This window comes from Somniosus microcephalus, chromosome 2 (genome assembly GCF_052327205.1).
Source record: "Somniosus microcephalus isolate GS21.2 chromosome 2, FLI_Smic_1.0, whole genome shotgun sequence".
Classification (NCBI taxonomy): Eukaryota; Metazoa; Chordata; class Chondrichthyes; order Squaliformes; family Somniosidae; genus Somniosus; species Somniosus microcephalus.
The window spans coordinates 244,459,687-244,531,775 of NC_140988.1; positions in this window are offsets into that span (position 1 = coordinate 244,459,687).

Here is a 72,089-nt window from a genome sequence, read left to right on the forward strand (position 1 = left end):
CGTTCGACAAAGTGCCACATAATAGGCTTGCCAGCAAAGTTGAAGCCTATGGAATAAAAAGGACAATGGCAGCATGGATAGGAAATTGGTTAAGTGACAGGAAACAGAGTAGTGGTAAACGGTTGTTTTTCGGACTGGAGAAAGGTATACAGTGGTGTCCCCCAGGGGTCGATCTTGATATATATTAATGGCTTGGATGTGGGTGTACAGGGCACAATTTCAAAATTTGCAGATGACACAAAACTTGGAAGTATAGTGAACAGTGAGGAGCATAGTGATAGACTTCAAGAGGACATAGACAGGCTGGTGAAATGGGCGGTCACGTGGCAGATGAAATTTAATGCAGAAAATTGGCTGAGATCAATGTTTTTTCACGTTTAGTACACATTCTGCACAATTCCAATTCTAGGGAATTGGTTCAGTGAAAGCGACAACCAGCCTTCCTTTTTCATGACCTGTTTTTGATTAATTTTCCTTCAGTTTTCTGTTAATTACTATTATTGGCCTGTAAGAACATAAGAAATAGGAGCAGCAGTAGGCCATATGGCCCCTCAAGACTGCTCCGCCATTCAATAAGATCATGGCTGATCATCCACCTCAACTCAGCTTTCCCGCCTGATCTCCATATCCCTTGATTCCCCATGAATCCAAAAATCTATCTATCTCAGCCTTGAATATACTTAAAGGCTCAGTATCCACAGCACTCTGGGGCAGAGAATTTCAAAGATTCACAACCCTCTGAGTGAAGAAATTCCTCCTCATCTCGGTCTTAAATGGCCTACCCCTTATCCTGAGACTATGCCCCCTAGTTCTAGACTCTCCAGCCAGGGGAAACAACCTCTCAGCATCTACCATGTCAATCCCCTTCAGAATCTTGTATTTTGTAGTTTGTTGGTAAGTGGAATGGATTGAAGGCCTTGCAACTGATGCACAGTTTGGTGCAATTAGTCTCAGAATTAAATGCCAGGGATACATGGCTGCCTCCAGATTTTGTGAAACTGGCACAAAATGTTAGTTTCAAAAGTAATGATGCCAAGTAAAAGGTTCTCAAAAGTAAGGGGGCAAAATTCACCTCCTTTGTGCCCGCTGTTAGCGTCTCGGGGGGGGGGGTGCGCTAACGGGGCGCAAAAGGCTTATCGCCCGGGCGGTGTGCTGATAGCGCCTGCTGAGAAATTCGATGGAGCGCTACTGAGGCACTAGCCGATAGGGGCGCACCCCCGCTGGTAGTGCCCTGGGCCGCTGTGCCGCCGGCGATGATGTCATCACCAAGCGACGCGATCCCTTAGCGTCCCACGGTGGAAATTTGGCTGTGCCCCATGGGGCTGCCATGGCCGATGTCAGCGATAGCCTCGCGGGTCGTGAACCAGGCTACACACCGCTAGTGGGTTGATAATTAAAGGGGCAGCCTGGCTGCGCCCCGCGCCGACAATTTTTATTTTGGCCGACCTCCAGGTTGGCCCCTCTTAGCGTCCCTTGGCTTGGTCCGTGGCTGCCATCATGCCACCCGGCACCACGTCTTGGTGCCGTGCTATGGTCATGGCTCCACACCACCCTGGTGGGCTAGTGGAAGCTGTCAAGCAGCCTGCAGAGAGCGCAGCATCCCTCCCCTTTAACGGAAGGGGAGGGCCACTGAACGCGTCAGCATTACGTGGTGCGGCTGCGTAGCGCTCCAGCGCTACCGCACTTTGCGCCCCAGGCACCACCCTGAGAGGAAGTGAAGTGCCTGAGATAGTGCTCCGCTTCCTCGCCAGGACAGTAAGCCCAATTTAGCGGCCGGGGCGGTAAATGTCCGGCGATAATTTGGTTACCACCCCTAAACAGGGCATTACCGAATTTCGCCCCCTTATGAGGCAGAAATTGGTTATGGCCCAATTTTGGGGCGTAAAAGCAACGCCGCACAGACACCTGGGAGGCTCACCACATATTGTGTTTCGGGGTTCAGGCCTCGTTCCAATAATTTGAGCGAGCTGCCAGTGCCTCCAGGCAGAAACAGAATACAGAAATGTCCCCATATTAACTCAGTTCTACCTGTACAGAGCAGGTTCAAGAGGTCGTATGGCCTACTCCTGCTCCTGTTGCTTATGTTCTTAGAAAGCACACTGTGTACTTTCCAGCAAAGCTGAAAAGCTCCACAAGCCCTAATTCTACCAAAAACATTATTGAAATTGAAGAAAGACATTACAATCTGAAACTATCATTTTTAACAACAAACTTTTAACATTTTCTTTTAAGCTGTGAGGCCTAGGTCGTTGTCTTGGGTCGCCATTTAATCCTGACCATGCAGGGTATTGAAGACATAAGCAAGTTGTCATCTGTATTTCAGTTCAGGGGCAAAACTGTTGTTGATGAATGGATCTGTGGAACGAGTGATGGAGTTCTAAAGGTTATGCTACAGACTGGATCCATAATTGCCAACTTGATGAGTTATGGCTCTCTCTTATGCTACTGTAGATAGGTGCCAAGCACATGACAGACAATTCTCTACCGAGGGAAGGGTAATTTGGAGTAAGTTGATTTTTTTCTGTGACTCCTGTGTCTGAGTGCCAGGCAGGTGGATCATACAGGAAATGTGAACCCGCCTGTTTTTCCAGGTTCACATCATTATTACGGCCCCAGTGTGACCCTGGCACTTGGCAGGGCCTTGAACCTGGAAATAGGGTGGAAATACAGCCACAGTTGACAAGCCTGAAGCAGTGAGAATAGCCACTTGTTTCAGGGCCCAAAAATCTCTGGAGAGGCTGAAATATAAAATACTTACTTACCTTTCTAGACCTTCCTTGCCCTGCTGCTTGCCTCTCTCAGATCCTCTCAGTGGGGACAGGTGCAAGGTCCAATGTCAACTTCTTCTGGTACCTCCCGAAATGGCCACCCTTCTGCCGTTGTGAGGAGAAAACGAGGTGGGAGGGCTAAGAAGGCCCCAACCACCTCGTTCTGTTTGCCCTTTATTTGCATCAATTGCAGGTATAAGTATTTCACCTGCTCCCAGGGAAAGCCTTGTATGTTCCCCAGACACACAGGACACGAAAATTGGGTTCTTTTCACCCCAAGTTAATCTTGTGCATCTGCTAGTATTCAGCTATGGAGCAACTTTGGTGGAAGCCTGAAAGCAAGTATCTAGCCCTACTCACAGAATCACAGAAACGCCACAGTGCAGATGGAGGCCATTTCGGCCCATCGAGCCTGCACCGACACATATCCCACCCGATCCCCGTAACCCCTGCACCAACACATATCCCACCCTATCCCCACGTATTTAATCCCCCTAACACTAAGGGTCAATTTATCATAGCCAATCAACCTAACCCGCACATCTTTGGACTGTGGGAGGAAACCGGAGCACCCGGAGGAAACCCACGCAAACACGGGGAGAATGTGCAAACTCCACAATGACAGTCACCCGAGGCCGGATTCGAACCCGGGTCCCTGGCGCTGTGAGGCAACAGTGCTAACCACTATGCCACCGTGCTGCCTCTTGGCATAGGGAGCAAATGCCAAAAATAGTTTTAAAAAAATAAGAAAAAGCTGTTGATTTCAATCTCCACAAGCAGTAGGATTGTAACAGACAAGCTGGAGTATGAGCAGCATAGATATAAGTGATTGCTTTAAATTTCATTCAGCTATCTTTCCATCTGAAGGACTTTCAAATAAATTTGATATAAATTGCAATATTTGATGAACCAACTTATCCATTATGAACATTGTATTATAGATTGCGGGAGTCATACAGCTTTAAGCAGCTAGATGGGGAATCTGCAGCAGAACAAATTAAATATCCGGGCATCAATTTTGACAGTTATAATACACAGTGAAGGTTAATGGGACACTAGCCTATTTTTTGATCTCCTCGTATCATAATTGAACACTATCAAAAATCGCATTTATTGATTGGTCTGAAATTTTGGAATCCAGCTGTGGTGATTATTGAAGCAAAGCTGTCTTTTTAGTGCACAGCAAAATTACATTAAAAACTCTGAGAGCTCAATATAAATGTTTGTTAATGGATTCCATATTGAGGTAAATAGAATATTGTGTGGCACAGTGCTGAATCTAGTGCTTTTAGATGCATGAAATGACTTTGTTTTAACAAATCTATGTCTCATACTAGAAGCACCTTATTGTCTTTTACTTCAAAGGCCCAGATTTCCCCTAGGTGTGAAAGGTGCAAATGTTACTTGAGCTTGGATAAGTACTGCCTGACCTTGGGGCAAGCATTCAATGTGCTTTTACCCTTTTCCAACTGCCAATGGCTGTACAGAGGTTGAAACAATGGTAACAATTTTACTATTTTCCATTATTGTTAACTACAAAACAATTTAAACCCCTTCATATGGTGCATTCTGCGAAGGGCAAAAAGTAAATGAGACTTTGGATAGGAGAAATCAAGTTGTTTCAGGTTTTAGTTCTGAAAATCCAAATTCCAGCAGGACTATTGTAGTGTATGTAACCGTTCCACCTTTAAGAGAACTATTTTAGTAACCGTTCCACCCTTAAGAGAACTATTTTAAGAGCTGCACTACTTTATCTTGGCTGCGGTATACTGTAATACCGGCGGTGACCACACCGGTATATAAGTGCTGTGTAATGATTTATTGGGCAGTTCCGCCCTGACCTTCAACTAGTAAAGACCTGTTAAAGTTTACTCTTGTGGTCTGTGTAGTAATTCTCAATATAACACACAGACTTAACAGTGGCGACGAGTACGATCTTACCCTGCGGCAGAGATACATCCAAGGCAGTTTAACGGGCGTCGAGAAGAGGCATCCGCCCTCATCATTCTGCTGAGAAAAGACTCGGGTCTGCAGAGCAAAGGAAGAATTCTGACACGAAGCCTTCCATCAGCAACAGGCAGTGATCATCCCTTCTATCACGGTGGTGGGTAAGCCGATCAGCGACGAGCAGCAAGTCGGCCACGTTGACTGTGAGTAGGGGAGAAAATAAAAAAGATTGGAGGATATAAGGGCGGAGAACTCGACCACGGCCGGGGAAAAGAGCCGGACAGAAGTCGGGGCCAGAGGCGCTGAGACTGGGGCAGCGTAAGGCACGGAAGCCGCGGTGAATGCAAACGCAGCCGGTGTGAGAGACCGGGCTGCAAGCGGGCTGGGAGACGCAACAGCGTCGAGAGCAAGCTCGACCGCGACCGGTGAAAAAGGCTGGGCAGCTACCGAGGCCGCGAGGCGCAGCGACCGGGACAGCGAAAGGCGCGGGAGAATTTTTTTTTAAAAACCGCGAAGAACTCAGCCGCAGCCGGGGGGGAAAGGACCGGACTGCAAGAGGGGCTGGGAGGCACGATTGAAAACCGCTGGGGGAGGGCGAACGCAGCAATACGGCAATCACCATTACAGCCAGCGGGAGAGACAGAGCCCGAGCGAGCGGGAGAGACAGAGCCCGAGCGAGACCGAGCGAGCAGGAGAGCGAGGGAGACCGAGCGAGCGAGGGAGAACGAGACCGAGCGAGTGAGGGAGAACGAGACCGAGCGAGCGAGGGAGACCGTGCGAGCGAGGGAGACCGAGCGAGCGAGGGAGAACGAGACCGAGCGAGGGAGACCGAGCGAGGGAGACCGAGACCGAGCGAGCGGGAGTGACAAGAGACAGCCAGCGGGGGTGAAAGGCAAACGCGGGAAACCGCCATTTTAAAAAGGCGGGGAAAAAGACAAGCGCGGGAAACCGCCATTTTAAAAAGGCGGGGAAGAAGACAAGCGCGTGAAACCGCCATTTTGAAAAAAAAAGTTAAAGAAAAATTTCTTTTTGTTTCACAAGAAGATTGCGAGGATGCCTAAGCGTGGTAACATCAACGATTTCGATCCCGATGTTGAAGATTGGGCCACGTATGTAGAACGCATAGAGATATATTGTAAGGCAAATAAAATATCAAATGAAGATAAAGCACTAACCTTACTAAACTCAATGGGTGCAAAGACATACAGGCTATTGAAGCATCTTCTATCACCAGCTAAACCGGCGGATCAGACTTTCACTAATATTGTTGCTGTACTGAAGGATCATTTGAACCCCATACCGCTGATGTTAGCGGAACGGTTTAAATTTTATGCGAGAACGCAACTGAAAGAGGAAAGCAACGCGGAGTACTTAATTGAACTGCGTAAGCTAGTGAAATACTGTCAGTTTGGAGAAAGTCTGACAGAGGCACTGAGAGACAAATTCGTGTGCGGATTGTCGAAAGAAGGAACACAAAAGCGGCTGCTTGAAGAGAATGATCTTACACTTGATAAGGCTGTCACTATTGCAGCATCGCACGAAGCCGCAGCGAGAGGCACTGCGGAAATGCAGCTGAAGGCAGCGGTACTCAGCGTAGATCAAATGGCTTTGGGTACAACGAAATGTTATCGTTGTGGAAAGACAACACACGATCAGAACCAATGCTGGTTTAAAAACCAGGAATGTAGAAAATGTGGCAAGATTGGTCACATAGCTAAAGTATGCCGGTCAGGAAAGAAGACCAGCAACAAAAAGTCACCGCAGGAAAAGTGCAGAAAGGTACATAAGGTGGCTGAGAAGAGTTCGAATGAACAGAATTCGGACTCAGACTCCAACAGCAAGGAACTGGGTAGTCTGAGAATTCACAATGTGAGTAAGGAAGCTGATCGACAAACTATCTGGGCCACACTGCAGATAGCAGGAGTCCACGTGAAGATGGAATTGGACACCGGATCGGTGTTGACGGTCATGAATAAGCAAGACTACAAAAGGTTATTCAAACATATTCCCCTACGGGATACGAAGATAGTATTGCGGACATACACGGGGCAAAGAGTATACCCCACCGGAAAGATAAAAGTCAAGGTGGTACACCAGGGTAAAGAACACCAAGGAATGGACATATATGTACTACCTGAGGGAGGTCCACCACTTCTGGGACGGCAGTGGATCAGGAAAATAAATATGGACTGGCACTCCCTAAAAGCAATAACGGTAGCTTCCGGAAAAAACAAAGATGTCAAACCTGCACGATTGTCCAGAATATTGGTTGAGGGCATATGCAGCAGTGACAGTGACAAAGCAGAGAGTGAGAACTCGGTGAAGATAATCAGCTCAGACTCTGGAACTGATGATGGTAAGACCAGCCCATGTGCAAAAGGCAAGTCTAAAATGGACTTGCAGACTAATGATGGAAAAACGAAGGAGTGCATAAATGCTTCAGAAGAGAACAAAGTATCAGAACAGAATTCCACTGAACAACAACAACATAGGTTGACAGAGAATTCTGAGTCTGTCCAGTCTACAGACATGCACATTTCTGAGGAACATCGGGCTCGAACTCAACTCAATTTCAAACTACAACAGCAATTAGAACAGATGATTCGCCGTTTTGAGCAAGAGATGAATGCAAAGAAAAAGTTCTTTGACACAGAGCGAGAGAATCTGGAAAGACAGCAGAATCAGCTGATTGAGAAAATGGAACAGGAACACACAAACCGTCTGCGCGATGAGGCCAAACGAATCAAAGTTGAGCAAGAAAGGGAATATGTCAAATTCATCGATCAGTTGAAAGCTAAGAAGAAAGAGCACCCTTTTGTGAGCAGTGTCAGCAGTAGTAAGCCACTCAGGGAATTGGTGGCAGAGGCAAAAACTGAAGATGCTGCAGAGATCACGTTTGTTGCTGAAAGCGCTACTTCCAGAGCTTTGCTTCGAATTAAAGAATTGCCAGTTAAAATTGTGAAACCCTTAAGAGAGAAGATTGGCATGGAGAAACATCGTGTCATTTTCGAATGCAAGGTTTCCAGGCCAAATGCTGCTGTCAAGTGGTATTACAAAGACAAAGAGATTCATCCCAGTCATAAATATGAGATTGTGAGTGAAGATGTGTACAGGAAGCTCGTTATTAATAATGTCGCTTTTGAAGATGAAGGCAACTACATGTGCGATGTCATAGATGACCAAAGCACAGCAAAGATATATGTAGAAGAGCAATCAATTGCCATCATTAAACCCATATGTGATGTGGAAGTGACAGAGCCAAGTGACGCCATTCTTGAGTGTGAGCTTTCAGTTGCTGACGTGAAGCCTCCAAAATGGATACTAAATGGTGAAATTCTTCATGCTTCTGAAGATGTGGACATTGAGCATCGTGGCACTATTCATCGGCTCACTCTGAAAAAAAACAACTTGTAAGATGACCGGCTTGCTGCAGTTTATCGCAGGGAAATCAAAATCTGAGGCGAGGCTGACTATTAAAGAGCCTCCGTCAAAGGTAGTCAAAGAACTACAGAACATTACAGTGGAAGAGAAGCATTCTGCTACTTTGAGCTGTGAGCTTACACCTACTTCCAAGATGGTCAGATGGTACAAAGACCAGAGCTTAATCGAATCTTCTGACCGATACAAATTTAAACAAAATAAGAATGTGGTAGAACTTACCATTACAAATCTCACACCCAAAGACTCTGGTGAATATAGCTGCAAATCAAGTAATGCACAGACCACAGCCACACTCACAGTTGAAGCTCCAAAAATAGAAATAATAAAACATTTGGAGGACGTAGATACTGAGGAGGACAGCAATCTTGTATATTCTTGTGAGTTGTCCCATGATGATGAAGATGATGACTCATCTGAACCATTATCACCCCTACCAGGTCACGCACGTGGTCCCTCCGAACTGAGCCAAATCAGTCTGGAAGCAGAAAAACTTCCCAAGGTACTCGAGCCTTTAGAAGTCAGCAATGCTGGTTCTGAAGTTACGAAAGTTCAAGCTGTTAAGTCCAGTGAAGGACTATTAGATGAGTCACCCCAGCAATGAGAACCTACGACACCACCGAGAACTACTACGCCACCGAGGCGTTATCCGGACCGAGTCAGGAAGCGCAGGAGGCGCCTCCGCAGAGACTGAATCTGTGAACTGTTTTTACATGAAGTTGTGTATATATGTTATGATGTTATGTTTAATGGGGAATATATATATTGTTAAGCTAAAAAGGGAGGATTGTAGTGTATGTAACCGTTCCACCTTTAAGAGAACTATTTTAGTAACCGTTCCACCTTTAAGAGAACTATTTTAAGAGTTGCACTACTTTATCTTGGCTGCGGTATACTGTAATACCGGCGGTGACCACACCGGTATATAAGTGCTGTGTAATGATTTATTGGGCAGTTCCGCCCTGACCTTCAACTAGTAAAGACCTGTTAAAGTTTACTCTTGTGGTCTGTGTAGTAATTCTCAATATAACACACAGGCTTAACAACTATAAAGGAGCTTATCGTGTTCTCTCATTATACAATAAATAAAGGTTCCCAAACAGTCAGGGGGAGATAGAGGAACAGATATGTAGACAAACCTCAGAAGATTTCAACTTCCTCAATATTAACTGGGATAGTCAAAGTGCGAAAGGATTAGAGGGTGCGGAATTCTTAAAGTGCATCCAGGAGAGCTTTTTGAGCCAGCATGTAGAAAGCCCTACAAGAGAGGGGGCGGTACTGGACCTAATTCTAGGGAATGTAGCCGGGCAAGTGGTAGAAGTGTTAGTAGGAGAGCATTTTGGTGACAGTGACCATAATTTGGTGAGATTTAAGGTCGTCATGGAAAAGGACAAAGAAGGACCGGAAATAAAGGTTCTAAATTGGGGGAAGGCTGATTTTAATATGATAAGGCAGGATCTGGCCAAAGTGGAGCGGGATCAGCTTCTTGTGCGAAAATCCACATCAGAGCAGTGGGAGTCTTTCAGAAAGGAAATAGAGACAGAGTACAACAGCAACATGTTCCCTTAAAGGTCAAGAGTGGGACCAACAAGCTCAGGGAACCCTGGATGTCAAGAAATATACGAGGATGGATTAGGAAAAAAAGGGAGGCTTTTGGCAGATACAAAGGACTAAAAACAATGGAAGCCCTAGAGGGGTATAGAAAGTGCAGGGGGGTACTTAAAAAAGAAATTAGGAGAGCGAAGAGGGGGCATGAAAAAACACTGGCAGGCAAAATAAATGAAAATCCCAAGGTGTTTTATAAGTATATTAAGAGCAAGAGGATAACCAGGGAAAGAGTAGGGCCCATTTGGGACCAAAGTGGCAATCTGTGTGTAGAGCCAGAAGATGTAGGTAAGGTTTTAAATGAATATTTTGCATCTGTGTTCACTATGGAGAAGGACGATGTAGGCATAGAAATCAGGCAGGGGGATTGTGATATACTTGAATAAATTAGTATTGAGAGGGAGGAGGTACTAGCAGATTTAACGGGCTTAAAAGTGGATAAATCCCCAGGCCCAGACGAGATGTATCCCAGGCTGCTGTGTGAGGCAAGGGAGGAGATTGCAGGGGCTCTGACACAAATTTTCAGAACCTCTCTGGCCACAGGGGAGGTGCCAGAGGACTGGAGAACAGCTAACGTAGTACCATTATTCAACAAGTGTAGTAGGGATAAACTAGGGAATGACAGGCTAGTGAGCCTAACATCAGTGGTAGGGAAATTATTGGAAAACATTCTGAGGGACAGAATTAGTCTCCACTTGGAAAGGCAATGATTAATCAAGGATAATCAGCATGGCTTTGTCAGGGGGAAATCATGTCTGACCAATTTGATTGAATTTTTTGAGGGGGTGAATAGGTGTATGGATGTGGGTAGTGCAGTTGATGTGGTCGACATGGTCTTCAGTAAGGCTTTTGACAAAGTCCCACATGGGAGACTGGTCAAGAAGGTAAGAGCCCATGGGATCCAGGGCAACTTGGCACATTGGATCCAAAATTGGCTTAGTGGCAGGAGGCAGAGGGTGATGGTCGAAGGTTGTTTTTGTGACTGGAAGCCTGTGTCCAGTGGTGTACCGCAGGGATCGGTGCTGGGTCCTTTGTTGTTTGTAGTGTACATTAATGATTTAGATATGAATGTAGGAGGTATGATCAGTAAGTTTGCAGATGACACGAAAAATGGTGGGGTGGTAAATAGCGAGGAGGGAAGCCTCAGGCTACAGGATGATATAGATGGGTTGGTCTGATGGGCTGAACAGTGGCAAATGGAATTTAACCCTGAAAAGTGTGAGGTGATGCATTTTGGGAGGACTAACAAGGCAAGGGAATACACAATGAATGGTAAGACCCTAGGAAGGACAGAGGATCAGAGGGACCTTGGTGTGCATGTACATAGATCCCTGAAGGCAGCATGACAGGTAGATAAGGTGATTAAAAAGGCATATGGGATGCTTGCCTTCATGAGATGAGGCATAGAATATAAGAGCAGGGAGGTTATGATGAAGCTGTACAAAATGCTGGTTAGGCCACAGCTGGAATACTGTGTGCAGTTCTGGTCGCCACACTATAGGAGGGATGTGATTACATTGGAGAGGGTGCAGAGGAGATTCACCAGGATGTTACCTGGGCTGGAGCGCTTCAGCTATGAAGAAAGACTGGACAAGCTGGGGTTGTTTTCCTTGGAGCAGAGAAAGCTGAGGGGGGACCTGATTGAGGTGTACAAAATTATGAGGGGCATAGATAGGGTAGATAGAAAGGAACTTTTCCCCTTATTAGAGGGTGTTGTGTCTGTGTGTTGATAGAGACACTGAGAACAGGAGTTGGTTTCATAGGTGTTTACTAAACAAAGTCTGGAGGGGAACTAACTGATACAACACAATATACAGGCTTATATAGCCCGAGTGGCCATTACCGGCATTACAGTACACATGGGGCTCTTAAACGCACATACACTACAATTCCTCCCCTTTTAGCCAACCAGTACATAATATTTTAAGTAATTATTAATTACATGTTACAAGAAAAATAATCTACACATTGCTGCAGTTAATTAATTATAAGTCAGTCTCTCTGGTGGCTTCCTGACTTGGTCCGGATAACGCCTCGGTGGTGTAGTAGTTTCTGGTGGTGTAGTAGGTTCTTTTGGCAAGGCTGATTCGGCTTGAATGCCAGTGTCGGGTTCATCGGGTTCCAGTATCACCGGATCGGAGGTAGATATGGGTATCTCTACTTCATCGTTAGGCGTATAGAGTTGTGGTGTAGGTTGTCCCTTTTCGGATGACTCTATGATTTGGTCAGCATGGCGCCTTATTATGCTTTCTCTGATGTCCACGGTACACATCAGCGGTCCTAGTCGTGTGCAGATAGTTCCAGGCTGCCATTTCTCGGTACGGTAGTCCCGGGCCAAAACTTGTTGACCTATCTGGAAGGTTCTAGTTGGCCTTTCATTCATGCCTTGAAATTGCCGGTTCTCCACGTCCCTTCTGATGTTTGGCTTGATCAAATCCAGCCGGCATCTTAGGCTTCTATTGAAGAAAATCATGGTGGGAGTTTGGTTTGTAACCATATGTGTTGCATTCCTGTATGCGAACAAGAAGTTATCCACCTTGTGCTGAAGTTTTATGTCTTCATTACCCATGGCCTTTATGGCCTTCTTGAAGGTCTGGACAAAGCTTTCAGCCAATCCATTGGTGGCGGGATGGTATGGGGCGGACGTGTAGTGCTTGGTCCCATTGTTTTTTTAAGAACTTCCTGAATTCTTCGGACACAAATTGCGGTCCATTATCAGAACAGATCTGTTCCGGCAGCCCTTTCCTGGCAAATATGGTCCTTAATACTGTGATGGTTTTTTCCGTGGTGGTGGAGGACATCTTTATTACCTCCGGCCACTTGGAGTGTGCATCAACCGCGATTAAGAACATTGAGTCCATAAATGGACCAGCAAAGTCGATGTGTACCCTTTGCCAGGGAGATGAGGGCCTCCCCCATGGATGTAGAGGGGCTTGGGGTGGAGCGTTTTGGACCTTCTGGCATCCTAGGCAGCTCTTGGTCATTTCTTCGATGTCTCCATCGATACCTGACCACCATACAAATGCCCTGGCTAGGTTCTTCATTTTCACTCCACCCAGATGCCCCTCATGAAGCTCCTTTAGAACTTTATCCTGGAGTTTGGGTGGAATCACCACTCTGGATCCACACATCAAGGTTCCTCGGCACACTGACAGCTGTTCTCTTCTTTGCGAGAATGCTGGCAACGGTAGGCGCGATAACCCGTCAGCATTCCCATGCTATTTTGATCCTTTGTATTCTATGTTGTATTGGTGTGCCCCTAGAAAAAGGGACCACCTCTGTAGCCTTTGTGCTGTCATAATGGGAACACCCTTTTTAGGGTTGAATATGGAGATGAGGGGTTGATGGTCAGTCAACAAGGTAAATTTTGTCCGTGTAGGTAATGGTTGAATTTCTTCACTCCCCATACCAGGCTGAGTGCTTCCCTGTCGATTTGGGCATAGTTACGCTCAGCTGAGTTCAATTACCGTGACGCAAAAGCTATTGGCCGTTCCGAGCCATTAGGGAATTTATGCGATAATACTGCTCTTACGTCGTAAGTGGATGCATCGCACGCCAGTCTGATTGGCAGTGATGGGTTGTAATGAGCCAAAACTTCTTTGGGCGTGATTAAATCTTTGCATTTATGGAAGGCACGTTTACAGTCTTCGCTCCATTTCCAAATTACTCCTGTTTGTTGCAGTTCATTAAGAGGGTGTAGAAGGGTTGATAAGTTCGGTAAAAATTTATGATAGTAATTTATTAATCCCAGGAACGACCTTAATTGTGAAACATTTTCAGGTGCTGGGGCTTTTATGACCGCTTCAATTTTTTCAGGTGACTTATGCAACCCTTCCTTATTAATGATGTGGCCACAATATGATATTTGATTTTGGAAAAATTCGCACTTGGGGCGGTTTGCTCGTAGGCCCCGTTCTCTCAGCCTAGTGAGCACCTGCTCCAAATTGGCAAGGTGCTCGTTGTCCTTTTCTCCTGTTACAAGGATGTCGCCTAGGTAGCATTGAATCCCCGGAATCCCTTGGAGGACTTGCTCCATAGCTCTTTGCCAGATAGCTGGAGCGGATGCTACTCCGAAAACCAGTCGATTGTACTGGTACAGACCTTTGTGTGTATTTATCGTGAGATATTTTTTAGAGGCCTCTTCAACCTCCATCTGTAGATATGCCTGTGCCAAGTCAATTTTGGTGAAACGTTTCCCTCCGGATAGTGAGGCGAAAATATCTTCTATCCTCGGAAGAGGATACTGTACCGTGTGAAGGATCGGGTTTACAGTCACCTTGAAGTCTCTACAGATGCGAATTTTTCTCTGTTCTTCAGATTTATCATTATTCAATGCTTTCTTCATGACTGGAATGATGGGTGTTGCCCACTCGCTCCAATCTATTTTGGATAATACGCCTGCCTTTTCCAAATTCTCCAGCTCTGCCTCGACTGCTGGACGAATTGCGTATGGCACCGGTCTTGCCTTAAAAAACTTGGGAATTGCTACATCTTCCACTTTTATTGAGGCGGTGATGCCTTTCAAGGTTCCTAGTTTCTCTTGAAACACTTCTTTGGCGTTGGCCAAGATGTCTTTTAATCGTTCAGGTATGAAGTCATCTTCGTTTTTTTTCTTACTGGTCACCGTCAGTGCCTGAATGGAGTGCCAGTCTAAATGTATTTTCCTGATCCATTCACGTCCCAACAGCGGTGGACCACCATCTTGTAGAATGTATAAATACAACTTTTGTATTTCCTTGCCGTTGTATACAACACGCACCCTTATTTTTCCTTTGGGGTATACTTTCTGCCCCGTATATGTTTTCAAGATAATGGATGTGTCTTTTAAAGGTATATGCGGAAATAACCGCTCGTAATCCCGTCGATTTATGACGGTCAGAGCTGATGCTGTATCTAGCTCCATTTTAACTGGGGACCCTGCTATCGTGAGGGTAACCCAAATGGTCTGGTAATCATCTTTGGCAATTACATTATGTAATTTGAGACAGCTTAGTCTCTTGTTTTCGGTGTCCCTATCGCTCTTCTGGTCTTCGGAGCTACTGTCCGTCATCATTTGTACCTTTCTGTACTTTTCTTTATTGATTTTTTTTTCCTGTCTGTGGATTTTTTTTGTCCAGATCGACATACCCGTGCAATGTGTCCAATCTTTCCGCATTGCCTGCATGCTTTGTCCTTGAACCAACAGTCCCTCTGGTCATGGGTGGATCTGCCGCAGCGATAACATCTCTCAAAACCCTGTGTCATTTCATGGGTGCCGAAGTCCTGTGTCTTTTGTTGTATCTCTGCAGCTCCTCTTGCGGCTGCTTCGTATGATACAGCCATACTGAAAGCCTTGTCCAGTGTTAAATCTTTTTCAGAAAGCAGCCTTTTCTGTGTTCCTTCACTTCAGAGACCGCAGACGAATTTGTCTTGATGATAATCTGCTAGTCCTGCCCAGAATTGGCAGAGTTTTGATAGCTTTCTTAATTCAGTGAGGTAATCAGCGTTACTTTCATTCTTGTGTTGATTTCTCTTGAAGAATTTGAATCGTTCCGCTATCAGCAGCGGTGTTGGGTTTAAGTGCTCCTGTAGGGTATCAACAATTTCTTTAAAATTCTTGTCCTTTGGTTTGGCTGGAGTGATTAAATTTCGTAACAGCCCGTATGTCTTTGCGCCCATTAGACTTAGCAGTACTGAAGCTTTTTTTTCATCTTCTATTCCATTTGCGGTGCAATATACCTCCACTCTTTCCACATATGTGGTCCAATCCTCTATCTTGTTATCAAAAGCATCAATATTGCCAGACTTAGGCATCCTAGAAATAAAATGGCGATTCCCGCGCTTTTCTTTCTTTTCTGCAGAAAAGATATGGCGCTTCCCGTGCTTCCCCACCGCTGCTGCCGATGACAACGCTGTTTCCCGCGGTTTCCGTTCTTTTTATTTATTTATTTACAGTTGGAGACTCGTTCCCGCCGGACTCTCTCTCTAGGTCTGAACGCCGACCTGCTTGCAGCGCCGGCCGTCTCCCGAGTGCTCCCTCCCCGTCTGTTACTGCTTGCCTCCGCTTTCACTGCTTGGCCCAGCTGTAGAGCCAGCCGCTGGAGCCCCAGCCCGATGCCCAGGAAGGATTATTGCAGTACCTGCCACCAGCTTGGCTAGCTGGTGAAACCACAGCTTTTTCTTTTTCTTGATTTTTCTTCAACTTTGGACGCCAGAGGAATCGATGTCCTTGAGGTGCTGCCGAATTGCAGGTAAGTCCGTTTCCAATTCGTCGCCACTGTTGTGTCTGTGTGTTGATAGAGACACTGAAGACAGGAGTTGGTTTCACAGGTGTTTACTGAACAAAGTCTGGAGGGGAACTAACTGATACAACACAATATACAGGCTTATATAGCCCGAGTGGCCATTACCGGCATTACAGTACACATGGGGCTCTTAAAGGCACATACACTACAGAGGGGTCAATAACCAGGGGGCATAGTTTCAAGGTAAGGGGCAGGAGGTTTAGAGGGGATTTGAGGAAAAACGTTTTCACCCAGAGGGTGGTTGGAATCTGGAACTCACTGCCTGAAAGGATAGTAGAGGCAGGAACCCTCACAACATTCAAGAAGCATTTAGATAAGCACTTGAAACGCCATAGCATACAAGGCTACGGACCAAGTGCTGGAAAATGGGATTAGAATAGACAGGGCTTGATGGCCGGCATGGACACGATGGGTAGAAGGGCCTCTTTCTGTGCTGTACAACTCTATGACTCTATAATTCTATGAAAAAGAGAAGTGGGCCATCAATATACAGTCAGCAATCTGATGTCGCCCCATTTGAGCACTAAGAATAGACAATTGGAGAATATATATGTGAAAAACTAACAATATTGTTGTGGCTAGTGCTACTGCTGGCAATTGCTCAAATACCACATGCTACGATGATAGGGAAAATCACAGTCAGATAGAAATTTAATTTTTTAAACAAATAGTCCTAAAAATATTTTGGAGCATTTGGGGATTCGTGACTAATTTGTGAATAACTCCGAACGACCCATTTGTGTCACTTTGGGTTCACTATTCAGTTTGGTTCTCACTCTTAATGCCATGATTTTTACTTACGGTTTTTTTAAATTGTTTTCAACTCTGATTGCTTATTTTGGCAGTCCTTCCAGCCAGTCATGCCTTTGACTGCATTTGCAATGCAACTAGGGCTTGTTAACAGGAATACTGGGGACAATCTATGATTATATTACCTGGAAGGAATTCTGCATACCTCAATCACACGTTTAAAATCCTGATGAATGTGGCATTCTGCCTTGGTGATGCACTCAGTAAAGTACGGCATCCTCGCTACAGAATAAATAAACTTTCTAATTAACTATACTGCTTTTCTTCCGTTTAAGCCAGTGGATCACCATAAGCTCTGGTAATAAATGTAAGTTTAATTCTAGATAATAGAGGAGCTCAAATCTTGATAAAATTAGCTCTGGATAAGAAGAATTACTTTTGTCTTTGGAATAACAATGGTTGATTATAATGAATCATGTAAAAAAGGAAGAACGACTTGCATTTAGATAGCGCCTTTCATGACCTTAGGACACCCCATAGTACTTTGCAGCCAATGAAGTACTTTTGAAGTGCAGTCACTGTTGTAATGTAGGAAACATGGCAGCCAATTTGCACACAGCAAGGTCCCACAAACAGCAATGTGAAAATGACCAGATAATCTGTTCTATTGATGTTGGTTAATGTAATGTTTATATTATTGCTAGAATTACACGCTGGACAATATTATCACTTGAAGGAATCGTGGACAATGATTGCTAGTACTAATTTCATAGAAGAAGTAAAGACAAGCTCCTCAGGTATACCTTTAACATATCAAGTCTGATTCACCCTGACATGTGCACATTATGATGCGTTTGCTGCTGTGTCATACGCAGTGTTGACTGCACTGAAAGCAACACATACAATAAACCGGGCAAAGAAACCCTCTAATCACTCAGTCATATCCCACAGAGGTATGTAAAACAGCAAGGCTGTAGTTCTTTTATTTGGTTCAGTAAACATCAGCTTCTCTGGACCACAGGGAATGAAAAGTTCATATGTCGAGCCATCTGGGATGTCGATATGTTCATGCATGCAGATAAATACCAAAGCTGTCAATGTACAGAGAAGTTCCTAGTGAGCCCCTCTGCGTCCCTCACTTCCAACTGCATGTCAGCTATAGGTTGCATTAAAAGGACAGTGAAGATACATATTCATCATTCAGTGACACGAGGACAATATATCTCACCATTCTTCAGAACGTAGTTAATACATTTCTGAACATCCTAATTAATATATTATGGTGCAGTTGGCAAGATATTTATAGTGATGGTTAGCCAAAGGATCTAATTTGTTGAGCTGTTTCCAGGCCATCTAGAAATGTTCAGTCTTTTGTGATGGGATTTCAGCATTTCTTAGCTCTCAACAGATTACATGTGTGCCTGAAAGGAGCCTTATGACAAAGTGTTATAATAAAGCCTAGGGATACTCACTATTCCCGTTGGGTGTGATTTTTAAATCTATGTAAATTCATACAATTTTGTTGCAATGTGACTAAGCTAGAATTTGTCATAAATCTCACATTTGTAAAAATAATTAAGGAAAAGTTATGCATTTATCAGGTTTGTAACAATCTTGGAACTTAACATGGATATAGTCTCATTAATTGAAATACTCCCCCATAACGTGCTGTTGAACATAGGCTTGTCCAGGTCTCCATACCTTAAAACAGTTCAGTTGGGTGTGTTAGTAAGAGCGCAACTGTAGATTCCTCAATGTGACTTGGTGGCATTCAGAAACACTCAGAAATGCAGTGGATGCTGCAGCCAAACATCTGCAAGATCAGTACTACATCTACAAGGGCAGTATTGTGCAGGTCATTACCAATAAAGTTACACCATTGGTGTTTCAAGATGTTTCAGTCGAGTCTCCCGTCAGCCACAAATACACTCAAACTTCTGATTTCTTATTTATAAGTTCTGTACCACACAATTAGAAACAGAACATGATGAATCCACAGAAATATTTCAAATTTGCCAGTTATAGGGCTAGTGATTGATGTCATGAATCTTATCATTCATGGAGAAAAGACTCATGAAATAACACTGGGCAGCAAGCTGGTGGTGCCGTCCAAGGAGTATAAAAACTCGGGCGTGGGCCCAGCTTGTTCAGGACGTTTCTGTAACCAGGAACTAGTGATGTAACTAGAATCTCATGATTGTGAAACAGTTGATTAAAGCCTTGTTTTATACTCAAACCAAGTGCTCGGTAGTCTTTTTACATCAATTTAATCAATTGCTCTGCTCCACGCTTTGAGTGGTTTTGGGACCAGATGGCTACGACTCAAACTGTAGAAGGGAATTCGGACAAAGTAATCAATCCATCATGGAGAAACTACTCAGGCCTGCTCGTCTCGACCTGGACCCGAATTCACTTACAGCTGCTAAGGTATGGAAACACTGGTATTGTACCTTCAGCAACTTCCTTGAGGAGTGTGGTGAGAATGTTCCTAATAAGTTACGAATGCTTGCCAATTATGTATCCCCTCATGTGTTTGAATACATCAAAGACTGTGTAGACTATGATGCCGCTGTTCAAATGCTACAGCAACTATATGTTAAGGCCCCAAACAAAATTTTTGCTCTGCATCTACTGGCCACAACTCGACAACAGCCTGGGGAATCACTTGATGAATTCCTTCAGAAACTTCACAGGCTCAGCAAAGATTGTAATCTTAAAGCTGTCACAGCTGAGCAGTACCAGGAGGAGTTAATTCATGATTCCTTTATTAATGCGTCTCCCTTCATACGCTAGCGCTTGTTGGAGAATAAAACCCTCAAGTTACAGGCTGCCTATGACCAGGCATGTTCTCTGGACTTTGCAAAGAGGAATGCAAATACCTATCTTTCACAATGTGCGCGGGCTGCTGCTATCACTTTTAGTGACTCCTTCGATAGGCCTCGGGCGGAAGCCCTCAATGTTGATGACTCCAACCTGGCTGATGACAACCCTAGCCTAGAAGCCTTCACTGATGACAACCCTGACCTAGCAGCATCTTGGCAATCTGGAAGGATGTGTTTCTTCTGTGGAGGTGCATTCCACTATAGGAAATGTTGTCCTGCTCGTAACGCAGTCTGCAATCATTGTAGTAAAAAAGGTCACTTTTCTAAGGTATGCCAGTCAAGGGCCTCTGTTAGTAAGAAAGGCTACTTTTCTAAGGTATACTGGTCGAGAGCCCCTGTTTATTTTGCAGCTGCAATCTATAAAACTGCTCCTCCCCCAAGAACCACTGCTAAGGTTACAGCTATCAAGGGTAAAACTGCCCCTCCTCCCATCATAGCTGTTTTTCCCCAAAGTCTGTCCCATACAGCCACAAAGGTTTCAGTAAATGGACACATTTTGAGTGCACTAATCGACTCATGCAGCTCTGACAGCTTCATTAGTAAGCGGGCTATCAGTAAGTTAAAACTGTGTATTTACCCCTCGGACAGGGAAATTGCAATGGCTCTGACGACACTGACCACCAACTTTTCTGGCTTTTGTCTTGTCGACTTTATTCTCAGTGGCCGCACTTATTTCTCCACCCGGCTCGGGGTGCACAAAAACCTATGCAGTGATGTGCTCCTGGGACAGGATTTCCAGAAACAACACAAAAGGCTCACTTTCGAGTTTGGAGGGTCAAAGCCGGAGCTTACTATTTCCAAAGTACCGTTTTGTGCGCTTTCGGCGGCTTCGCTCGACGAACCCTCCTTGTTTGCCAATCGTTCCCCCCGATGTAAGCCCATAGTTACTAAATCACGACATTTCAGCCAAGATGATCGATCCTTTATCGAGGCAGAAATCTCTTGCATTCTAGCTGATGGTATCATTGAGCCATGTTCATCTTCCTGGTGGGCTCAAGTTGTCGTTGTTAAAAATCCTCTGAAGCAACACAAGAAACGTCTTTGCATCGATACTCACAAACTATTAACCAGTATACTGACCTGGATTCTGACCCACTACTACACATCGATGACATGGTCAATAACATTGCCAACTACAAGGTATTTTCAACTTTTGATTTAAAGAGGGCATACCATCAAGTACCGTTAAAGGACTCTAACAAAAAGTATATGGCCTTTGAGGCCAATGGTCGGTTTTATCAGTTTTGTCACCTTCCATTTGGGGTCACCAATCGGGTGGCCGTCTTTCAGCAGGCAATGGATAGACTAGTCAAACAAGAGAACTTAACGGACACTCTTCCATGTCTGGATAATATCACCATTTCTGGTCATGACCAGAAGGAGCATGATGCCAACCTCTAGAAATTTTTTGATGTCCTCCGTCGTCGCAACTTAACCTTAAATGAGTCCAAATCTGTGAAACCAGTACCATCAGTCAACATCCTTGGCTACTGGGTGGGCAACGGTGTCATCAAACCGGATCTGGAGCGACTTTGTCCGCTTCAGGAGCTCCCTCCCCCTACGAATCTCGACTCTCCTCGTCGGGCCCTCGGCATGTTTGCCTATTATGTGAAGTGGATACCCCACTTCTCCGACAAGATCCAGCCCCTGCTTCACGCAAAGTAATTTCCATTGGAGGCAGCGGCTATTTCAGCTTTCAACCTCCTCAATCGACAACTGCAAAAAGCCACGCTTCGTTCCATCGATGAAAATCTTCCTTTTGTGGTCGAGTGCGATGCATCGGAGGTGGCGGTCTCGGCTACCTTGAATCAAGGTGGACGACCCATTGCATTTCTGTCCAGAACTTTGCAGGGTAGCGAGCTCCATTATCCTCCTGTCGAGAAGGAGGCTACAGCTATCATGGAGTCATTTTCTCGTTCGTCGCCATTTCACGCTTATAACAGATCAGCGCTCTGTGGCCTTTATGCTGGATAACCGGAAATGCACTAAGATCAAGAAAAACAAAATTCAACTCTGGAGGATGGAATTGGCCGCCTTTGGCTACACCATACATTATCAACTCGGCAAAGAGAATGTGGCCCCGGATACCCTCACGCGTGCATTCTGCTCTCCTATTTCAACTGCGACTCTTGCGGATTTTCATACTGACTTATGCCATCCTGGCGTTACCCGTATGTTACACTTTGTGCGATCTAAAAATCTCCCATTTTCTACAGAAGATGTGAAAAGAACTTGCTCCACCTGTAGAATCTGTGCAGAATTAAAACCGCAATTCTTCCGTCCATTGGATGGCTCGCTCATACACGCTATGCAGCCTATGCAGCGACTCAGCATTGACTTTAAAGGGACATTGCCTTCCTCAATGCGAAACACCTATTTACTTACTATGGTGGACGAATATTCACGCTTTCCCTTTGCTTTTCCATGTCACAATATGCTTACTTCCACAGTGATCAAATGCCTCAATCAAGTCTTTTCCCTTTGCAGTACGGCCAATTTCATCCACTCTGATCGGGGTCCCTCCTTCATGTTGTAATGATATCAGCAAATAGTGATGGTATTTGCCTGTTTGATTATGATGCCTTACCAGAATATTTGCCTGTTTGATTATTTATGCCTTACCAGCAGAGGGCATGTGAGAGAGACAGTTTAGTTTTAGTTTCGCTTTAGATGGATCTCTAAGATGGTGTCTCCTGTAATGCTGTTAACAGAGTTGAACATACTTTAGATTAAAAGACATTCTCTTTCATGAATGTGTCATCATTGAACCCACATACAAATCAACACATGGTGTCAGAAGTGATTGAAAGAGATGAAGAGGAAAAATCTGAAGTTAAATCAGCTCTCCACATATTAGCAAGCCAAAAGAGAACATCGTTACTTACCTTTGAAGAATAGCTAACGAAGTGAAAAAATGGAAGGTTTACTCCCACCGGCAAAGCTTCAGTTGACAGGTAATGTGGCTGAAAATTGGAGGAGGTTCAAACAACGTTTGGAGTTGTATTTAGCGGCAATCGGAGCTGATGAGAAAAGTGATAAAATGAAAGCGTCAGTGTTCTTACATGTCGTGGGTGATGAAGCGCTGGAGGTGTATAATAACTTCACATTCGCTGCTGATGGAGACAAAATGAAGTTGGATAAAATAATGGAACAGTTTGAGGCCTACTGCATACCTAAACGTAACGTGACGTTTGAGAGGCATAGATTTTTCACATGTGTACAGAAAATGGGAGAGAATATTGATCAGTATGTGACTGAACTGAGAAACGGAAGCAAAACGTGTGAATTTGGGGGATTGACAGACTCGCTGATAAAAGACAGACTGGTGTGTGGTATTTCAGATAATGGTCTAAGGGAAAGACTGCTAAGAGAGCAAGATCTAGACCTGGGAAAAGCCATAGCGCTGTGTAGGGCTACAGAGACTGTGAAGTCGCAGGCAAAGGAGCTGTTCAGTGACAGTAGCTGCAACGTGGATGCAGTGAGTAAGAACGGACACAAACCGTTTAACAAAAAGAGCGCCAATGTGAAAAAAGAGGAATGGCCAGCGAACAAAAATGAAAGGGGCAATCGAAAGTCATGTAGTCGATGCGGTACACAGCATACACCAAAAAAGTGTCCAGCATATGGTAAAACATGCAATAGTTGCAACAAAAACAACCATTATGCCCGTTGCTGTAAGAACCAAGCGCAACAAAGCAAGGTCCATGCAGTAGATGAAAGTGAGATAGAGGAGTTCTATGTGGATGTCGTGTCTGAAAACAAAAAAGAAAAAAGAGACTGGATGTTGACACTAAAAGTGAATCACTCACACATTCCATTTAAATTGGATACTGGAGCACAAGTTAATGTGATATCAGAGACTGATTTTAAGAAAATTAGACCCAGACCAAAGATACATGGAATAAAAGTGAAAGTGACAGGATACTCAGGTACTGATATACCAGTGAAAGGAAGATGCATTGTCAAAATGACACACAAGGACAGAGAGCACACACTAGCATTAATCGTGGTGCCAAAGGATGTGCAAGCCATACTAGGTTTAAAAGCCTGTGAGAGACTGAACCTGGTAAAGAGAGTCCTCGTTGTGGAAAGCGAAGGAGAGACAGTCTATGATGAACTCATGAAAGAGTACAACGACCTATTTCAGGGTCTAGGCTGCCTTCCAGGAGAACACACGATCAGAGTAGATAAAAGTATGCCAACGGTCATACATCCATGCAGAAAAGTTCTGTTTGCTCTTCAAAAGCAACTGAAGGCAGAGTTGGACAGGATGGAAAGCCTGAACGTGATTCAGAAGATAGATGAGCCAACTGAGTGGGTGAGTTCCCTCGTCGTTGTGGACAAAAAGAATGGAAAGCTCAGAATTTGCCTGGATCCAAGAGATCTAAACAGAGCAATAAAGAGAGAGCACTTCAAGCTTCCTACATGTGAGGAAATCATGTCACAGTTTGCAAGTGCAAAGTATTTCAGCAAGTTAGATGCATCATCAGGATTTTGGCAGATGAAACTGGACGAGGCAAGTTCAAGACTGTGCACGTTCAACAGTCCATTTGGGAGATACAGATTCCTAAGTTTACTATTTGGCATTGCCTCAGCTCCTGAAGTGTATCACAAAACTATCCATATGATCTATGAGCACCTGGAGGGAGTTGATACATCAATGGATGACATCATAGTATGGGGAACCACGAGAACTGAGCATGGCGAGAGACTGAAAAAAGTGCTGGAAGCAACAAGGAAAACAAACCTGAAGCTGAATAGAGAGAAATGCCAGCTCGGGGTGACAGAACTGACATTCGTGGGAGATATCCTCAGCGGTGAGGGCATCAGACCAGATCCCAGAAAGGTGTCCGCCATTGAGAATATGCCAAAGCCACAATGCAAAAAGGACGTGCAGAGGTTTAATGGAATGATCAACTACATGGGTAAATTCATATCCAACCTCTCAGAAAAGATGGCGCCACTGAGACGACTAACTGAAAAGAACATAGAATGGGAATGGAAGCATGAGCATGAGAAGTCATGGAGCGATCTAAAGAAACTGCTCACAGAGGAACCAGTTCTGAGGTTTTATGACCCAGCGAGACCCATCAAGATATCATCAGATGCATCACAGAGTGGGCTCGGTGCCGTTCTTCTGCAAAAATATGACTACTGGCAACCTATTGCATATGCATCGCGCTCAATGACAGACGCGGAGACGCGATATGCTCAAATAGAAAAGGAGCTGCTCAGCATCACATACGCCTGTGAAAGATTTCACCAGTTTGTGGCAGGACAAGCAATCAGTGTAGAGACTGACCATAAGCCCTTGATTGCACTGTTCCAAAAGCCACTAAATAGCTGTCTGCTTAGAATACAAAGAATGATGATCAGGCTGCAACGCTATACACTGAATGTTGCGTACATACCGGGTAAGCTGACGTATACTGCAGACACGTTGTCCAGAGCTGTTGGCCCAAGTGAGCCCGCAAACACCAAAATGGATGAAAAAGTGAATGCCTACGTAGACATGATCACAAGTGCACTGCCCATAGCAGATGCAAAAATGGAGCTCATAAAGACTGAGACAAACAAAGATGAAACACTGAGACGACTGAGGAAAAGCATCTTGGATGGATGGCCCAACATGAAGCAAGCCTGCTCACCTGACATGGCAGAGTACTGGAACTGCAGGGCGGAACTATCAGTGGTTGAAGACATCATCTACAAAGGAAGTAAAAAGAGATGCTAAAAAGGATCCATGGAGGACATCTGGGAATCAAAAAGTGTAAGAAAAGAGCACGAGAGGTGATGTACCGGCCACGAATCAACCAAGATGTGACAAATGAGGTGTCAAACTGCACAATATGCCTAAAATATCGAGCAAGCAATCCGGTAGAACCACTAAAGCCACACCCAGCGCCAGACAGACCTTACCAGAAGGTAGGCGCTGACCTATTCGTATGTCAAGGGAAGGACTATCTTGTAGTCACAGACTATTACTCCCTGTATCCAGAGGTTTGTAGACTGTACACCACCACTGCAGATGCTGTGATAACATGTATGAAAGCCATATCCTCCAGACATGGCGTGGCAAGCGAGGTCTTCACAGATAATGGACCCCAGTTTTACAATGCAAGTTTCCAACACTTTGCCAAAGAGTGGGACTTTGTCCACACAACGTCAAGTCCTCACTTTCCACAGTCCAATGGACTAAGTGGAAAAATCGGTCCAGACAGTGAAAAGACTGATGTACAAGGCAAAAGACAGTGGAACTGACTTCTACCAGAACATGCTTGTATACCGCACAACGCCGCTCGAGTGTGGTATGTCACCAGCCCAACTCCTTATGGGATGTCTGCTAAGGTCAAACCTACCCATCCCGGAGAACCTCCTGAAAACAAAAGAGGGGGAGAAAGTGAGGAAGTTCAAAGAACAACAGAAAGAAAAGCAAAAGTACTACTATGACAGAGGAACACAAAACCTACCTGAACTCCACACTGGTGACCAAGTAAGGTTCAAAGACAAAACAAACATATGGACTCAGAAGGGAACTGTCCTGAGTGAAGTCCAACCAAGATCATACACCATTCAGACAGATGAGGGTGCTGTCCTGCGAAGAAATCGTCGGGATCTTCTCATGGGTCCAGCCACAGCAAGTCAAAAGACTGATACTGTTGAACAACCTGATCACACAGCAGGTCAAAAGACTGATACTGTTGAACAACCTGATCACACAGCTGAGAAATCATCATCTGAGGCAACAACTCAGATTCAAGGACAATCAATCAGAAAATCCTCAAGACACGTGAAGCCTCCTGAGAGACTCATTGAGCAAGTTTAAGGACTCTTGTTATAGAAGGAAGTAATGTTATCTTATTCTTTCTTCAAGTTCTAGTGTATTTACATATTTCATGTGAACACACAAAACAAGGTTAAAAAACCTTGATAATGATAATGATAATGTAAGTTCATTAATTGTTACAGTTAAAATGCAGAGTAATACAAAGAAAACATGTTGTTAGATAAAAGTAAAATACTTTTGTTTTAAGAAAGGGAGATGTAATGATATCAGCAAATAGTGATGGTATTTGCCTGTTTGATTATGATGCCTTACCAGCATATTTGCCTGTTTGATTATTTATGCCTTACCAGCAGAGGGCATGTGAGAGAGACAGTTTAGTTTTAGTTTCGCTTTAGATGGATCTCTAAGATGGTGTCTCCTGTAATGCTGTTAACAGAGTTGTACATACTTTAGATTAAAAGACATTCTCTTTCATGAATGTGTCGTCATTGAACCCACATACAAATCAATACATATGTCAAGCGAACTCAAAAGTTATCTTTCCCAATGGGGAATCGCCACAAGTAAAGCAACACCATATCATCCCATCGGTAACAAACAGTTTGAGAGATACAACGCTATCATTTGGAAAGCTGTTCGTCTTACACTGAGGTCACGCAACCTACCAGACCAGCAGTGGGAAACTATGCTCCCTGGCGCGTTGCATTCCATCAGGTCTCTTCTTTCTACATCCACCAATGTCACTCCTCATCAGCAATTCTTCAGGTTCCAGCATCGCTCCACTCATGGGATGTCCCTACCATCATGGTTGGCAGCTCCCAGCCCCATGCTGCTCTGAAGATTCGTCCGATCTTCCAGAAATGATCCCCACTTCGAGGAGGTGGAACTAACAGATGTTAATCCCACATACGCGCACGTGCGGTACCCTGATGGCCGGGAGTCCACCGTTTCACTCCAAGATCTGGATCCCTGTCCAACCGGTACCACAGACCCGATGGATAGAGGGACCTAAAGTAATAATGCCGACATTCTGTGATCCTTTGAGGATGACGCCCTACCTGGGACATCAAGGGATCTGCCGGCTACTCCACTGGATCAACTTGGGGAGCCGAGCGCTCCCCACAGGATGACCACCCGAAGCCAGGACGCCGGTCAGTCCCCGGCTACCAAGCAAGATTAAGCCAGCTCTGCGCTTGTGGGGGCCCACACCCAGAGTCACGATCTCCCTAGTCTCCCTCAGGTCGATCAAGGCGACACGGGCCCTGTTGATCTACCAATATGGACCAAGCGACCCAGGGACCAAGACACGGTCTGAGGAGACGTGCCTTCCAGCCACAAACAAAGATCTAAAAGACTGCGGCTATTCACGGTCCAACTAATCCGCTAGAAGGAAGTCGTCGGACTTCCAAATCTTTCAGGCGGGAAGAATGTCATATCATTCATGGAGAAATGACTCATGAAATAACACTGGGCGGCCAGCTGGTGGCGCCATCCAAGGAGTATAAAAACTCGGGCATGGGCCCCGCTTGTTCAGGACGTTTCTGTAACCAGGAGCTAGTGATGTAACTAGAATCTCATGGTTGTGAAACAGTTGATTAAAGCCTTGTTTTATACTCAAACCCAGTGCTCAGTAGTCTTTTTACATCAATTGATTTGAAAGAAATCAGCAAACAAATGTCTATGGCCTCTTCTTCATAATGTGACTCTGTTTTCAAGAAAATGTACTCACTTGGCATTCACGTGCTACAATACAAAATGCATTATCAAATACTGGAATGCGTATATTAAATAGGGAAGACTATTCATCAAATAAGGAAACAAACATAGACCAGAAATATATTTATTCTGTAGATAGGGCATTAGCTTGTAATATTAATGTAAGTGGAGAAATGTGAATAAAATAATATTTACTGTGACTTTGAATTCTGCATTAGCAAACAAGAAAACATTCAAATAAAATGTATTTGTTTTCTGATAAATCCTGACCTAAATATGAAACACTGACTATTCACAATATAGAAGGAAATGAGCCACCATAGCATAACATTGCAATAGGCTTGAAGTTCACCGTCAAGGTTGCTGTACATAGGGTTGGATGTTCCATTCTACTGAATATTCTACTCGGTTTGATAATAATACTATGCTGACAGGTTCTGGTGACCAATGAGTTTCTATTACATCTATATTTATGGGGTTTTTTTTTTGAGAAAAGAGTAGTGCAGGAAGAAGCAGTGACTGATAGACTGTGGAAGAATGGAGAAAACATAAACATAAGAACCTAAGAAATAGGAGCAGGAACAGGTCATTCGGCCCCTTGAGCCTGCTCTGCCATTTAATGAGATCGTGATCGCTGATCCGAATTTGGCCTCAACTCCACTTACCCGCCCACTCCCCATAACCCTTGACTCCCCTGTCTATCTCAGCCTTGAATATATGCAATAACTCAGCTTCCACATCCCTGGGGTAAGGAATTCCAAAGATTCACGACCCTCTGAGAGGAGAAATTCCTCCTTATCTCCACGGACATAATCGATAGATCCTGTTCGGCTGATTTGGAATTCCCCATGGTAAGGTGCAGACCCTTCTACCTGCCTCGGGAATTCACGGCTGTTATCATCACTGCGGTCTACATCCCACCACATGCTAATGCCAAACTAGCACTGAAGGACCTCTACAGGGCCATCAGCGAACAACAAACTGCGCACCCAGACGGAGCTTTTATCGTCGCGGGGGACTTCAATCACATAAACCTAAAATCTGTGCTACCGAAATTCCACCAGAATGTTTCCTGCCCCACAAGAGGGGAGAACACACTGGATCAAGTCTACACGAGCATTGTAGATGCTTATAAGGCCATTCCCTGCCCCCACCTTGGGAAGTCTGACCACCTCTCCCTGTTTCTAGCCCCGGCATACAAACCGCTCATCAAAAGCGTGAGAACATCAGTGAGATCAGTGAAAGTATGGCCAGGGGGGGCAGTCTCGGAGCTTCAGGATTGCTTCGAACGCACTGATTGGGGCATGTTTGCCCATAATGACATCGAGGAATACGCATCCACAGTGCTATTCTACATTAACAGTTGTGTCGAGGTCGTCACGACCCATAAAAATATCAGGACATACCCCAACCAGAAACCCTGGATGAACGGAGAGGTCCGCTCGCTGTTGAAAGCACGCGACGCAGCATTTAAATCTGGTGACGCGGCGGCTTACAGTGCAGCTAGGACCAACCTAAAAAAGGGTATCAGGACTGCCAAAAGGAAACAAACACTGCGGATAGAGGATCATTTCCACAACAACTCGGACCCCCAGCGCATGTGGCAAGGCATCCAGTCCATCACTGACTACAAGAGTAAAAACACCAGCCCCCCGGTTAGCGATGCCTCCCTTCCGGAGGAGCTTAACAACTTCTACGCTCGCTTTGACAGGGACAACAGGGAGCCGGCTACGAAAGCCTTGCCACCCCGGAAGACCAGGTGCTCACTCTGTCGACCTCCGACGTAAGGGGTGTTCTACGCGGAGTGAACACACGAAAGGCTGCTGGACCTGATAGCATCCCTGGATGGGTACTCAAGGAATGTGCTGATCAGCTGGCTGATGTCTTCACCGCCATCTTCAATCTGTCATTGGCCCAGGCAGTAGTCCCCACATGCTTCAAGACCGCTACCATTATTCCTGTGCCAAAGCAAACGGCTGTGACGTGCCTGAATGACTATCGACCTGTCGCACTCACACCCATCATAATGAAGTGTTTCGAGAGACTGGTCCTGGCTCACATCAAAGCCAGTGTTCCCGCCTCTCTTGGACCAACACCAGTTTGCCTATCGTGCAAACAGATCAACGGAGGACGCAACCACAACTGCTCTACACTCTGCACTGAATCACTTAGATGGTAAAGAGACCTACATCAGAATGCTGTTCATAGACTACAGCTCAGCATTCAACACTATCGTCCCCAACAAGCTGGCCACCAAACTCCAAACTCTTGGCCTGAACACTTCCCTCTGCAACTGGACCCTGGACTTCCTAACAAACAGACCCCAGTCTGTCAAATTAGGTAACCACACCTCCCCCCCCCTAACCCTGAACACGGGGGCCCCACAAGGATGTGTGCTGAGCCCCCTCCTCTACTCCCTCTTCACCCACGACTGTGTGGCTGTTCATGGTTCCAACACCATCATCAAGTTTGCGGATGATACCACGGTAGTAGGCCAGATCATCAACAACGATGAGTCAGCCTACAGGGAGGAGGTCCAGCATCTCGTGAAGTGGCCCTTAACATCAAGAAAACCAAAGAAATCATTGTGGACTTCAGGAAGTCTAAAGGCGGAAGTCACACCCCCATCCATATCCATGGGGCTGTGGTGGAAAGGGTGGACAGCTTTAAGTTCCTCGGAGTCCACATCACGGAAGACCTCTCCTGGTCCCTCAATATCTCCTCTCTGGTGAAGAAGGCCCAGCAGCGCCTATATTTCCTAAGGAGGCTGAAGGGGTGTAACCTGTCACCCCTGATCCTCTCTAACTTTTACCGCTGCACAATAGAGAGCATCCTGACAAACTGTATCACAGTATGGTATGGCAGCTGTAGCTACTATGACCGGAAAGCCCTGCAGCGGGTAGTCAAAACTGCCCAACGCATTACCGGCACCCGGCTACCGACCAGAGAGCACATATACCAGAAACGCTGTTTACGGAGGTCACGGACCATCATCAAAGACCCTACCCACCCCAGCCACAGTCTGTTCGCCCTCCTGCCATCTGAGAGACGCTACAGATGCATTCGCACCCGAACGACCAGATTTAGGAACAGCTTCTTTCCCAGGGCTGTCATCCTACTGAACTCCACAAATAAACTCTAAAGCCTGCACATCTGCCAATGCACTTTATTATGGTTATGTTTATGTTAATGTATTACAAGCCAAATGAATGTTTAATGTTTAAATGTCTTTATCTAAATGTACACTCTCGGGAGCCACAAGCCTACATTTCGTTGTACTGCACTTGTGCACTAACAATGACAATAAAGTTGATTATTATTATTATTATTATCTTAAATGGGTGACCCCTTATTCTGAGACTATGCCCCCTCGTTCTAGATTCCCCAATGGGGGGAAACATCCTCTCAGCATCTACCCTGTCCATCCCCCTCAGAATCTTATATGTTTCAATAAGATCACCTCTCATTCTTCTAAACTCCAATAAGTATGGTCCAACCTGCTCAACCTTTCCTCATAAGACAATCCTTCGATCCCAGGGATCAAACTAGTGAACCTTCTCTGACTGCCTCCAATGCAAGTATATCCCTCCTTAAATAAGGGGACCAAAACTGTATGCAGTACTCCAGGTGTGGTTGCACTAGCACCCTGTACAGTTGTAGCAAGACTTCCCTACTTTTATACTCTATCCCCCTTTAAGTAAAGGCCAACATTCCACTTGCCTTCCTAATTACTTGCTGCACCTGCATGTTAACTTTTAGTGTTTCATGTACGAGGACACTCAAATCCCTCTGTACCACCGCATTCCGTAGTCTTTCTCCATTTAAATAATATTTTCCTTTCTATTCTTCCTACCAAAGTGGATAACTTTACATTTTCCCACATTATACTACATCTGCCAAATTCTTGCCCACTCACTTAACCTATCCGTGGATAGGGAACTGGCTGTCAGATAGAAAACAGAGAGTTGGAATAAACGGCTCATTTTCTGAATGGCAGGCAGTAACAAGTGGGGTACCACAGGGATCTGTCCTGGGCCCCCAGCTGTTCACAATTTACATTAATGACCTGGATCAGGGAGTCGGATGCAGCATTTCCAAATTTGCAGACGACACTAAACTAGGAGGGGGGGTGGGCTCAGAGGAAGAGACCAGGAAGCTCCAGAGCGATTTGGACAGACTGGGCGATTGGGCGGATAAATGGCAGATGCACTATAATGTGGACAAGTGCGAAGTTATCCACCTTGGGTGCAGGAACGGGAGGGCAAATTATTATTTAAATGGCAATAGATTGGGAGAGGGGGAAGTACAGAGAGACCTGGGTGTTCTTGTACACCAGTCACTGAAGGCGAGCATGCAGGTGCAACAGGCGGTCAAGAAGGCAAACGGTATGCTGGCCTTCATAGCAAAAGGGTTAGAATACAGGAACAGGGATACCTTGCTGCAGCTGTACAGGGCACTGGTGAGACCACACCTCGAGTACTGTGTACAGTTTTGGTCGCCTCATCTGAGGAAGGATGTTCTTGCCATGGAGGGGGTGCAGCGGCGATTCACCAGGCTGATACCAGGAATGGCGGGAATGACCTATGAGGAGAGACTATGTAGTTTAGGGATGTACACACTGGAGTTTAGAAGATTGAGAGGGGACCTCATAGAAGTGTATAAAATTCTGACAGGTCTAAGCACTTAATTGCCTCTATAATGCCATTTTGAGAGGCCTTTCTAACTTTAACCATTTCCCCCGTGCTGCACATCTCCTCTGGAACACGCCAGTTAATCCTGGCGGCCTCACATGTGGATGGCTTACTAACAACTGCAGCTCCACCATTAAAAAGGACTTTTCAACACTGATCATTTGCAAGGTGGCAGGGCTTTGTTTTCTCAGGTCTGGGAGAAGTTTTAGCAGGCCTACTCATTGTGGAAGTTTTGAGGCTGAGATCCATCTGCAGTGTGACCTCCTAGGAAACCCTTAAGTGACTGAGCACTTCCTCAACTGAGGTATATACCAGAAGCAAGGGAACCATTTATTTCCTTTCCTCCTAGATATCAGATTCGGATGAAGACCAGCCACGGCAGCAGCAGCTCCCGGAACAACAGCAGCACCAACAGCAGGAGCAACAACAGGAGCGCCAATCTGCTGCTCACCCACCTGAAGCTGCACAGGCCAGAAGGCGCCAGCGCATGGAAGCACGTCGCTGCAGGAGATACCTGCAAAACAAGGTTTACAGACAGGGGATGAGCTACCTCAACATGACTGAGCAGCAGTGCCAAAGGGGGCTGAGACTTTCGCGAGAGGTAGTGGATGACATCTGCGCAATGCTGCAGCAAGACCTGGAGCCCAGAGGAGCGGGTGGACACCCCTTACCAGTGGCCGTCAAAGTCACCACCGCACTCAACTTTTTTGCTTCAGGCTCATTCCGGGGATCAGCAGCAGACATGAGCGGCATCTCCCAGGCGGCCGCACACACTTGCATCATGCAGGTAACCGATGCCCCCTTTGTCATCGCACACAATTACATCAACTTCTCCAAGGATCAAGCAAGTGTAACCGCGTGTGCGGTTGGATTTGCTAATCTAGCAGGCTTTCCAAGGGTACAGGGCATCGTTGACTGCACACATGTGGCCCTTAAGGCATCCCATCACAATCCAAGTATTTTTGTCACCCGCAAGGGCTTCCACTCCCTCAACTTGCAACTGGTTGGACCACAAGAAGGAAATTTTGCATGTTTGCGCCAAATACTCTGGAAGTTGCCATGACTCCTTCATCCTGCGCCAGTCTAGTGTGCCTCCACTCTTCAGTCCGCCAGACCAACTTTTCAGATGGCTACTTGGAGACCAGGGCTATCCCCTGAAGACGTGGCTAATGATGCTGTTGAGGAGGCCATCCAACAAAGCTGAGGAGCGCTACAACTCCAGTCATATTCCCTCCAGATCCATAATCGAGCAAACCATCGGCTTGTTGAAGATGCGATTCAGATACCTTGATAGATCAGGTGAAGCCACGCAGTACTCAGCTGCCGGGGTCTCCAGAAACATCGTGGTCTGCTATGCACTTCACAACATAGCACAGCATTGTGGCTTGTAGATGCCTGAGGTAGAAGTGACTCATCACATAGCCTCCTCAGATGAGGAGGAGGAGGAGGAGGAGAGCGACAACGAACAGCTTGCGGAGACGCATCAACCAGCCAGATTTGCTTAGCCTGCCCAATCAAACACTTTTGCCTCGCACCTTCTTACCAGAGCATCGACAATGGCCAAGAACCTGCGGATTCCTATCACGATACCACCATACTGACAATTGCAAGTCACCCTAAGCCCTCAATGTGGAATTCCCATTTGCGAAATGACACAGGCCACAACTTGAACAGTTTGCCATCCAGTTTTTTTATCACAAAGTCACGGATGGCTTTTCAAAAATAAACATAACAGAACACCCAAGTGACTACCCTTGTGGAACAGCACCTCATCTTCCGATTAGGCACTTTACAGCCTTCCGGACTCAATATCGAGTTCAACAATTTCAGATCATAACCTCGGCCCCTATTACATTTTTACTTATATTTTTTATCCACACCTTTGTTTTGGTTCCCCCCCCTTCCTTTTATTTTTCTCTCTCCCACACGGCAGCTGTCTCCCATTCTGCCAGCGCATTTCACACCTAATCTAGAGCTGTCTTTTGTCTCCGCCAGTCCTATCACCATCTCGTCTCGTTTTGAATACCTCTTAATGTCTCTTCTTCTCTTTTGTTCTCTCCCAGTCCGGCCTCTTAATCTATTTCATCCCCTGTGCCTCTTTAGTCTTGATAAAGGGTTTTGACCCGAAATGTTGACTCTAATTTCTCTCCACGGATGTTGCCTGGTCTGCTGAGTTTTTCCAGCATTTTCTGTTGTTATTACCCTTGTGACTTCTTGTGCTTTATCTTCCTCTTACGCATGCTCCTATGTGGTGCTTACCCTGTGGCTTCAGCAGATGTGCAGGCCCCGTGCTCACTTTCTTGCTGCTCCTGCCTCGACACCTTTGGTGGGCATCCTCTGGGGTTGCGAGCCTGTGAGGGCTCGGCAACAGTCTGCTGCTCCTGCGGTTGTGCAGGGGCTGAGGCGCCGATCTTAGTTGGGTGAGGACTCTGGTAAGGCTCTAACCGAGGGCTCTGCAGTGGCATGGTCGTGTAAGCTCTTGGAGAGGAGCCCCCACTTCCTTGTTTTCTGCCACCAACATCCCTCTCATGGGTCAGCCCCACTTCAGAGCTAGCAAGTGGCTTGACAGCACCTTGCTGCACTTCGGGGGGCCATGAGGACCTGTTTCTGCACTGTAAGTCCTACTCCAGAGGACTTCCATGAAGGTCTGGTTTCTCTGCTCAATATCTGACCATCGCTCCTCAAGAGATGTCAGTCTATTCTGAACAATGACCATGTTTTCAAGCCCCTGGCGACTAAGCTCCTCCATGGCCGTGGCCATCCTCTCTCTACCATAGCCATCCTCTACTCTATGGTAGCCAGCCTTACCACGGAGGTAGCCATCCTTTCCACGGAGGTTGCCATCCTTTCCATGGTGATGCGTTCATGCGCCAATGCCTCCACAAGGGCTCTGCTCATGTTAGTGATGGACTCCTCCATTCGCTCCACACTCGCAGCGACCCTGGAGACAAAACCTGCCAGTGACTCCTGCATCTGTTCCTGGAGTTCCAGCACTGCTCTCCTTCTGGATGGACCTGGAGGCACAGGGTCGACATGCAGTGGAGCCGAGCTGGGAGGGTCCTGCGCCCTCCGATGAGGACTCTCCACTATTGTCCCTGTCTCCACCATCTGCTGATGCTCACTTGTGAGCTGTGATACACCAGGTGACAACTCTACTCTATCTGCCAAAGTTCCCACTGAGGTGTGAGTGTCTGCGCTGGTGCTGGGTGCGCTTAATTCTGCTGACGCTGCGCCCTCAGAGGTTGCAGCTTCCTCTGAGGAGTCTTGGGGCTCAGGCTGTTCCTCCTGGACAGTGGGGAGGGAGGCTGTCGATGGTCCTGTGGGGGAGTAAAGGAAAGAGTTAGAGATGTGAGATAAACGTTGCATGCACATTGAATTGTGCAGATGATCATAAGTCAATCTGTTAGAGCATCAGAATCAATATCAGTCACTCATGCAATGTCAATGAAAGAGATGAAAAACTATTCTGTGACCAGCTTGCTCTGATGCGCCCGTCTGTCTGTCCCCCACTTGCGCATCCTCCTCGACTCCCACGATCTCCAGGGCCACCTCCACTGCAGCGGTGAGCTGAGCTATTGAGGGTGGCCCTCCTCCTGTCCTCGCCCTCTCCCTCTTATTGTGGGCTCTCTTTTCCTGCAATGAGGAACACAAGTGGAATTTGAGTGAGAATGAAGGAGTGAGTGTAGAGAATCCATAGCATAGATGCTTAGAAAGACACAAAGATGGAGTGAGGCGCCAAGACCAAGGGCCCTCCCTGTGTGTTGTAAGTTGTTGTCATTGCATCACAGTGATAGGGAGTGTGAGGGCTGCATAGTCGAATAGTTAAATGAATGTGAACATACAGAGAGAGGGAATGGTTAAGGGTGCAGGGATGTCAGTGTCAAGTGGGATGTGGAGGAGGAGGTTGACAAAGCAGAGTACTGGTGATGAGAGGCGATGGGGATCAGATTGAGGGTCATGGTGATGGAATACTCACTTTTCCTGTGCGGAGAAGGTCATGAAACCTATTTCTGCACTGCAGCCAGGTTCTGCTGCACATTGAAATGGCATTCACCTCCTGTGCCACTTGCAGACACACAGCTTTCGTCTGTTATGGAGGGTTTTCCTCCCTGAAGAAGGAAACAGCACTTCCTTATTCGCTTTTGCTCCCTCCACCAGAGCTTGGAGGGAGTTCTCATCGAATCGGGATGCACACTTTGGTCTGGTGCTGGACATGGTTGCAGCAGGAATCCCTCAGAAGCATTATGCTAAAGTTGAAAGTCTGAAAAAGAACCAAGGCTGCTTGCAGGCCTTAAATGCAGTTGCATAGATGACATCATCGGAGGTGAGTTTCAGCATCAAAATATTTATTGGGCCAGGGGTTCCCACACGCTGGAAATCAAGTGCCCAATTAGGGCAAAATCGCTCATTTGTCCTGCCTCAAATCAGAGGCGGGGTCCGGACATGATGACCACCTGACCCGCCCCCAACCTGCCCCCAATGACAAAATCCAGCCCCTTATGTCCTCCTCACAACTTACTTTCCTACCTATCTTTGTATCGTCATCAAATTTGGCTACAATACACTCGCTTCCTTCATCCAATTCATTAATATAGATTGAAAATAGCTGAGACCCCAGCACCGATCCCTGTGGCACCCCACTAGTTACAGATTGCCATCCTGAAAATGACCCATTTATCCTGACTCTCTGTTTTCTGTTCATTAGCCAATCCTCTATCCAATCTAATATATTACCCTCAACATCATGAGCTCTTATCTTATGCAGTAACCGTTTATGTGGCACCTTATTGAATGCCTTTTGGAAATCCAAATACACTAAGTGGGCAGGATTTTCATTGAGCCGTGGAGGTGGGATTGGAGGCGTGTGGGGGGTTAAAATCTTGAAATCGTGGGGCACGAACCCATCCCGCCCCCAACCCGCTTCCATGCTAGTTTCAAAGGAGGCGGGTACCCACCCCACGCTGGGACCCGCCTCCCCGAGGCAGGAAGGGGATTAGTGCCAATTAACTGCCAGGTAGTTAACAGGCAGTTTTTAGCCTAATTGCTATTTTTATTGGTGAAGTGTGGGATTCCCGACAGCGCCAAACCACGCCAAGTTAGCGAGGCGGGCCGTCGGGATGAAGGGCATGAAGGGGTGTAAGATTTGCAAAATTGCTACATTTCCCCGAAGGTTGTTATTAATAAACGGGACCCTGTGTGAACATTTTAAATCAAAAAGGGTACCCAAGATGGCGTCCGTGCCTCGTGGCAGAAAGCCTGTGAGATTTTAAAACTGGACTCTGCAATGCAGACAGCTTGTGGATCGAAACCAAAGTTACAGTTTCTGTGAAGAGAGACTTTGTATTTTTAAACCAGACAGGACTTTGAATTATGTATTAGACCGAATTGGAGACAAATCTAAATTCAGTTAGGCCTATAGTTAAGGCTATCAAGCCGTTTACATATATAATCAGAAACAGATTAAGAAAGCCATCGAGGCTGGGCAGGCCCATCAAGGAACATTCATGACAAAGCAAGTCGATTATCGGGCCGATAGATGCGATTACCGGCCATCTAAAAACAGTTAGTATGGATTGCTACCATTATTTAAAATAGCCCGCCAAGATTAAGACAAAGAACTAACCTGATTTGGTGCGCAGATAAGAGTTTTCGAAAAGAGTATAATTGAAGGCCCCGGGTAGCAATCTCTCTCTGCTCTGCTTGGCTCTTCTGCCCCTCACCCTCATGGCTGTCGCTCTTTCCCCGTCCCGCACTTAACCCCTGGCCTTTGCCCGTGCCTTTTGCCACTCCATCTGGAAATCGCCCAGGCACTGCATCGGGCGGACACGGACAATTCAGGCCAGGCGAGGCAGGATGCGACAAGGGGAGGAGGGAAGACCAACTGAGGAAGACCAACTGAGGAGACGAATTGAGGGTAGGCTTCGAATCATCGGGCCTTCAGTCTCAGCCAACCTGCGACTATCTTTATGCAAACTCAAACTGTCGGCCGAAGAAGAGGAATCATCCCTGCAAGGTAAAGTACCCAAACAGAGACGTTAACTTTGGGGTACTCGAACCTGGACAACACCCTTGCAGCGCCCGGAGACCACGTGACGACGGCAGGCTCCAGAAAGCACCAAGAGCGAACCCCGAACCCCACCGCTGTTTTGAGTCCAACAAACCCTTTTGATTGGTGAGCATAAATTCTGGCCCCTCATAGCTTAATCTAGTTAGGTATAGGGGGTGGGATAAGGATAAGGGGATTGTGAAGATAGTTGTTTTCCCTCGATGTGCCGTGTGTTCCCCATTCCCTGTATAAGCATATAGTTATTTGTATTTGCCTGTAATTTTATATACTGGTAACTTCTCTTAAGACTGTATTAATTTTTCCTGCTTAATAAAATCCTGAGTTTTGCTTACATCCAAACCACCTGTCTACTCGAGTCTTTTCTGCATCGCTACCTGTACTTAAGTCAAGTGTCGAGAATTTCAGGGGCATGGGAGTGATTCGAACCACTCATGGGCAGTCAGAGGCACAACTGACTGGGCTCACGCGCCACCCCCTACAGGAGTCAAGATGTCCGGTGTTCAGGTGAGTGATGGGTGCATGAGTGCAGAGGTAAGTGTGTTTGGTGTGTGTAAAGTGTTTAAAGAAGTTTTATTTACATGTACTTATCTGTACAGCCTTCCTTCCTTCAGGTCTCGGGAGTCCCTCATCTCATCGGCACAGAAAGCAGAATGGCTGCGATCTGTCAAAATCTGCAGCATTCAGCTTTCTGTTCCAGAGAGATCTCTAAATCATCCTGAGAGGAAGGAATTAACTTAGAGTACAGATTGTCAGTGTTTGACACCTCCAATCAGCTATGAATCACTGATATTTCATCTGTCAAAAGCTCTTGACAGATGACATGTCTCTCTGTGACATAACCTGTTGCCGGGTGGCCCTTAATTGGCCTGCTGAGCTCGCTGGGTGGGCTCAACAAGGTCAATCAAGTGAAAATCGCGTGTTTTGGCCACAACTCGATGGAGATGGGACTACAACCCCGGAAGTTGTAGTCCCGCCTCCTATACGCCTCCTCAATGAAAATCCAGCCCACTACATCTACTGGTTCCTCTTTATCCACCCTACTCCTTACCCCCTCAAAGAACTCTAATAGATTTGTCAAACACAATTTCCCTTTCATAAAACCATGTTGACTCTGTTTGATTGTATTATGATTTTCCACGTGCCCTGCTACTACTTCCTTAATAATGGTTTCGAGCATTTTCCCAATGACAGATGTGATACGCTTATCAATTACTTCATAAAAGGTGATGAGTCGAAGAAGAGATGACGAGTCGAAAGAAGAGATGAATAAGGCTTTTATTAGCTAAGAAGAGACCATGCTTCTTCGTGATTGACTGAACAAGTCTGAACGAAACCCACACAGTGGTGGGTGGAGTCAGCTGAGGCATGCCTCCATACACAGCGCCACCCAGAGGTGGCAATATACAATACAGTGGTTTACCACATTCACCCCTTGTTTAATGTGAAGTCCGGCGGGGTGAAGGGTACTACAAGTTAAGTCTATCAGGAGGCCTTGTCTGACGTCCTGATCGTCGTGGTGGCGGCGGTGGTGTTGCAGCATCCGACGTCGGGTCTGGTGTCTGGGTGGTTGGCGAAGATTCCTGGGGCTTTGGCATGCCGTCTGCAGGGGTTGGGTTGGGAGGGGTGGTGGGGGATAACAGTGGTAAGGGGGATAACGGTGGTAAGGGGGATAACGGTGGTAATTCAGGGGTACCCGAGGGTGCGAGATCTCGTATGGAGACCGTGTCCTCCCGCCCGTCTGGGTATGTCACCCAGGCATACTGGGGGTTGGCGTGTAGGAGGTGCACCCGCTCGACCAGGGGGTCCGTTTTATGCGTCCTCACGTGCCTCCGCAGTAGGACGGGCCCAGGAGAAGTCAACCATGCCGGTAGCGAGGTTCCCGATGTAGACTTCCGGGGGAAAACGAACATTTTCTCATGAGGGGTCGCATTAGTGGCAGTACAAAGCAGTGACCGAATGGAGTGGAGCGCTGCAGGGAGGACCTCCTGCCAGCGGGAGGTCGGAAGGCCCTTAGATTTTAGTGCTAAGAGGACTGCCTTCCAAACCGTCGCGTTCTCCCTTTCCACCTGGCCGTTCCCCCGGGGGTTGTAACTGGTGGTCCTGCTCGTGGCGATACCTCTTGTTAGCAGGTACTGCCGAAGTTCGTCGCTCATGAACGATGAGCCCCTGTCGCTATGTATATAGCTGGGGAACCCGAACAGAGCGAAGATGTCATTCAGACACTTGATGACCGTGGTACTGGTCATGTCTGGGCAAGGGATGGCAAAGGGGAAACGGGAGTACTCATCAACTATGTTGAGGAAGTACACATTGCGGTCAGCGGAGGGGAGGGGCCCTTTAAAATCGACGCTCAGGCGTTCGAAGGGGCGGGTGGCCTTGATCAGGCTTGCTCTGTCCGGCCTATAGAAGTGCGGTTTGCACTCGGCGCAGATTTGGCAGCTCTTGGTCATGGTCCTGACCTCCTCGATGGAGTAGGGCAGGTTACGGGATTTGATAAAATGGAAAAACCTGGTGACCCCCGGGTGGCAGAGGTCATTGTGGAGGGACTGCAGCCTATCACTCTGCGCGTTGGCGCATGTACCACGTGATAGGGCATCTGGGGGCTCATTGAGTTTCCCTGGCCGATACAAGATATCATAATTGTAGGTGGAGAGTTCGATTCTCCACCTCAAGATCTTGTCGTTCTTGATTTTACCCCTCTGCTTATTATTAAACATAAAAGCTACTGAACGCTGGTCAGTGAGCAGGGTAAATCGTTTCCCGGCCAGGTAATGCCTCCAGTGACGCACCGCTTCTACAATAGCCTGGGCCTCCTTTTCGACGGAGGAGTGTCTCGTCTCGGGGCCCTGGAGGGTCCTTGAGAAAAAGGCCACGGGTCTGCCCGCCTGGTTAAGGGTCGCGGCTAGGGCGAAGTCGGAGGCATCGCTCTCCACTTGGAAGGGGATGGACTCATCCACCGCGTGCATTGCGGCCTTCACGATATCGTTCTTGATAAGAGTGAAGGCTGCACACGCCTCTGGTGTCAGGGGGAAGGAGGTGGCTTTGATGAGGGGCCTGGCTTTGTCTGCATAGAGGGGCACCCACTGGGCGTAGTAGGAGAAAAACCCCAGGCATCTCTTCAGTGCTTTTTGGCAGTGGGGAAGGGGTAGCTCCATTAGGGGGCGCATTCTGTCGGGGTCGGGCCCGATGACTCCGTTCTCCACCACGCAGCCGAGGATGGCCAGGCGCTTGGTGTGAAACATACATTTTTCCTTATTGTACGTTAGGTTCAGCCGTTGGGCCGTACAGAGGAAATTTGCTAGATTAACGTCGTGGTCCTGCTGGTCGTGGCCGCAGATGGTGACGTTATCCAAATAGGGGAAGGTTGCCCGCAGCGCGTTCTGGTCAACCATTCGGTCCATCTCCCTTTGGAAGACCGAAACCCCGTTGGTGACGCCGAAGGGGACCCTAAGGAAGTGGTAGAGGCGGCCGTTTGCCTCGAAGGCAGTATACTGGCGGTCCTCATGGCGGATGGGCAGCTGGTGGTACGCTGACTTAAGGTCGATGGTGGAGAATACTTTGTATTGCGCAATCTGATTGACCATATCAGATATGCGAGGGAGGGGGTACGCGTCCAGCTGGGTGTACCGGTTTATGGTTTGGCTGTAGTCGATTACCATGCGGCGTTTTGCAGTGGTTTTAACGACTACAACCTGGGCTCGCCAGGGGCTAGTGCTACCTTCGATAATGCCCTCCTTCAATAGCCGCTCCACCTCAGAGCTGATAAAAGCTCTGTCCCCGGCACTGTACCGCCTGCTTTTGGTAGCGATGGGTTTACAGTCGCGGGTGAGGTTAGCGAACAGGGGAGGGGGGGGACTTTTAATGTGGAAAGGCTGCAGGTGGTTTGCAGCGGGCGATTTAAAAGTTGTTGGTTGCAGACTGTGAGTGGGGGGAGGGGTCCACCGTATGCTAGTGTGACACTCTTAAGGTGGCACTGAAAATCCAACCCTAGCAGGACGGCAGCGCAAAGACGGGGCAGGACTAGCAGTTTAAATTTTTTATATTCAGTGCCCCCTACTGACAGGGTCACCACACAGTAGCCGCTGATGTCCATTGACTGGGACTTGGACGCCATAGAAATGCGATGGTGCGTTGGCAGAATCGTGAGGGAGTGGCTACGTACCGTGTCGGGGTGGACGAAACTCTCTATGCTCCCGCTGTCGATCAGGCAACTGGTGGCGCGGCCGTTTACCGCGATATCCATCATGGAGCTGGATAGATGGTGAGGGAGGGCTTGATCCAGCGTCACGGAGGCCAGTATGTGGCTTAGTGAGTCACTATAGTCATCCGCCGAGACGGTGGTCGGTTCCGGTGACGAAATGGCGGTTGAGTGCGTTGGATACGATGGCGGCGGATGCCATGCGGCCGGGGGTACACAAAATGGCGGATAAGATGGCTGCTCCCACGGCCCGCACGCTGCGCTGCTGGCTGGCTTCCCCTTGCAGGCGTTAGCGTAATGGCCTTTCTTCCCGCAGCCCGAGCAGGTAGCTGTCTTAGCTGGGCAGTGCGCTCTGGGATGTTTTAACTGGCCACAGAAATAGCATTTTTGGGCCTGGTTACTGGGCATCGAAGCAGTTCTTACCGGAGGCTGCTGTCTCGGTTGGGTCGCTGCAGCGGTTGGTGCCGGGGGCGGCGGTCCCGTGTCCCACGGTTTCGATTGCCATGTCTCGGCGCCGTTACGGGGGTATGCCTCGAGGTTTCGGTGGGCCTCCTCTAACGAGAGCGCAAGGGCAATGGCCGTCTTCAGGTCGGGTTCCTTGCTTTCTAGCAGTCTCTGCCGGGTGTGGTCTGACTGGAGGCCCCTGACGAAGGCATCACAGGCGAGTCCCTGCGCGTGCTCCACAGCCGTTACCGCTTTACAATCGCAGTCTCTGCAGAGTGCCAGTAGTGCCCGTGCAAATGCCCCTACCGATTCTCCCGGTTGCTGCCTGCGGGATCCCAAGAGGTGTCGGGCGTAAATTGTGTTCACTGGGCGCGTATATTGCCCTTTTAGTAGCTCGAGGGCCGCCACGTACGTATTAGAGTCCCGGATTAGCATATATACTTGATGGCTCACCTGGGCGGTCAAAATTTTCAGTTTGTGATCCTCCTCTGTAACCTGTGAGATTGCGAGGAAGGATTCAAAGCAGCTCAGCCAGTGTTCAAACTTGGCTGATGCACCCACCTCTTGAGGGTCGAGGTCCAGGCGTGGTGGTCTGAGGGCTCTCAGCAATGTCTGCTGTATCCGTTGCTGTTGTTGCTCCTCAGGTGTCGCCATTTAACTTTTAGCTAATAAAATTGATACGCTTATCAATTACTTCATAAAAGGTGATGAGTCGAAGAAGAGATGACGAGTCGAAAGAAGAGATGAATAAGGCTTTTATTAGCTAAGAAGAGACCATGCTTCTTCGTGAGTGACTGAACAAGTCTGAACGAAACCCACACAGTGGTGGGTGGAGTCAGCTGAGGCATGCCTCCATACACAGCGCCACCCAGAGGTGGCAATATACAATACAGTGGTTTACCACAAGATGTTAGGCTAACTGGCCTATAGTTTCCTACTTTCTGTCTCCCTCCCTTCTTGAATAGGGGTGTTACATTTGCCATTCTCCAAACCGCTGGGACCTTTTCAGAGTCAAGGGAATTTTGGAAGATTACAACCAATGCATCCACTACCTCTGTAGCCACTTCTTTTAAGGCTCTAGGATGCAGGCCATCAAGTCCAGGGGACTTGTCAGCCTTTAGGCCCATAAGTTTGCCTAGCACTTTTTCTCTAGTGATAGTGATTGTTTTAAGTTACTCCCTCCCTTTTGCCCCTTGATTTTCTACTATTACTGGGATGTTTTTAGTGTCCTCTACTGTGAAGACAGATACAAAATATTTGTTCAATGCCTCTGCCATTTCCTTGTTTCCCATTATTATTTTCCCAGTCTCGTCCTCTAAATGATCCCGCTACTATACTAGCCTCTAAAGAACGCATAGTGCCAGTATCTGAGCTGGAGCCTGCGGGTGAGACATGCAGTGATGCGGTGTTTTCTTCCTCTTCCTCTTCTTCCACCTCACTCTCTATGGTGCTCTCAGGGACAGGCTTCTCAGGTGCTTGCTCATTATCTGAAAGCATAAAGGCACAAGATTTGGGTAAGGTGAGGGGAGGGGGACAGGAAGGGAGAAATGCATGCATACAGCATGATTAGCTGGAAAGTGCGAAACACTTGTGGGGTGATGGGGAAGTGGGATGTAAGAAGAAGGAGTAGGGATTAACATACCATTGTTGCCTCCAAAGGGGTCAACGTTGTCGGTGGCCACAGTGCCCACCACCTGGTGCCCAATAATCTGCAGAACTCTATTCTCCTGCACAGACAGTCATTGGGTGTCGGCTTGTCCCCCGCCTGTGTGCTCCTGCTCCCTCCTGTTGTGAGCCAGCTTGGCCTGCAAGAGAAAGGAAAGTGTGTGAGTAAGTGTGGAGCAATGTGTTTGGGTGATGTGCCTCCCATAGTTGAATAGCTGTCATTGTGTGCAAGATGTGGGATGTGGGTGTGAGTGTTGGTTGGTAGAGATTGTTGGTGGGCGAATGCTGGGGGTGTGTTGCTTTGGGCAGTGTGTGAAGATTGTGGTTCAGATGATGGTATATAGCATTTGTTGAAGCAGTCATTCACTCTGACCACCCGAATGAGGTCGTTACATTTCTTCCTGCACTGTGTGTGGGTCCTGGGCACTACAGTGCTGCCTGAGACATGCTGCGCTACCTCCCTCCACATGGTGCTGAAGACTTGTGGTGAGGGCCTCCTGCCACTTGCTGGGTAGAGCACCACCCTCTGTCTCTTCACAGCGAAAACCAACACCTTCAATGCTTCATCACAGAATCTACAGGCTCTCTCCCTGGAGCGTGGAACTGCCATGAGTACACCTGGTTCAGTCCTCCGGCTCCTACTCCTTGTCCTGCTCCTGCTTGCTGAGGCAGCTACACAGCCAGCAATGCTGAAAATGAGGTGCTGCAGCATCAATGAACCTCCCCTTAAAGTAGTGAAAAAGCCTGTGGCAATGATGAGTTGCGATTAGATTGCACCCGACATTGGCCCACCCTTTAAGTTTAAGAACAATGAACTTGAGTTTAAAGACTTGATTTAGGACTCCAATCATTTTTTTGAGCAGTGAACATGAATTTTGCTCGCAGTTTAAAGCATTACCACCTGCCGCTAATTCTCCATCTTTTCTACTGACACCGCCCATTCTTGGCTATAATGAATTTCTAGCCCTTGGAATTTTCTTTCCGGCCCTTCCATTTGAGTAAACCAACAGACAACACTAATTCAAAAGCAAAAAACTGCAGATGCTGGAAATCTGAAATAAAAACAGAAAATGCTAGAAATACTCAACAGATCAGACAGCATCAGTGGAAAGAGAAACAGAGTTAATGTTTCAGGTCGATGACCTTTTGTTAGAACTGGAAAAAGTATGGGATGTAACAGATCTTAAGGACATGCAGGGGCAGGGAAAGTGAGGAGGGAAGAACAAAAGGGACGGTCTGTGATCGGGTAGAAGGCAGGAGTGATTAAATGACAAAAGGTACGATTGTACAAGACAAAAGGAGATGGTAATGGGACAAGTAAAGAAACAAAAGATTGGTCTAGAAGAGGTGTAAATGGGAATGGCAGAATGCCATCCGAAAAAATATGTGCAGAGGTTATGGTCTGAAATTGTTGAACTCAATGTTGAGTTCAGAAGGCTGTAAAGTGCCTACTCGAAAGATGAGGTGCTGTTCCTCAAGCTTATGTTGAGCTTCGTTGGAACAGTGTAAGGGGCCGAGAGGATAGAGTGGGAGTGAAGCAGAGAACGAAAGTGACAGGTGACCAGAAGCTCGGGATCACACTTGCGGACTGAATGAAGGTGTTCCGCAAAGCGGTCACCCAATCTGCATTTGGTCTCCCCAAAGACCGCATTGTGATCAGTGAATATAGTATACTAAATTGCAAGAAGTACATAAATCGCTGTTTCACCTGGAAGGAGCGTTTGGGGCCCTGGACGGTGGGAAGGGAGGAGGTAAAACAGCAGGTGTTACATCTCCTGCGCTTGCACGGGAAGGTGCCGGGTGAAGGGGAAGGGGTGTTGGGGGTGATAGAGGAGTGGACCAGGGTGTAGCGGAGGGAGTGGTCCCTGCGGAATGTTGAAAGAGGAGGCGAGGGGAAGATGCGTTTGGTGGTGGGATCACGCTGGATGTAGCAGAAATTGCGGAGGATGTTCGTTGAATGTGGAGGCTGGTGGGGCGAAAGGCGAGGACAAGGGGAACCCTATCGTGGTTCTGGGAGTGAGGGGAAGAGGTGGGAGCAGAAGTGCAGGAAGTGGAACAGACACGGTCGAGGGCCATGTCAACCACAGTAGAGGGGAATCCTTGGTTGAGGAAAAAGGAAGACATATTGGAAGCACGAGTACGGAATCATCAGAACAGATGTGACGGAGACGGAGAAATTGGGAGAATGGAATTAGAGTCCTTACAGGAAGCGGGGTGGGAGGAAGTGTAGTCCAGGTAGCTGTGGGAGTCAGTGGGCTTATAGTGAATGTTTGTTGATAGCCTATCCCCAGAAATGGAGACAGAGAAGTCGAGGAAGGGAAGGGATGAGTCGGAGATGGACCATGTGAAGGTGAGGGAAGGGTGGAAATTGGAAGCAAAGTGAATGAAATGACTGCACTAATTGTTGTGTATGTACCTTTAAGAGAAGAACTGATTCTATACTGCAGTACCGGCAGTGACCACCCCTGTATATAAAGCCATAGCAGGCTTCTGTACTTCAGTCTTAAGTTACCCTCTGTTCAGTAAATACCTGTTATTATTGTTCTCCTGCAGTCTGTGTATTATTGATACTCGGACACTACACTAATTATTGTTTTCCCTTATTTTTTCTCTCCTGAGGGTAATGGTGACTTGTATGTCAAGGACCTGAAAATATCAATGGTTTCAGCTAAATAGTAAACAGGAGGGACAGAAAAGTTAATAGAATTGAAAATTGAGAGAGATGCATCGGGGGTGGCTGATTCGATATTGCCCACTTTACATCATCACCTGCAGTCAAAATTACCTCCAGTAGCTCCTTCAGAGATATGAGCAGCAATGAAGCTTGATGATTTAGATGATCAGATCCATCACTGAAATGTGATGCAAAAGTCAAATGTATAATTCCACTTATTAATTGGCCCTTGAAGAAAATGCTAGATTTGAATAATGATTGAGATCTAGTGACTAAAATGGTCAGATATAACAATGTACTGCAGCCTCCACACCTTGAGGAAATCCTGGCAAAATCAGAACCAGGGTAGGTCATCCCATGCACACAGGTTGTACACTAATTTCCACCCTGCTAGAGGCAGTAATAACACGCCTGTATTCTGATAAATTCTATGGGGAAGAAATTCTGTACCTTAGCGCATCCCATTAGTGCCTCCGGGGGGGGCGCTAATAGGGCAGCAGCAGCTTTGTGACCGGGCGTGGCGATAGTACCAACGCCCACAAAATTTATGTGGAGGTAACCACTAGCGCCATGATCTCCTGCGCCCAGAGACCGTGACAGCATTGCCGTGTGCATTGCTCCAGTAGCGCCCGGACCAGAAATTTGGTTCTGCCCCCTGCAGCATCGCTGGACAATAACATCGACAGCTGCAGGAGGCGTTGTTCGGGAGGCTGGGAGATTCAGAGGTGCAAATAAAAGGGGCTGTTGGTGCGGGTAGGAGAAAAATTTTAACAGCGCTTCAAGTGATTTTTTTCGCTTGCTCCTGGGCCACGATCAATCAGCCCCACACTCTGCTGGAGTGCATGGGGCTGATTGGGCCGGACCCCGGCTGCTGTCGGGGACCAGCTAACTGGTCCCAATGCAGAGCCTGCAGCGATGGCCCTTCCCTTTAAGGGAGGGAAGGAGCCTCGGATCGCGGCAGTGCTACATGGGACACTGTGCAGTGCTGCACCACTACCGTCCCGCCTGCATCCTTTAGCACTCCAGAAAGGAAGTGGCTCGCTTGATTTAGCACTTCACTTCCTTCCTGGAGTGCTAACACCAAATTTAGCAAAAGCTGGGAATCATTAGTGCCTGGCATTAGGTTTCCCAGCTTTCAAAAGTTAGCACCCCAAACATGGCAATACTGAATTTCTCCCCCTATGATTTTACTGTAGTGGTAATCCTTGGTTTATGGATAAACATAGAAACATAGAAACATAGAAGATAGGAGCAGGAGTAGGCCATTCGGCCCCTCGAGCCTGCTCCGCCATTCAATGAGATCATGGTTGATCATCCAAATTCAGTACCCTGTCCCTGCCTTCTCTCCATATCCCTTGATCCCTTTAGCCTTAAGAAATATATCTAACTCCTTCTTGAATATATTTAATGAATTGGCCTCTACTGCTTTCTGTGGTAGAGAATTCCACAGGTTCACCACTCTCTGGGTGAAGAAATTCCTCCTCATCTCTGTCCTAAATGGTGTAAGATTCGCAAAATTGAACATTGTCCCATAAGGGTCTATTGGCAGAAGAGGCCTTAACTTTAAAGACTGTTTTAAAAGAAGCCCAGAAAAAGGGGCATACAAAATGGCCACCAGACCCCGTGACCAGCTTTTGGGACACTTTAAAATGGTTCCTGCAGTCCCCAGACAGCTTTTTGTGGATTCAGCCCACAGTAGGTTCTGGAAGGCAGTTTCGGAGAAAATGAAACCAGACAGAACCACATACATATGGATTGGATGCAGATCCAGTCAGATCGACCGCAGATCCAGTCAGATCGGCCTGTAGATAAAGGCCATCTAAATGTTTCCCCAGACAAAGGAAAACAGTTTCATATTCATAGGGGGAACATCAAGAACCGTTTAAGACATCAGAAGGACGTTAAAAACAATACAGGGTCATTCCAGACCAGAGATGGCCGTTACCGGCCATCCCAATGTAGTTTAAAACATAATAACTACCCCGCTGTGCTACAAGCCCACCAAAAGTTAAACAAAGACTAACCTTGATTTGGCGGGAGGTAAAGGCCTCTTTTGAGAAGTATATCTGGGGACCCGGGGTAGCGATCGATGTTCTGAGAAAGTTCACAGGATCCGGGGCTTCATCTTGGGCTTCAGCTGGGCTTCTACATCGGTACGGAGTTCAAGCGGAGACAGCGGAGGATCGAGGTTCGGGATGGGAGGTCGAGTCAGCATCTAACTGTCGGGAGATCATCGACCAACCCCGGGACGCTGACAAAGATAGGTGAAACCTATATGAAAACGGTGAACCAACTGGGCTGTGCGACGAAACCCATGCGAAAATGGTAAAACAGTTGGTCTCTCCCCGCACCGACTTCCAGGCCTGCTGACATCCAGCCTGTCTGTGACCTTCACCTCGCGGAAGAAGAGAGAGTGTCGCAGCCCGCAGCGCTGACTACGTGGAGACAGGATGCCTGAAAGGATCAAAATGCAGACCTTTTTCAAAACTCTATACTTTCCAACTGGATTGGTGAGCATGTTTCTGGCCCCTCACAATCTGATCTAGATAGGCTTAGGAGGTGGGCATTTAAGGGGTAATTTTAACAATGAGTTGTTGTCCCTCGATGTTCCGTGTGTTTCCCCATTTCGTGATGACTTTTGTAAAGTATAATATGTCTGTATATATCTTAGCCAGTACTGTAGTATGATTTGTTTTTCCCTCCCATGTACCTTATTGGCTTGCAGTTTGATCTGTTCCTTTATGCAATAAAGTTTCATTTAATTTTCATTAAACCTGGTCCATAGAGTTTCCTCTGCATTGTAGTTCCTGCCTCAAAGTCCAGTGTCTAGAACCTAAGGGGCGAGTGGGACGTACCACTCAAGGTTTTACTGTGCAAGAGAGAGGGAGGCCTCTGGAGAGAGAGAGACCTCTGCGATCTAAGAAAACCCCTTACAATGGCTTACCCCTTATCCTTAGAGTGTGACCCCTGGTTCTGGACGCCCCAGCCATCGGGAACATCCTTCCTGCATCTAGTCTGTCTAGTCCTGTTCGAATTTTATAAGTTTCAATGAGATCCCCTCTCATTCTTCTAAACTCCAGCGAGTATCAGCCCAATCAACCCAATCTCTCCTCATACGTCATTCCTGCCATCCCAGGTATCAGCCTGGTGAATCGTCGCTGCACTCCCTCCATGGCAAGAACATCCTTCCTCAGATAAAGCGACCAAAACTGCACACAATACTCAAGATGTGGTCTCACCAAGGCCCTGTACAACTGCAGCAAGACATCCTTGTTCCTGTACTCGAACCCTCTCGCTACGAAGGCCAACATACCATTTGCCTTCTTAACTGCCTGCTACACCTGCATGCTTACCTTCAGCGACTGGTGCACAAGGACACCCAGGTCTCATTGCACTTCCCCTTCTCCCAATCTATTGCTGTTCATATAATAATCTGCCTTCCTGTTTTTGCCACCAAAGTGGATAACCTCACATTTATCCACGTTATATTGCATCTGCCATGCTTCTGCCCAATCACCCAACCTGTCCAAATCATACTGGAGTTTCTCGGCATCCTCTTCACAGCACACACGCCCACCCAGCTTTGTGTTGTCTGCAAACTTGGAGATATTACATCTAGTTCCCTCGTCTAGATCATTAATATATATTGTGAATAGCTGAGGTCCTAGCACCGATCCCTGCGTTACCCCACTAGTCACTGCCTGCCACTTGGACAAAGACCCATTTATTCCAACTCTTTGCTTTCTGTCTGCCAACCAGTTCTCTATCCACATCAATACCTTGCCCCCAATCCCATGTGCCTTAATGTTTCTATGGGGCAGCATATATTTGAAGTAAAAGAGTGGGCCAATAATGGAATCCTGATATGCCTGAGAGGTGACTGCAGAGATGGATGAAAAGCTTTTTCTGGAAGTTCGCTAGCCCCATTGGGACAAGTCCGAGTGGTTTTCTGAAAGTGGACCACAGATAAGAGATACTGGAGGATGCCATGATCTACATTAATAAATGCTTCTTAAGGGGTCAAAGAGAACCAGAAATGATAGTACACCATGGTAGCAGTCACAGAGGATGTCATCAGTAACTTTGTCTAATGCTGTTACGGTGCTCTGGAGAGGTTGGAAGTTAGATTGTAGGGATTCAAAAAGAGAATCTGGGGAAATATCAACAAGAACTGGAATGGCGATAATGCATTCAAGGATCTTGTAGAGGAAAGTAAGGTCAGATCGGGATCAGTCAAGTTTGACAAGTATTTTAGCTCTTTCTTACTAATAACAGATATGGTGTGGAGATGCCGGAGTTGGACTGGGGTGGACAAATGTAAGAAGTCACACAACACCAGGTTATAGTCCAACAGCTTTATTTGAAATCACAAGCTTTCGGAGCGCTGCTCCTTCTTCAGGTGAAGTGGAGAAATGCATAAAGACACAGCTTATATAGTCAGAGAATCATGTCAGATGTTTACAGGTAACCTTTCCAACTGCCATTTATCACACCTCGGCAGAGAGATAATCACAGCAGTCAAAGGTGTGAATGGTGTCCAAACAGGTCAGTCAGGGAAACATTACATCAAAGAACAATGAGGTGGGGTCACAAGGGGTCAAATATTGCAGATGCTGGGGTCTGTATGAAAAACAAAAAAACCGACAACTGGACAACCAGGAACACTACAGACAGTTACCCACAGATCCGACCAAAGAACACACCCGCCAACTCAACAGACTGATCAAAACCTTCGATCCAGACCTTCAAAGCATCCTACATGCTCTCATCCCATGTACTCCCCACGTGGGAGACTTCTACTGCCTCCCAAGGATACACAAAGCCAACACACCTGGACGTCCTATCGCATCAGGCAACGGAACCCTGTGTGAGAACCTCTCTGGATATGTCGAGGGCATCCTGAAACCCATCGTACAGGGAACCCCCAGCTTCTGTCGCGACACTACAGACTTCTTACAGAAGCTCAGCACCCACGGACCAGTTGAACCAGGAACACTCCTCGCCACGATGGACGTCTCGGCACTCTACACCAGTATCCCCCACGATGACGGCATCACTGCGACAGCCTCAGTGCTCAACACCAACAACAGCCAATCTCCAGACACCATCCTACAACTCATCCGCTTCATCCTTGACCACAATGTCTTCACCTTCGACAACCAGTTCTTTACCCAAACACACGGAACAGCCATGGGGACCAAATTCGCACCCCAATATGCAAACATCTTCATGCACAAGTTCGAGCAAGACTTCTTCACTGCACAGGATCTCCAACCAATGCTATACACCAGATACATCGACGACATTTTCTTCCTATGGACCCACGGCGAAGAATCACTGAAAAGACTACACGATAACATCAACAAGTTCCACCCCACCATCAAACTCACCATGGACTACTCCTCAGAATCAGTCTCATTCCTGGACACACGAATCTCCATCAAAGATGGACACCTCAGCACTTCACTCTACCGCAAGCCCACGGACAACCACACGATGCTTCACTTCTCCAGCTTCCACCCTAACCACGTTAAAGAAGCCACCCCCTATGGACAAGCCCTGCGAATACACAGGATCTGCTCAGACGAGGAGGAACGCGATGGACACCTACAGACACTGAAAGACGCCCTTGTAACAACGGGATATGACGCTCGACTCGTCGCTCGACAGTTCCGACGGGCCACAGCGAAAAATCGCATAGACCTCCTCAGAAGACAAACACGGGACACAACCAACAGAGTACCCTTCGTCATCCAGTACTTCCCCGGAGTGGAGAAACTACGCCATGTTCTTCGCAGCCTTCAACATGTCATCGATGACGACGAACACCTCACTAAGGCCATCCCCACGCCTCCACTACTCGCTTTCAAACAGCCGCCTAACCTCAAACAGACCATCGTTCGCAGCAAATTACCCAGCTTTCAGGAGAACAGCGACCACGACACCACACAACCCTGCCACAGCAACCTCTGCAAGACATGCCAGATCATCAACACAGATACCATCATCACACGTGAGGACACCACCCACCAGGTACATGGTACATACTCATGTGACTCAGCCAACGTTGTCTACCTCATACGTTGCAGGAAAGGATGCCCCGGAGCATGGTACATCGGCGAGACCATGCAGACACTGCGACAACGGATGAACGGACACCGCGCAACAATCACCAGGCAGGAGTGTTCCCTCCCAGTCGGGGAACACTTCAGCAGTCAAGGACATTCAGCCTCCGATCTTCGGGTAAGCATTCGCCAAGGTGGCCTTCGAGACACACGACAACGCAAAATCGTCGAGCAGAAACTGATAGCCAAGTTCCGCACCCATGAGGACGGCCTCAACCGAGATCTTGGGTTCATGTCACGCTACATGTAACCCCACCTGATGCAGGGTCATCCAGACTCGAGTCGACATTGGCTTGTTCTCTCTACACAGATGCGGCCGGACCTGCTGTGATTTCCAGCCAAAAAAAAATGTTTTTTGTCTGTTTTTTTGTTTTTCATACAGACCCCAGCATCTGCAATATTTGACCCCTTGTGACCCCACCTCATTGTTCTTTGATGTAATGTTTCCCTGACTGACCTGTTTGGACACCATTCACACCTTTGACTGCTGTGATTATCTCTCTGCCGAGGTGTGATAAATGGCAGTTGGAAAGGTTACCTGTAAACATCTGACATGATTCTCTGACTATATAAGCTGTGTCTTTATGCATTTCTCCACTTCACCTGAAGAAGGAGCAGCGCTCCGAAAGCTTGTGATTTCAAATAAAGCTGTTGGACTATAACCTGGTGTTGTGTGACTTCTTACATTAATAACAGATAAGCAGCCTCTGGGGCTTAGACTAACAGAAGTACTTCAATACCTAGTCCAAGTGCTTGGGCAATTAAAAGTGACTTTATATTCTGTCACACCTCTTCTAATATAATCAAGATTTTGCAGGTAGATCATTGTGTTGGGACCAAGAAGGACCACTGTGGTCCATTTGGCTGGTTTCAATATCTGGGAAATATCAGGGGAAATTTTCAACATCAGCTCAGCCCTTTTATACTGCCTTAGGCCTGCCTGATGCAAGTTTCAGGCATGCCTGCAAATTGGCAACCACTGCTCCTGCCTGAAACAGCTTACTTGATTATGCCAGTTGGGATCCTACACCAGTAGGAGGAATATATTGGCCCGGAATTTGCGGTCAGCAGCGTAGCTTATTTAACCCTACATAAAACATACATTTTAGGAATGTCTAGTTCCTATCAAGAGACTGAGGTCGACTCAGGCGATCAAACAAACGATGTTTAATGTAAAACTAATTGAGTTTAACAAACAGATGCAAGAAAACTACAAATACAGGTCTAGTCAGTTCGGAGGCTCCACGAGGACTGCTTGGGCGGTCCCGTGGCTGGCGTCATGACGTCATCACGTTTTTCCCGCCGGTGGGGATCATGTGATAAATGGCATGACGTCATCGCGTTTGCCCGTGCTCTTAAAGGGACCGCGCTCTGTACATGCAAACAGTATATACAAAGATACAGACTCAGGCTGTAGTTAAAATATTGTTAAAGGAAATTATATACATTTGATCAGAGTCCCTTAGTGGCTCCGCCACAACATAACTATGGTTTCCATTAATTTTAACTTATTGTTTTTTTTCTATTTAAACAAAATGGTAATAAATGTAATCAAAACAAGTTATTGTAATATCTGATTTGCATTAGTCACTCGGTGATGACAGGGCGTCACAGGGCATCATTGTAACTCATTAAGCCTCGCCCGCCATAGCTAAGCAATCAGGATTTTTAGAAAATTCTAGGCCTTTGTTGTTTCTCGAATAGTGATCTTTTACATATAAAATGGATTTCTGGAGGCTCTCAGATTGCACAATTGAAAAAGAAAGGATAAGCAAAGAAAAATTGCACAGCAAGAAAATGTTTTAGAAGCTTTTGAATGGAAACCAATTCAATGCAGCAGGAAATCTTCACAGTCATCAGAGAAGGCAGAGATGCAGAGTGGTGAAATATCTCACACATCTCATTCTGGTTCTGATGACACTGAAATGGAGCAGGACCGGTTTGATCATGATCTCATTAAATGGCGGAACAGGCTTGAGGGGCCGAATGGCCTACTGCTGCTCCTATCTTCTATGTTTCTATGTTTCTATGTTTCTATGAATCTGAGCCTGAAGGAAATGAAGAAGATGGTAATCCTCCTACTATTGGTCTAAATGAAGTGCAGGAGGAGGAAGAGCACAAAGTGGAAAAAGATGAACATGAAGCACCTCATGTTTCTGTTGAGAAAATTGTTTTAAATGCAACAGGATGACATAGACAGCCGAGTACTTCATAACTGGAAAATAAAATTCTATCCAAAAAGGGATATCAAAGGAAAGCTGCTTCCCCATGCAGTTCTCACCTGCACACTTCCTAATGGAGGAAAATTGAAGCTGACTGGACAGCAATGACACAGCTTGCTGTTTATTGCATTCCATGTTGAATTTTCCAACCTCAGCCTTGCCAATTGGGTGGTCTGCAGATTGCAGCTGTCACCAGCCGTACAAGTGAAACCCTGACCACAGAAAACGTAATGCAAACAAGGAATGTTATATAAAATGAATAACAACAACACCAGCTAGAGGCCATCAATATAAGATAGTCACCAAGAAATCAATAGGAAATTCAGAAGAAACTTCTTTACCCAGAGAGTGGTGAGAATGTGGAACTCGTTACCACAACATCAACAACAACAACAACTTGTATTTATATAGCACCTTTAATGTAGTAAAATGTCCCAAGGCGCTTCACAGGAGTATTGAGAGACAAAAAAGTTGACACCAAGCCACGTAAGGAGAAATTAGGGCAGGTGACCAAAAGCTTGGTCAAAGAGGTAGGTTTTAAGGAGCTTCATAAAGGAGGAAAGAGAGGTAGCGAGGTTCAGGCAGGGAATTTCAGAGCTTAGGGCCTAGGCAACAGAAGGCACGGCCACCAATGGTTGAGTGATTATAATCAGGGATGCTCAAGAGGGCAGAATTAGAGGAGCGCAGATATCTCGGGGGGTTGTGGGGCTGGAGGAGATTACAGAGGTAGGGAGGGGCGAGGCCATGGAGGGATTTGAAAACAAGGATGAGAATTTTGAAATTGAGGTGCTGCTTAACTGGGAGCCAATGTAGGTCAGCGAGCACAGAGGTGATGGGCGAACGGGACTTGGTGCGAGTTAGGACATGGGCAGCCGAGTTTTGGATCACCTCAAGTTTATGTAGGGTAGAATGTGGGAGGCCAGCCAGGAGTGCTGTAGGGGGTGGCGTGTGCCCAGTCAGTTATGCCCCTGACTGCCTGTGAGCAGTTCGAATCACTCCCACGCCTCTGGGTCTCGACACCGGACTTAGGTACAGGCGGCGATACAGAAAACGAGTAGACAAGTGGTTTGGTGTAAGAAAACCAAGATTTTATTAAAACAGAAATAAAAATTACAAATACTGAAAAGTCACTAAGTGGTTACAGGCTTATCAAAAGAATATACTTAAATGGGAATGGGGAACACACAGCACATCGAGGGAAGAACACACATTAATAAAATCCCTTAACCCTTATCCCACCTATAATACCTAACTAGATTAAGCTAAGAGGGGCCAGGAATTCATGCTCACCAAGTCAAAATCTGCTGATTTATGATGGTTGTGGGGTTTGGGGTTCGTTCTTAGTGCTCTCTGGGGCCTGCTGTTGTCACGTGGTCTCAGGGCGCTGCAAGGGCATCATCCTGGTAAAGTACCCTGAGATTAAAGTCTTTGCTTGGGTACTTTACCTCGCAGGGATGATGGTTCTTCTTCTTCGGGTGGCAGTTGAATTTTGCATGAAGATCATCGCACGTAAGCTGGATTGAAGGCCCGATTATTCTAAGCGTTCTTCAATCTTCTTCCAAATCATCTCGTCTCAATTCATCTCATCTCGTCTCGTCTCGTCTCGTCTCGTCTCGTCCGGCCTGGTCTGCCCGTGTTCGCCTGGTGCTGTGCCGGGCGTCCCTGATGGATTTGGGGAAGACACGGGCGGTGGCCAGATAGTGAGCGCAGGAGGAAGAGAGAGCAACGTGGCTACCAATGGGCCTATAATTATACTCCCATTGAAAGCCCTTATCTGCGCGCCAAAGCAGGTCAGTCCATTGTCCAACTTTTGGCGGGCTGTTTTAAATGATTATACCAATCTAATTACTGGCTTTAGTTGGCCGTTTATCGCATCTGATGGCCCCGATGTCCGGGTTGTATTGTCATTAATGCATTTTAATCGGCCTGTCCAGCCTTGGTGGCTCCCTTGAGCTGTTTCCGATTATTTATGCGGACAAACTAATGACCTTATGCTTAGGCCTAACTGGGCTGATCTGTTTCGATCTGATGCAATGCATATTCAATGTTTGCCTAGCTGTCTGGCTTTTCACACACAAAGTCCTTTTCACAGAAATGCATTTTAAGTTTCGATTTCCCAAAGCTGCCTGCTCTGTGCTTCAGAGTGCATGCTTTTAAAATCTTACACGCTTTTGGTCACGAGGTGCGGACACCATCTTTTGGGTACCCTTTTTGAATTGTCCATACAGGGTCCCTTTTATTAATAACCTTGGGGGAATGTGGGAATTTTGAGAACCTTTCAGTGCATTGGAATAGTCAAGTCTAGAGGTAACAAAGGCATGGATGAGGGTTTCAGCAGCGGCAAGGGCGGAGACGGGCGATATTACAGAGGTGTAAATATGCGGTCTTACTTATGCTGCGGATATGTGGTCGGAAGCTCATTTCAGGGCCAAATATGACAGCAAGGTTGTGAACAGTGTGGTTCAGCCTCAGACAGATGTTAGGAAGAGAGATGGAGTCAGTGGCTAGGGAATGGAGTTTGTGGCGGAGACTGAAAACAATATTTAATTGGAGAAAATTTCTGCTCATCCAGAACTGGATGTCAGACAAGCAATCTGTCAATTTAGAGCCCGTGGAGGGGTCGAGAGAAGAGATAGTGAGGTAGAGCTGGCTGTCGTCAGTGTACATGTGGAAACTGACACTACTTTTTCAGATGATGTCGCCAAGGGGCAACATGCAGATGAGAAATAGGAGGGGGCCAAGGATAGATCCTTGGAGGACACCAGAGGGACCGATGTGGGAGTGGGAAGAGAAGCCTTTGCAGGTGATTCTCTGGCCACGATTAGACAGATAAGAATGGAACAAGGCAAGTGCAGTCCCACCCAGCTGGATGATGGTGGAGAGGTGTTGGAGGAGGATGGAGTGGTCAACCATGTCAAAGGCTGCAGACAAGTCAAGAAGGATGAGGAGGGATAGTTTACCTTTGTCACAGTCACAAAGGATGTCATTTGTGACTTTGATGGGAGCCGTTTCAGTACTGTGGCAAGGGTGGAAACCTGATTGGAGGCATTCAAACATGGACTTGCAGGAAAGATGGGCACAGATTTGGGAGGCGACAAGACGGTCAAGGACTTTGGAGAGGAAAGGGAGGTTGGAGATGGGGCTGTAGTTTACAAGGATGGAGCGGTTAAGGTTTGTTTTTTGAGGAGAGGGGTGATGATGGTAGATTTGAGGGTAGATTTGAGGGAGAGGGGGGCAGTACCTGAGGAGAGAGAACCATTAACAATGTCAGCTAACATGGGAGCCAGAAAAGGAAGTTGGGTAGTCAGCAGTTTGGTGGGAATAGGGCTGAGGGAGAAGGAAGTGGGTCTCATGGATAAGATTATCATGGAGAGATCATGAGGGGAGATTGGAGAGAAGCTGGAGAAAGATGTGAGTTCAGGGGGGAACCTTGGAGGAAGTTTGGCCTGATGGGCATGGGGAAGGAAGGGAAGTGACAGAAGCAACTGAACGGATGGTCTCAATCTTAGAGACAAAGAAGTCCATGAGCTCCTCACACTTGTTCTCGGAGGTGAGGGTGGAGGAGACAGGGGAGAGGGGTTTAAGAAGACGGTTAGCAGTGGAGAATAGAAGCCGGGGTTTATCTTTGCATTCCAGAATGATTCTGGAATAGTGAACAATTTTGGCAGACGAGAGCAGGAACCAATATTGTTTTATGTGGTCCAACCAGATCTGGCGGTGAATGGCTAAACCAGTTGTCCGCCTTATCCATTCAAGTCTGTGTCCCTTGGACTTAAGGGGGTGAAGATGAGGGCTGTACCGGGGGAACGGCCAGGGTGAGCGAGAGTAATTGTTTTAATAGGGACTAGGGCATCAAAGGTGGTGGTGAGGGTGTGGTTTAGCAGATCGGTAGCTGCAGAAATGTCATGGTGAACGGAGAGCCAAAGGCTGGACAGTTGGGATTTCATAAGTGCAGTTGTAAGAGAATTGGGAGAGTTGTTTCCAGGGGCGGACACAGAAGGAAGTAGGGTTGGGGGGTGGGGTGGAAGGGGAATGTGGGTGGAGAGCGATACGAGGAAGTGGTCAGAGATGGCCATATCTGTGATTGACACAATGGGAGTAGTGAGGCCTCGAGAGTTGGTAAGGTCGAGCGGGTGGCCTTGAATAAGCGTTGGGAAGTTTACATGGAGGGAGAGATTAAGGGAGGATAGGAGGCTAGTGAACTCAGAGGACAGAGAGCATGATGAATTGAGATGGAGGTTGAAATCACCGAGGCTGAGAAGTCGTTCGGTGCAGAGGCTGAGGGAAGAAAGCAGTGAAGATATCTTGATAATAATATTTTTATGGTACTTGGGTGGGCGATAGAGAACAAGAATTTTAATTGTGAGGTGAGAGTGGTGGAATAAGGTGAGATGCTCAAAGGAGGAGAAAGTGCCGGAAGCATAGGGGGAGAGACCAAGGTATGATTTGGTGATGAGAGCCACACCGCCACCACGGCGATCTGAGCGGGGCAAGTGGTGGAAGGTATAGCCAGGCGGGGAGGCTTCATTTAAGGGTAAGGTGTCATCACCCCTTAACCAAGTTTCCGTCAGGGCCATGATGTCGATGCAATCATCCACAATAAGCTCATGGATGGCAAGGGCCTTGTTCACAAGTGAACGGACACTCTGGAAGTAGATGTGGAGAGGGTCGATGATGGCTGCCCCACTGTCAGCGTCCACAAGGTCAGCGCTAGTGGGGATGAGTTGGATGGGGAGGAGATTGACAAGGTTACTCCCAGTGGGCGAGCTGGGTGGGAAGGCTGGCGAGAGAGTAGAATGGGACAGTTGAGGTTGCTGCTTGTAAGGAGGCAACGACGAGTGCCTCAATGGGCCATTCGTAGGATGCCAAGAGAGGCACAGAGGGAAGCTGTAGGCTTATATAAGAGGGAGTCAAGCCTGGGATGGTGGCAGAAGAGTAGGAAGGTCAAAGAGTAATGAATGATTGGGGTAGGAATTTTGGAAGGCAGAGTATCCGAGAGAGGGGAGATGAAAGGAGGCATGACGACAGGAGAGAACGGTCAGGGAGGGATAGAGAGAAAAGGAAAAGAGGGGGGAAAAGTGGAAAAATATTGAATGGCTCGGGTCCGGAGTGGCAGCCAAAGTGCGCATGCGAATGGACACGGGAAAAGCTCAGATTACATAGGCCTGCTTAAATGTAGTCATTAATGGAATACATATTTCCTGGTAGCAGGGAATAGGTTGGAGACAATAGTAAGGAGACCAGAATCAAAGTCAGGTCCCAGAGAAGGACAAATCCGACGTAAGCAGGATGGGGCTGGCATGGAACATCGAAAGGAGGTGGTTGAAGCGAATAGTATAGATGCATTGAAGGGGAGGCTAGATAAGTATATGGGGAGGGAATAGAGGGTTATGCTGATAGATTTAGATGTGGAAAGACGGGAGGAGGCTCGAGTGGAGCATAAACGCCGGCATGGACTGGTTGCGCTGAATGGTCTGTTTCTGTGCCATATATCCTATGTAGTCCTAAGTAACTTGCATTTATATAGTGCCTTTAACGTAGTAAAATGTCTCCAGGCACTTCACAAATGTGTTATCAAAGAAAATTTTACACCAAGCAACGTAAGGAGATAATAGGGCAGATGTCCAACAGCTTGGTCAAAAAGGTAAGTTTTAAGGAGCATCTTAAAGGAGGAAAGAGAGGTAGAGAGGTGAAGGGATTTAGGGAGGGAATTCCAGAGCTTAGGACTTAGGCAGCTGAAAGCAGGGCCACCAATGGTGGAGTGATTAAAATCGGAGATGCTCAAGAGGCCAGAATTGGGGCGGGGCACAGAGATCTCAGGGGATATTAGGGCTGGAGGAGATTACAGAGATAGGGAGGGGCAAGGCCGTGGAGGGATTTTAAAACAAGGATCAGAATTTTAAAATTGAGACGCTGCTTAACCAGGAGCCAATGTAGGTCAGTGAGCACAGATAGATAGATGTGAGAAGGAGATTCAAAGGTGATAATACCACACGCTCATTACTTGACAAAGATTATACAAATGTATTTTGGATTCTGTTTTGTTTTTTAGAGACCGAGGATTAGCTTTCCGTGGCACATGCTCCAAGCTGGTGATAAATCCATTGGGTTTTATTGAATTGTTAGCCAAGCATGATCAGATTTTGCGTGACCATGTTGATCATGTGGAAAAGGCACAGGTGCAAAATGAGAGACTTCAAGTACATTATTTGTCACCTGAGAGACAGAATATGCCAGGTATATTGTGAAAACAATCTTAGGCGAGGTTAAAGAGGCTAAGTACTTTTCAATAATTTGTGATGCAAACCAGACAGCTCACACAAGGAACAGATAGCACAAGTGATCAGATACATTCATCAAGTATCTGCAGGAAACTTAATGAACATTTCTTGTGCTTCAGAGACTTTACCAAGAAGAATGGCAAACAAATAATGAAGATGATTCAAAACACCATAGCTGAACACGGATTAGATTTCAAACACTGACCTGGACAAGCTGATGGTAATGGACTTGACATGGCAGGAAAGTACTCTGGAGCTCACACAGTGTTCCTTCGACTGAATCCACGGACAACTCCAGAGATCTCCAGGGCCACCTCCTCTGCTGGAGTCAATTGTATGAATACTGGAGGGCCATCTTTGATTTTCTGTCTCTCTCCATTGGTCTGGGCTCTCTTCTGCAAGGAGGGAAAGAGGAGAACTTTGAGTGAGAGTGATGGAATGAGTGTAAGGAATGTGTGGGTTACATCTGTAGAGGGTGACTATGAGGGAGTGGTGTGGCATGGTCAAATGGCCTCCTTCTGTGATGTTACTTGCTATCATTGCATTAGGATGAGGGTGAGTATCAGTGGTGGTTAGTCAGATGGGGATGTGAGTAGGTACATAGACAGAAAGGGATGGGTGGATGTGCAAGGTATGTTGGTGTGAGGAGTGATGTGCAGGTGTAGGCTAGGAAGGCAGAGTGATGGGGATGTGGTGAGCGGCACATCAGGATGAAGGTGAGTGTGGCATTACACTCACCTTTCCTGACCTCATGCGATCATTGAATCTTTTCCGGCACTGGATCCACATCCTCCTGACCATATCCCTGCTGCTGACCTCCTCTGCGATCTGCAACCATGCTGTCTTGAGTTTCTTTAGGGGGGTCTTTTACGCCTATCAGCAGGGAAGAGGACCTCCCTGCATGCTGTCACTACCTGCACCAGAACATCTGCCTTTGTGCATCCATGAGTGACACTTTTTTCACCTTTGTAATAGTAGCCAGAGCACTGCAAATGACTTTCAGCACTCCTTCATCAACCTTCAAATGAGATGTGTACAAGGCTGCTTTAAATATCAGCGCTGGAAACGGGTCATCGATGGCGTCATCAGACCCGTTCCATTTAATTGGGCTGGGAAATGTGCATGAATCTTTCAATTGGGGCCATTAAGTGAAAGTTGCTCTGAACAACGCGCTGAACATTGCGTTCCCAACCCGCTACACGCCCCACATACACAAAACCTGACTCCAAGATAAAGGCCTGTAACCCATTTTTAGTAGCTGTTCCGATCACTTTATTGTTAACCAAGCATTACATAGTATTTACAGAACAGAAACAGGCCATTCGATTCAACAGATCCATGATGGTGTTTCTGTTCCACACTAGCCTTTTACCCCCTGCTTCATCTAACCCAATCAACATACCCTTCTATTCCTTTCTCCCTCATGTGCTAATCTAGCTTCCCCTTAAATGGATTTATTCTAGTCACCTCAACTATTCCTTGTGGTAGCGAGTTCCACATTCTAACTGCTCTCTCGGTAAAGTGGTTTCTCTTGCATTCCCTGTTAGATTTATTAGTGAATATCTTATAATCATCACCACTAGTTCTGGTAAACCCTGCAAGTGGAAACAGCTTCTCCTTGTCTACCCTATCAAACCCTTTCATAATCTTGAAGACCCCTATCAGTTCACCCCTCAGTCTTCTCTTTTCTAGAGAAAAGTGCCCCAGACTATTTAATCTTTCCTGACAGATAGAAGTTTTCAGTTCTGACACCATCCTAGTAAATCTTTTTTCACCTTCTCCAGTGCCTCTAACTCATTTTTATAATTATGGAGACCAGAACTGTTCACAGTACTCCAAGTGTAGTCTAACCAAGTTTCTATACTAGTTTAACATAATTTCTCTGTTTATCAATTCTATCCCTCAATCAACATCACAAAAAAAAAAATCATCTGGTCATTATTGCTGTTTGTGTGAGCTTGCTGTGTCCAAGTTGGGTACTGCATTTCCTGCATTACAACAGTGACTTCACTTCAAAATTACTTCATTGATAATAAAGCACTTTGGGACTTCGCAGGTCGTGAAAGGCGCTATAGAAATGCAAGTCTTTCTTTATTTCCTCTAGAAATGAACCCCAGTGCTTTCTTTGCAATTGTATGGCTTTATTAACCTACGTCGTTACTTTTAGCGATTTGTGTATATGTACCCCCCAGGTCCCTCTGCTTCTCTATCCCATTTTAAAATTTAGGACTGTATTTTAATATGCAGATGCACTGAGAGCGGGAGGGGTCCGATAGCACATGGGAAACCTAAAATATGTTAAGCGTGTCTGTCAGTGGCTTTTTAACACAGCCATCTCATTATCATTTTACTTCATAGAATTATAGAATCATAGAATAGCACAGCACCGAAGGAGGCCATTCGGCCCATCGAGTCTGTGCCAGCTCTTTTGAAGAGCAGTCAAGTTAGTCCCACTCATAGAAACATAGAAACATAGAAGAAGGAGCAGGAGTAGGCCATTCAGCCCCTCGAGCCTGCTCTGCCATTTAATGAGATCATGGCTGATCATCCAAATTCAGTACCCTGTCCCTGCTTTCTCCCCCTATCCCTTGATCCCTTTAGCCTTAAAAAATATATCTAACTTCTTCTTGAATATATTTAATGAATTGGCCTCAACTGCCTTCTGTGGTAGAGAATTCCACAGGTTCACCACTCTCTGGGTGAAGAAATTCCTCCTCATCTCTGTCCTAAATGGCTTACCCCTTATCCTTAGACTGTGACCCCTGGTTCTGGACTCCCCCGCCATTGGGAGCATCCTTCCTGCATCGAGTCTGCCTAGTCCTGTTAAAATTTTATAAGTTTCAATGAGATCCCCTCTCATTCTTCTAAACTCCAGCGAATATAAGCCCAATCGACCCAATCTCTCCTCATACGTCATTCCTGCCATCCCAGGTATCAGTCTGGTGAATTTTCGCTGCACTCCCTCCATGGCAAGAACATCCTTCCTCAGATAAGGCGACCAAAACTGCACACAATACTCATGTTGTGGTCCTACCAAGGCCCTTTACAACTGCAGCAAGACATCCTTGCTCCTGTACTCAAATCCTCTCGCTATGAAGGCCAACATACCATTTGCCTTCTTAACCGCCTGCTGCACCTGCATGCTTACCTTCAGCGACTGGTGCACAAGGACACCCAGGTCTCGTTGCGCTTCCACTTTTCCCAATCAATTGCCATTCAGATAATCATCTGCCTTCCTGTTTTTGCCACCAAAGTGGATAACCTCACATTTATCCACATTATACTGTATTTGCCATGTATCTGCCCAATCACCCAACCTGTCCAAATCATACTGGAGTTTCTCTGCATCATCCTCACAGCACACATGCCCACCCAGCTTTGTGTCGCCTGCAAACTTGGAGATATTACATCTAGTTCCCTCGTCTAGATCATTAATATATATTGTGCCAGAAATTCAGGACCCCACGTGTGAGTATGCGCTGTGTACTCATGCGTAGGGCCAACGAAAGTGCCGGTTTCGTGCATGCACTGCGCATGCACTGGAAACCGGAACTTCCATTCCCTTGAAGGAAGGGGTTCACAAGTCAAACTGCTCCCAAGTTTGTTGCTTTTTCTGGCCAATTTATATGCCCTCTCCTTGGATCTTATGGTATCCCTAATTTCCCTTGTTAGTCATGGTTGAGTCACCTTTTTTGTTTTATTTTCATGCCAAACAGGGATGAACAAATTCTGTAGTTCATCCATATGATCTTTAAATGTTTGCCATTGCCTATCCACCGTCAACCCTTTAAGTAATGTTTCCCAATCCATCCTAGCCAACTCACGCCTCATACCATTGTAGTTTCCTTTACTTAAATTCAGGATCCTTGTCTCTGAGTCAAAAATTTCACTCTCCATCTTAATGAAGAATTCTATCATATTATGATCTCTCTGCCCCAAGCGACCTCGCACAATAACATTGTTAATTAATCCTTTCTCATTACATAATACCCAGTCTAAGATGGCCTGATCTCTAGTTGGCTCCTCAACATTTTGGTCCAGGAAACCATCCCGTATACACTCCAGGAATTCCTCCTCCACAGTATTGTTACTAATTCAGTTAGCCCAATCTATATGTAGATTAAAGTCACCCATGATAACTGCTGTGCCCTTATTGCACGCGTCTCTAATTTCCCATTTAATGCCATCCTCAACCTGAGCATTACTGTATGGGGGTCTGTATACAACTCCCACTAATGTTTTCTGCCCCTTGGTATTTCTCAGCTCTACCCATACAGATTCCACATCATCAGAGCTAATATCCTTCCTTACTATTGTGTTAATCTCCTCTTTAACCAGCAATGCTACCCCACCTCCTTTTCTTTCTTGCTTGTCTTTCCTGAATATTGAATACCCCTGGATGTTGAAGTCCCAGCCTTGTTCACCCTGGAGCCATGTCTTCGTAATCCCAATTATATCATATCCATTTACATCTATTTGCACAGCTAATTCATCCACCTTATTACGACTGCTCCTCGCATTAAGACACAAAGGCTTCAGGCTTGTTTTTTTTAACACTCTTAGACCTTTTAGAATTATTATTTACTCTGGCCATGTTTGATTTACACCCTTGATTTCTCTGACTGCCACTTTTGCTTTTCTCCTTCCTGTCTTTTGCTTCTATCCTTGCTTCCGTTTCCTCTGTCTCCCTGCACAGGTTCCCAAACCCCCTGCCATTTTAGTTTAAACACTCCCCAACAGCACTAGCAAACACTCCCCCTAGGACATCGGTCCTGGTCCTGCCCAGGTGCAAACCATCCAGTTTGTACTCATCCCACCTCCCCCAGAACCGGTTCCAATATCCCAGGAATTTGAATCCCTCCCTCTTGCACCATTCCTCTAGCCACATATTCATCTGAAATATACTTCTATTTCTACTCTGACTAGCACGTGGCACTGGTAGCACTCCCCTGCTCTTTCCCCATGTCACTGCAATTTTTTCACCTCCAAGTTTTTATCAAATTCTCTTTTGAAGGCTACTATTGAATCTGTATCCACCACCCTATCAGACAGTGCATTCCAAATCCCAACCACTCTATTTGTTAAAAAAAAATTCTCATGTCGCCCCACGTTCTTTTGCCAATCACCTTAAATCTGTGCCCTCTGGTCATCGACTCTTCAGCTATAGGAAACAGTTTCTCTTTATTTACTCTAACTAAACCGTTCATGAAGTAACTGTAATCCCTCATCCATGGAAACATTCTAGTAAATCTCTACTGTACTCTCTCCAAAGCCTTCATTCCCTTTCTAAAGTGTAGTGCCCAGAACTGGCCATGATACTCCTGCTGGGGCCGTCCTAGTGTTTTATATCAGTTTAGATTAACTTTTTATTTGTTTGTTTTGGGATGTGGGCATCGCTGGCAAGGTCAGAATTTATTGCCCATTCCTAATTGCCCTTGAGAAGGTGGTGGTGAGCTGTCTTTTTTAACCGCTGCAGTCCGTGTGGTGAAGGTACTCCCACAGTGCTTCTTGGCTTTTGTACTCTATGACTCTATTTATAAAGCCCAGGATTCCATATGCTTTATTAACTGCTTTGTTAACCTGTCCTGCCACCTTCAAAGATTTGTGCTTAAACATTCTCAAGTTTCTCTCTCTTCTTGCACTCCCTTTAAAATTGTACCATTTAGCTTTTATTGTCTCTCCTCATTCTTCCTACCAAAGTGTATCGCCTCACAGTTTTCTGCATTGAATTTCATCTGCCATGTGTCTGTCCATTCTACCAGCCTGTCTATGTCCTCTTGAAGTCTATTACTATCTTCCTCATTGTTTACAACACTTCCAATTTTCGTGTCATCTGCAAATTTCAAAATTGTGCCCTGTACTCCCAATGTTGTGTATGTGCCTTTAAGAGAAGAACTGATTCTATACTGCAGTACCGGCAGTGACCACCCCTGTATATAAAGCCATAGCAGGCTTTTGTATTTCAGTCTTGAGTTCCCCTCTGTTCAGTAAATACCTGTTTTATTGTTCTCCTGCAGTCCGAGTATTATGGATACCCGGACACTACACTGGCGACGGGCAGGTTCGAACTCACCTGCAGTGCTGCATCACCTCACGGGGATCTTTTCCCTGAAGAGAAGCTTCTTGGAGGTCAAAGTCAGAATGGCGGGCGTCGACCGCGGGCAACCGCCCAGGGATCCATCGGAGAGTTGCAGGGGAGGCTGTAGAGAGCTGGGCCTGGCTCCCCAGTTGAGGTGTTCCAGCAAGTCGTGCTGGTAGCAGGTAGTGCGCTGACCCTTCCGGACTGGGGGGGCTCGGGCTTGATTGAGCGGCTCTGCAAAGGGACCGTGCAGCGTCGTCGGGAGGAAGAGAGAGAGAGAGGGTGGAGCACACAGGGCGCAATCGATGCTCAAGAACTGGGCAGCGTGGAAAGGATAGAACGAGGGGAAGGAAAAGTGATACGTGCCGAAGCCACGGGTCGCCGCCATTACCCTGTAGAATGCTAGGAGCAGCGTGGCAGCAAGGGGAAGAAGGAAAAGCGCGGGAGGCGCCATTTTATTCCATTGGGGAAGAAGGAAAAGCGTGGGAGGTGCCATTTTATTCCATTGGGGAAGAAGAAAAAGCGCGGGAGGCGCCATTTTAAATCACTCAAGATGCCGAAGAGTGGCAGTATCACTGCTTTCGACAACGAGGTAGAAGACTGGACCACGTATGTGGAAAGAATTGAAGTGTACTGCAAGGCAAATGAGGTGGCCGATGGAAAGAAGGCGTTGGTATTATTAAATTTGATGGGCGCGAGAACGTATGGCCTATTGCGGAATTTAAATACCCCAGCTAAACCAATGGAGAAAAGTTTTGAAGAGGTTGTTAATATCTTACAGGAACACCTAAACCCTACACCGCTGCTGATAGCAGAAAGATTCAAGTTCCATAAAAGAAACCAGCACAAAGATGAGAGTAATGCTGACTATCTTACGGAACTACGCAAGTTATCGAAGCACTGCCAGTTCGGAGCAGAACTGGCAGACACCTTACAGGATAAGTTTGTCTGCGGGCTCCAGAGTGAAGGAACCCAGAAATGACTACTTTCGGAAAAGGACCTGACGCTAGAACAGGCTTTCAGCGTGGCAGTATCCTACGAAGCAGCAGCACGGGGAGCTGCGGAAATACAACAGAAACCACAGGAATACAGCGCTAACGAAATGGCGTATGGAGCAGAAAAGCGCTATCACTGCGGCAGAACAACCCATGATCAGAAGGACTGCTGGTTTAAGGACAAAGTATGCAGGCAATGTGGGAAAATGGGACACATAGCAAGAGTCTGCAGGTCGGGAAAGAAAACCAACACTACAAGAACTACTAAGGAAAAGTACAAGAAAGTAAAGAAATTGACAGACAGTAGTTCGGAAGATCAGGAGAGTGATAAGGACTCCGGGAGCAGGAGACTAAGTTGTCTAAAGTTACACAACGTGATCGCAAAGGAGGATCACCGAACCATTTGGGTCACCCTCATGATAGCAGGGTCCCTAGTAAAGATGGAATTGGACAACAGGATCAGCCCTAACTGTCATGCATCGACGAGACTATGAGCGGCTATTCTCACACATACCCTTGAAGGACACGTCCATTGTATTGAAGACATAGACGGGGCAGAAAGTCTACCCCAGAGGAAAAATAAGGGTGCCAGTTGAATACAATGGCAAGGAAACACAGAAACTGTATCTATATATAGTACCAGATGGAGGACCACCATTATTGGGACATGAATGGATCCGAAAAATACAATTGGATTGGCATTCCATTCAGGCGCTAACTGTGACTGATAAAAAGGATGATGACGTCACACCTGGACGACTGTCAAAAATTCTAACTGACACGAAAGAGGTGTTCCAACAAGGACTTGAGACTCTAAAAGGAGTAACGGCAATGATAAAAATCGAAGATAACGCAAACCCAAAATTTTTTAAGGCCAGACCGGTACCTTACATGATCCGCCCAGCTGTTGAAGCAGAGCTGGAGAGTCTGGAGCGTTTGGGTGTGCTGTCCAAGGTGGACTGGAGCGAGTGGGCCACACCCATCATTCCTGTAATGAAGAAATCATTGAGCAGCATGCCTGGGGAACCGAAGAAGGTTCGCATCTGTGGGGAATTCAAGGTAACTGTGAACCCAGTCCTGCACACAGTACAATATCCACTTCCACGGATAGAAGATATTTTTGCCTCACTATCTGGAGGGAAACGCTTTACAAAGATTGATCTGGCCCAAGCGTATCTACAAATGGAGGTGGAAGAAGCATCTAGGAAATATCTCACGATAAACACTCACAAAGGCCTTTACCAGTACAATTGACTGGTATTCGAGGTAGCATCAGCCCCGGCTATTTGGCAGAGGGCGATGGAACAAGTCCTGCAAGGGATCCCGGGGACCCAGTGTTATTTGGACGACATCCTGGTTACGGGCGAAAATGACAGTGAACACCTTGCCAACCTAGAGCAGGTGCTCATGAGATTACAGGAATATGGGCTATGAGCCATCCGCCCCAAATGCGAGTTCTTCAGGAGACAAATCTCGTATTGTGGCCACATGATTGATGAGGAAGGGTTGCATAAGTCGCCGGACAAGATTGAGGCTGTAGTCAAGGCTCCAGCACTGGAAAATGTGTCACAACTGAGGTCATTCCTCGGGTTGGTGAACTACTACCATAAGTTCTTGCCGAATTTATCTACAATTCTGCACCCACTGAATGCCCTGCTGCAAACTGGAGTAACATGGAAATGGAGTGATGAGTGTAAGCGTGCCTTTCAGAAATGTAAATGCCTAATCACTTCAAAAGAAGTATTGGCCCACTACAATCCAACACTACCGATTCGATTAGCATGTGATGCGTCTCCCTACGGCATCGGAGTGGTGCTGTCACACAAATTCCTTGACGGTTCAGAGAGGCCAATAGCCTTTGCGTCACGCTCGTTAACCTCAGCCGAGCGTAACTATGCCCAGATTGACAGGGAGGCCCTCAGCCTGGTGTGGGGGGTGAAGAAGTTCAATCACTATCTGCACGGGCAGAAATTCACCCTACTGACTGATCATCAGCCTCTGGTCTCCATTTTTAACCCAAAGAAGGGCGTTCCGGTGATGACGGCGCAATGGCTGCAAAGATTGTCACTTTTTCTAGGGTCACATCAGTACGACATAGAGTACAAGGGTACGAAACAGAATGGAAACGCTGATGGGCTGCCGCGCCTACCATTGCCTACGGTAGAGGAAGCACCTGCAGTGGACCCTGTTGAGATATTCCATGCGACCATAGTCAAATGTCTACCTGTTACAAACTCAAGTATAGAGAAGGAAACCCGAAATGACCCGACACTCTCTCGGGTCTATTATTTGACGGTGAAGGGATGGCCAACACATGGCGACTCACTGTTGCTAGCATTCTCGCCAAGGAGAGAACAGCTGTCAGTGTGCCGGGGGACCTTGATGTGTGGATCCCGAGTGGTAATTCCACCCAAGTTGAGAGATAGAGTGCTCAATGAGCTTCATGAGGGTCATCTGGGAGGGGTAAAAAT